Consider the following 72,089-nt stretch of genomic DNA (forward strand, 5'->3'; position numbering starts at 1 on the left):
GGGCTTGAGAAACCCATTGTCAAGATCGATCTTCAGAACAAGAAGGGGACCCTGCCATTGGCCACTTTCCTTCCGTCTTTTCAAGGATTCATCATTGAATCTTGAACACGTGATGAACAACCATCCACTCTCGTTGGTTTTAATGATACTACTTCCCTTACTTGCTTCCCTGCCCCCCCCTCCCAAACATTCCTACCTCTGATGAGAACTCCTCACTCTCATCCAAGGAAAGTTGCTCCCTACTACAAGATGAAACGAGCTCTGCTTCCCCTGATGCTAGCTCTATTCAAGTGGCTCCTCCATACCCTGAGAATGCCACGACTCCCTGCAAAGCCAATTGTCTGCTCTCCTCATGTCATGAATGCCTGATGTATCCTCTCGAGGATGACGATGGAGGGTTGCCGTCCTATGAGAAGTTCAGGTTCTCTCTTAATTGTAAGGAGCCCTCAAGTACGGCTAGTATCGAAACCGTTGTGATCGGTGAAGTATCAAAAGCTTATGAAGACGAGATTACATAGCTTAAGGTCACATTAAAGCAGTTACAGGCCGAGATGAGGTCGAAAGATGAAATGATAGAAACCTTGCATCAACTGGTACTAGAATCTCATAAGCTTGAGCATACCCACCAAGCCCTATTTACTGTCTCTCAAGCACCGCTCTTGGTCATCGAAACAAGGCCATCAAATGATGAACTACTCCCACCCTCACCTCCCTCACTGCCAGTCCCATCTCCATCTTTTCTTCAGATTGAGAACGAAGGACTAGTAAAATGCATGGTAGCCAAAGCATCAAAAAGATGTGATAACTTAGTGACAAAGAAGCCGAATCGCTATCAGAAACCCCGCCCAGCTTATGTTGATCAAACTTTACTGCCACAAGGAAGCCGAAGACTCGACTTCACCATGCCAAATACCATGCATTTCTTAAGCAGAAGCCGACACGAGAGTTATTCCTTTGACAAGTGCATGATTCCCCAAGTTGCTTGAAACTCTCTTATCTAAAGGAATGATCAAGCTACTTAAAGTAAAACGACCGGATGAAGTCAGGAGAGATGACGAGCTCAATTATTGCCAATATCATAGGATGCTTGGTCACAAGATTGAGGAATGTCATACCATCGGAGACATCATCTAGAACCGCATAGACAGTGGGAAAATTGAACTAGCGGTATAATTTCATGCGCGATTCAGTGCCACATTATGGTCCGAGCTACAAGACCCTAAACTACATAGCCATGGTCCAAGCTATATGACCTTAAAACTATAGCACAAGTCCTAGTGGCACGACATTAAATTGCACAACATACAGTCTCGAAGGCAAGACCTTAAACATGCCCTCAAATCTCGGCAGATGACCTTAAAATACACCAAATTGATGGTCATGGTGGCATGACCTTAAACATGCTTCCGCAAAAAAAAAAAAAAGAATAAGGAGACGGACATGATGAAAACCCGCAAGGGCATCATGGGTAAAAATGTCAAAAAATAAAACAAAAAATGAAATGATGGATACGGTGTGCATCCCAAAGGCCACAATGGGTAAAATAAGTCAAGAAAAAGAAAAGAAAGAAAAAGACGGGCATAGTGAAAACCCACAAGGGCACTATGGGCAAGAGTGTCAAAATAAAAGGGATGTAGTGAAAACCCTTTGGGGCACTCCCTCTCAAATGACGGGCGTGCTAACTTTGCCTTATGGGACAACACGAGAAAAAATGTCCCACGTCCCTATAGCAAGAGGTTAAACTGCGCAACATATAGTCCATTCACACGACTATAAATTGCTTCCCATTCCTACATGTCTCCATGGTCCCCTACTACATCCTCTTTCACAAGCCCCCGGTGAAAGAACACCACCCCTTCGAGGTGTCCTCCCTAATCAAGGTGTATCTCAGTTTCAACTGTGAGGCTTCAAAGCAAACCATGCAAGTCATGCGCCTACCTCCACAAAGCCAACATCCTAAAGAGGGGTACCGCAGTCTGCACCGTGTACCCCCACACCTGATAGGGCACTTTCACCACCCATTACCTCAAGACTCTCCGGGCCACTATTTTCCCAATTGAGTCACATCACTCATAGCCCCCTTAAGCCCCCGTCATACACCTCAATCACCCATGATCTCACTTCTTGTCATGCGTGACCCTACCTCTACAACGGTCTAAAGTGGGTGAAGACCTTAAACTTTCCCTCAACACGCCTAGCAAGGGTGAGGACTTTTGAAAGCATCCCTTGGGGGCACAAGACCTTAAAAGACCTTTCCCCATGAGGCCGGGTTGATCGGGGCAGTACCTCCTAAGCTCAAGCCCGAGGTCCTTCACAAGCCGTTGCTCGTACGCATCTCTCGCGCACACGTCCCCTCAACCACCGCGCGTGTTCCTTCTTCACCGCCGCACGTGTTCCTTCTTCACCGTCGGGTGTGTTCCTTATCGCTGCGCGTGCTTCTTCTTCATCACCGTGCATGAAGTTGTTGCCCATGCTAGAGTCGCCCATGCTAGCATCGAGCACGTCACTGATAAGCATGTCATCGTCGCACATGCTACCGTCGTCCATGCTCCAGTGTCGAACATGCCACTAAAGACAAACGCCAATGGGCTGGATCGGGTCGGGCACAGGCTCGAGGCCCGAACTCAGACCAATGCCGCGCGCGACCAATGATCTGCGTAACCAATGTTGATTGTGACTAACATTGCGCACAACCAACGCTAAGGACTGCTCAACACCTTTCGTGCAACTGTCGCCCGTGCTAGCGCCGTGTGTGTCAATGCTACTGCCGCCCATGACCACAATCACGTGTGTTACTCCCGCACATGCTTGTGTCGTGCATGTTTGAACCTGGTCAATGCTACTGCCGCCCATGGCTAGCGTCACGCATGTTTGAGCCTGGTCACCGCCGTGAGTGTTTTATCATCATCCCCAATAGGAGTCACACATGTGCCGCAGCCCATCATCCCTAATAGGAGTCACACCTGTGCCGCAGCCCATCATCCCCAATGGAGTTAGGTGTATGCTAAAAAAAAGAGGCATGCTTACCTCTTCAATCCTCAGTGGGTCTGTTTCGCACCAAGTTATCTTATCCCTAGGGAGTCGGATCACCTTTCATAAACCTATTCTCCATGGAGTCTCATCTTTCACCCCCAAAGATTGAGTCTCATCTTTCACCCCTGGAGATTCACACTTGCCCCCTTAATCCCCAATGAAGTCCGCTTCCATTTGCCACTCCTCATAGGGCAACCATCTCCATCTAGGCCCTCTGCTTGTATATAGCCTTAACCATTTTATCCTCAGGGAGTCGGATTGTTATCCATGCTTCTATTCCCCATGGAGTTTCAACTACATAGCAACCCACACAACGGTCTAGATGCACAACCCTAAACTGCATGGTCCAAACTATACAACCTTAAACTATAGCGGAGGTCTAGTTGCACGACCTTAAACTGCATGGTCCTAGCTGCAGGACTTTAAACTGCATAGCCATGGTCCAGCTGTATGACCTTAAACTATAGTGCACGCCCTGGCCGCATGACGTTAAAAGGCTTACCAGTATGGTCCAAACTATATGCCCTTAAATTGTGGTGACGGTCCAAACTATATGACCTTAAACTGTAGCGGAGGTCTAGTTGTACAACCTTAAACTGCATGGTCCTAGCTGCATGACTCTAAGCTGCACAGCCACCGTCCAAACTATATGACCTTAAACTGTAGCAAAGGTCTAATTACACGACCTTAAATTACATGGTCCTAGCTGCATGACTCTAAACTGCACAGCCATGGTCCGAGTTATATGACCTTAAACTATAGTGCACGTCCTGACCGCATGACGTTAAACTCTTTTGCATAGGTCCCGGAGGCAAGACCTTAAAACACGCCCCCACATATGCGCATATGCCCTCTACATGCGTCTTCATGCATGTCTTCCCTAACCTACATGTCCGTGTGCGCACATCACCTTCATTAACTCCCCAGAAAATCCATCTTCGTTCATTTCCATTTATCATTCCCCAGTGAGTCTCACTCGCACTCACCAACGGCGAGCCATTCCATCACCCATACTCGCTGTCAACTAGTGGGTCACCACTTTCCATCTTCCACCCATATGTCATTCGTCCCTTATAGGCAGCCTCGTGCCATCATCCCAAAGTCAGTCAAACCACCACCATACTCACTATGTGGCCTCCAAAGACTGTCATTCATCACCACCATGGTCCAGCTGTACTACCTTAAATTATAGTGCATGTTTTGGCCGCATGACATTAAAAGGCTTCGCATAGGTCCCAAAGGCATGACCCTAAACACGCCTTCCTTCAAAATAATAATAATAATAATAATAACGAGAATGGTGTTTACCTGGACAAGGGAACGCCAAGAGTAAAAATGACGGACGGGCGTGGTCACGAAACCATGAGTAAGAGAGTTCCGTTAAAAGAAAAACCCGGGCACGGTGAAAACCCCAAAGGGCATCGTGAGTAAAAATGAAAGAATAAGGGTGGACATGGTTGAAAGGTCATGGGTAAAAGAGCCCCAAATATAAGAAAGTTGGTGAAAACCGTTTCTACGACGTCATACAAGTGAAAATCCAAAAAGGACGCTTGGACCAATAAGTAGGTTGATGTGGACCAATAAGCAGGTTGATGCAGCACACGTCTCATAGGTGGCTTTAGCCACTATGCAAGAAGAAAAATCCTTGGTGTCAGAATACCCTAATACCAAGGCCCAAAAAGATGAGCATCAAGGAAATATTCCGACAGATTGAGTCCGTTCTCAAAAGAACTCGAAGAACAGAAGACTCGCCAAGAAGGCAAGACAAGTCTCATGAAGAAGAGCACCATTCTCAGGAGGTCACTAACGCACTCCAAGATGTTGAAGGTGCCCCAAGAAAGCTAAGTCAGTCAGACCTTGGACTTGTTATGCAGCAATCAGGATTGAGCCCCAAGGGTCGCCTCGGGCAAAGAAGAGAGGTATCATGATTGTCGAAATTGCTAGCAGTAAGCAAGGTTGTGCCCACAGCTGGTCACCTCAACAAAATGAGGTACCCTGCGTGCCAAGGAAAATCTAGTGCGAAAAGTAGATGGCTGCCAACAGAAGGCCCTTCAGCAGACCATCAAGAACAAACAACAAAACAAAGAAACCCATATTAAATGGGAAAATTTCCCTTAAGCATGACACTTTACCGCCAGACGGGCTTAATTCTGACCAACGAGGTCCGTACAAAATCCTCAATTGTCAGAATCACAAATAGTCCCTTGAGGGTGAGGACTTCGACAAGATCCCTCAAAAGTCTCTTCTCCCCCAAAGTCTCCACAGATGGACCATCACAAAGCATCCAAAAATCTGAGCATCCTAGTTACAACATTGTGTGGATATCTCTTCAGCGTTCACGTGGTCCTGTGGCTAAGAATAAAAAAGTAATAAAGCCGAAGGAAATTTTCCAAATGTTGTGTTTCAAGCGCGCTTCTTTCCAAGCACAACATTCGGTGGGACAAGCTATTTGAAGGAATTTTTAAGCACATTGGATCCCTGATGCGGAATAAAGGAGAAGCTGGTCAATAAAGCACAGTGGAATTCTTGACAGTCTCATAATTGCCCTAGAATAGGTGAAAATTCTTCTAAAGACTTCAAAAGGCCACCACCATTAGATCCGGCAAGGTCGAAAACCCCTTGGGCTTAAGTTTTGACTTAAAAAAACATTCCAAGACAAAGTTCAAGGGGAAAGACTGAAAAAGGGTAGGCCGCATGCTATTCCTGTGCGTCCTCCCTGCACCAAGTCACCATTAGTGGTGACTGTGTTCACAGTTTCGGGCAGCGATTTTTCGGAGCCATATCTCCTTCGTTACGAGTTGGAATGTGCTCAAATTTTGCCAACGTGTTCATCCCATTAAGACGAGCTTTTTGATATGTGGCACGCCCCGTGACGATGCTCGACAAGGGAGAAAACCTAGAGAGAAGTTGGCGATTCGTGAAGACAGTTGCAGGAAATTCAACAGCGACATGTCTCGCTCGAGCAGCCATATCACGACGCTTGAGAATCGGATTGACACGAGACTAGCTCCATCGCATGCGTAACGTAGAAGGCTATATCTGGGCCGAACCTCACGTGGGATGAACGGTTGGATTTCACGCACGAAGCTAATAAAATTGCTATAAATTTTGGCCGCCGGATTCCAGATTCTGGCCAAAACCCAAAGACTGTAAAATCTTCGTCCAGACACGAAATCAAGCTGCGTTGTTGCAACGCAATTGTGGCAGCATGCTCAGTGAAATATAGTGAAGAATCACAGAAAAACATCAAGAAATGAGCGCACTATCAATCAGAAGTTTTTAAGATCCATACAAATTTCGCGTCGTATGATCATAGCCTAAAAACGTGATCCGCGACTCGAAATGGGTATAAAATTGATCGCCATTCTGAGCTCAACGAGAAAACAATAACCTTTGCGTCGGATAATCTCTGAAGCAACCCCGAATCCTCCTAAAAAATCGCACACGTTCCATGGGTGCAATAGGGACTGAAGTGGAATTTCATGAATTATCGGGTAGGAGCAAAATCATCATTTCAGTTAAATTGTATTTTTCAACAATTAGGGTAGATTTTGATTAATCCACCCACGTTTGGGCAAAAGTCTATATATATCACATGATATCATTGTACAAGGGACCCTACTTTGGCTTAATAAAATTGTTATTTTTCTTCATTATGGGTCACGTTCTTTGAGAGAAAGGAAGGAGAGAGAAATTTTTGGATCGATGCCCCTGGGCTTAAAGTAACTTTCCTCTTTCTCTCTTGTCTCTCCTTTTCTCTCTTTCTCTCTCTTCTCTCTTCTCTCTCTTCTCTTCTGTCTCTTTTTCTCTCCTCTCTCTTCTCTTTCTTTCTCTTCTTTTTCTCTCTCTTTTCTCTCTCCTCTCTCTTCTCTTTCTCTCACTATCTCTCATCTCTTCTCTCTCTCTTCTCTTTCTCTCTTCTCTCTTTCTCTCTTCTCTTCTCTCTCTTTCTCTCTCTTCTCTTTCTCTCTCTTCTCTTTCTCCCTCTTTCTCTCTCATCTTTCATGGATGGCGGAACCCATTGATGTCCATGTTTCACTCTTTCTCCTTCTCTTCTTCTCTCTTTCCTTCCCTTGTGGTCTCGCATGACAACAATGCTCCTCTTCTCTCTTCCCTGTGGTCCCTCACGACCACAACCTCTCTTTCTCTTTCCCTCCCTGTGGTCTCGCATGACCACAATTTTTCTCTCTCTTCCCTATGGTCCCTCACGACCACAACCTTTCTCTCTCCCTCCCTGTGGTCTGGCATGACCACAATTTTTCTCTTTTTTTTTTCTTTACCCCTGTACGTCCGCTTGCTCCCTGTACACCCTCGGGTCCACTTTCTTCTTTTTTTTTCTGGTAGTTCCTCGTGTCCACCGCCCTTTTTCTTCTTTTTCAGTGTTCCCTCACATCACCCCCGTTGTGCACCTTCATGTGTCCTTTCTCTCCCTCACAATCAGTGGTCCCGCACGACCACTGTTTCCCAAACTTTTCTTCCGTATCGCCCGTTTGCAAGCAATCTTTCCTATCGCCGTTTGCAACCTACCTTATCCGCGCGTGAACTCCACCCTAACGTCGCGCGTGAATCCAGCTCCTAATGCCGTGCGTGAGCCAACCCGTAACGTCGCGCGTGAACCAACCATCGCCGCGGGTGAACCACAACCATCGTTGTGCGCTTCTTTCAGCCACCCCACTGCTGCCTCCCCTTTTTTCTCACTGCTGCACCACTTTACACTCTCCACCTGCTACTGCCCCTTCTCTCTCCACCTGTTACCACTCCCTCTCTCTCCCATCCTCTCGTTGTTCTCTCTTTAAAAAAAACGCATCTCCACCTCTCGCTCACTCCTCTTTGCTTCCCAATCGTCCGCAACCACCATCAGTTGCCATCCACCAACAGCTACTTACCTGTCATCCCAATCTCCGCTACCATTCCCACTCTGCTTCAGCTGCCACTTGCAACTAAGCTCTTCCCATGTTCCGTCGCCTACAACCTTGTATCCCCTGTCCTTCTATTCACCTACCCAGGCGGCAGCACAACTGCCATCTCCGCCACCTTTCCCCAGCTGTCGCACCCCCTCGTCCACGCCCAAGCCATCTCAGCCATCTTGCCATCCGCTTCCACCCATATGTTTTCTGTCGTCCTCTCTCTCAGCCGTTCGTTATTCATGTCCTCTTTTGCTCTTCAGCGCCTCCCGTTCACCTTTCCATCTCGCTACCATTTCTCTTCCCTGCAACCTCATCGTTCTCTCTCTCTTAAAACCCAAAAGCGAAACCTATTTCCCTTTTTTGCAATTTTTTTTTTTTTTCGTTTCATTAACACCGAAACTTTCGTGCCTCTTTCCCTCTCCAAACCCAACGCCAAACCCCCACCTCCTTTTTCGTTTAATTTTATTTCGCTAAGTTTCATTCAACTCCTTCGTACCCTTCCCTTCATTTTCATCTAACCCTCTCATCAATAACACCCAATGATAAGTTCTCTCCCTCTCTTACCAACCTACCTTTTTTTTTTAATTTAATCTCACCCACTTCATGTTACCTTAGTTTGTTTTCTTTTATTCTATTTATTTTATTTTATTTTATGTTCCCTCACCTTATCTTATTTACTTCATTTTTTTAATTTGAATCTTTATTTCCTTTATTTTATTCATCCTATTTATTTTATTTTACTTTGCTTTATTTTATTTACCTCATTTATTTTATTTTATTCCACTTCATTTTATTTACCCCTTTTATATTATTCCCATTACCTCATCCTATTTTATTTTAATTATTTGTTTCACTTTATTTCATTTACCTCTTTTATTTTATTTACCCTATTTTATTTTATTTCTTTTTCTTTTATCCCTTTTATTTTATTTTCCTTTACTTCATTTTATTTTAATTTATTCATTTTTATGTCGTTCCATCTTCTAATCTTATTTTATTTTAATTCGTCTCTCTCATTTTTATTTCACCTCATTTTCCATCATCCTTATTTCATCATCAGTTTTATTTCACCTTCGTCTCTTTTGGAAGATCTAGCGAGAGTCAAGTTAGTCTTCACTTCCCCTCTTTCTCTTCTTTGCTTGTTTGACCAGAGGGCAGGCTAAACCTTGTGCTGCCATGTCAGTCTTGTCGTTGAGTAGTTTAGTCGCCGTGCCAGTCTGAGTTACCATGTCCATCTAACTGCCGCGTCTAACTAGCCGTTACGCCAGACTAGCTGTCGTGTCAGTCTTGTCGTCGAGCAGTATTGCCGCCATGCCGATCTGAGTTACCGTACCAGTCTTGCTGCCACATCAGACTAGCCATCGTGCTAGGCTGGTGTTGGTTATGTCATCAAGTAGTATTGCTGCCGTGCCGTTCTGAGTTACTGTGCCCGTCTTCCTACCACGTCAAATCAGTCACCATACTGGTCTAGCCACTGTGCCAGCCTAGCCGTCCGGTCGAACTTCTTCTCTCATTTTCACTTCTTTTATCTCTTTATAGCAAGGTGGGGTCCTATGACCCACATCTCTATATTTTTTATATGTGTGTGTTTGCAGGAAAGGAGAAACAGGTCAAGGGAGGCAATTCCAAACCGGCCACAAGCTAGGGGGCATTTTGATGTGATCTATGAGGGCGCCCACGTGAGCTAGCCCGAGCGTGTCACAGACCCACATGAGGTAAGTCCCGCCTCATGACCCTAATTCCTCTCTCACTGGTTGGTACTCCTGCCCACATCTCCTTTATGTAGTTCCTGAGGGAGCGATCTCAGGTCCTAGGTGCATCTTGAACTCGGAACCATGCCACCATGTCATCCTGACCTGGGGGCGAGATCGAGGCACCTAACCAGCTATATGTAACACCCCAAAAAAATTTTGGTATAAAACCGGTCAGAATATACACGAACCGGTTGTTTTTCAAGCTAACTAGGCCGCTTTTACCTAACTGGACCGGTTTCTTCAAAAATGCTCAAATAATGTTAAAACATTTAAAATAACACATGTTATTTAACGGTATGCAGTTATTTATATCAGTGACTTTTATAATACGTATAAACCTTGAGTTTTTATTGGATTCCTTTTTTATTAGACTTTTTTTTTATTTTTTTAGCCTTTTTCCTTATTTTTTAGTCAATTATAGATTGAAATTATTGATATAATACTATAAAATGAAGGAATTCAATCGGAAACACACCAAAATTTGATGTTTTTTTGCCGTTATTTTCGCGTTCTTCGTGTTTTCAAATAAATCCGCCATGGTGCATGTTGTGGCCTCGTTTTTGGATTTTTATCAACAAAAACATATAGCTTTTGTTGATAATAGAGTCCATAAGTATATTCTATTGCCAATTTCATTTAAAATCAGAGAATTGGACCTCGATTTGGCTATTAGGGCTTCTACTCAGTTTTTCAAAATTGATTTCAAAAAATCCGCCATACTGCAGATTTGGCTTTGTTTTTTTAATTTTATCAATCAAAATGCGTGGTTTTTGTAGATAATAGAGTTAGTAAGTAGATTTTACTCTTAATTTCATTGAAAATATGAGATATGGGGCTCGATTTGGAGTGATTAGGGTAGCGACTCAGTTTTTTTGAACAAAGTTGAAAAAATCCGCCATACTCCAGATTATTGATTTGTTTTTTGTTTTTTATGAATCAAAATCTATGGCTTTTGTAAATAATGGAGTTAATCAAAATATTCAAGTCCTAATTTCATTGAAAAACCGAGATATGGTGCTCAATTTTGAAAGATTAGGGCATTGACTCAGTTTTTTTGAATTGTGCTAAAAAACATCCAACAATCGCTCGATTTTGTACTTGATTTGGTGACTAATTTTTACAGTTGAGATCACATGTATGAATTTCATGCGACTTGTCAGTTAGTATTTTTTTTAATATGAACTTTGAGTTGCTCAAGTATTTATTTACCACTTTATTTTGCGAAAAAAAAAATTATGCAAAAAGGTATTTTTTAAATTTGAAATAACACACTCAAAATGCATTATTTGTATATGTGATATGTTAATTAATGTGGTTATTAAAATTATTATTTGGATAAAATTATTTTTTAATAAAATTATATTTTTAATAAATATGGAAGGGTTTTTCTATTTTGTTTAATAAAATTATTTTTTGATAAAATTATTTGTTCTATTGTTCTTATATGGAAATGTAGAACAATAGCATCATCCTATCTAGATTATGGCCTCAAAGGATGCTACTTTAGTTTGCATTGTTGTAGAATAAATATTCATTGTCCTATTGTTTCCTTAACTTATTGTTATATTTTCGATCAAAAAGATCTGAAACCCTCTAATTTTAAGTTTTGGATTTGATAGCGGGCTCGAGAAAAGTGGTTATTGATACACTTTGGTCATCTACAAGTTTTTTTTCTTAAGATAAATGTAATTAATAAAATAATATACACTAAATTTATATTTTTTATTTTCTTATTTTTTGGGAATTTTTGGTCTATATATATGTAAATTTTTTTTGTCAAAGCAGTTAGTTTGATTAATCACTCGGTTAGTCAGGTTCCGATTCTAACCGCTCCAGGCCCCTCATCCGATTGACCTTTCCGATTAGATTTTGCGAACACCCGTTCAACTTGATACGACAAATAACAACCGAGATGCAGCAGAAAATTAGATTTCAACGAAGATTGTAGCCGAGATACAGCAGAAAATTAGACTCTAACCGAGATGTCTACAAAATTTATTAGAAATCAACCGAAACGTCAAAACCGAAATTTCGTCCGAAATTCAAATCGGCATTCACGTGCAAGTTCCGGACGACGTCGTCGCTCCTCCCGAGCCGAGTGTCTAACTGGATCCAAACCGGAGAAAAACCACCCTTAATCATGTTCCCAGGTTCGGAGTGGGCTAGGAGCGAGATGAGACAGGAGAGAGAAAATAACCGAGTGAGTGGATAAAATGGAGGTCGAGAGAGAGCGATTAAAACGACGCTAATTGCCTCGCGCTTTCATCTCTGTGTTTCTCTCTCTTCACTCTCCGTCTTCCGGTGGCGCTGAACCAATTTCAATGGCGTCTGCATGTTCGCTGAAAGCTTCTCAATCAGGTTAGAGTCTAATTTACTCGAGCTTCTTGTGCAGTGTTTTCTTCTAGGGCTTGGCTTTTATGGCCAGTTTTTTCATAATATTTGGACTATAAAATGATCGCCTTTTTGTTCTCCTGTTGATACACTGTAAGTGTTTCTGCTTCCCTCTTAACTCGCTTCAGTAGCAGGGCACCTACTTTATTTCTAGGGTTTGATTTCCATGACTTTGTGCTTCTTTCTTAGCCAATTTCATTGCAGGTACCTGCTTTTTTCTAGGGTTTGGTTTTCATGAGCTTTAACTTCTGTATTAGTTCATTTCAATAGTAGGCTCCTGCTTTTTCCTAGGGTTTGGTTTCTATTATCTCTTGCTTTTTTTGTTTTTTATTGGACGCATTACTATAGCAGGCACCTGCTTTTTTCTGGGGTTCGGTGGGCATGTTCTTTTGCTCTATCGAGTCATTTCAATTCCAGGCACCTTCTATTTTTCGGGGTTTGATTGCCATCCCCTTTTGCTTCATTATCATGATATTTAGGTAGCGGGCTACTGCTCTTTTCCAGGTCTTAGTTTGCATGACCTGTTTGTTTCTTCCCCCTTATTAATAACAGGCACATGGTCTCCTCTGGGATTCGGGTTCCACAAGTTTTTACCTCTATCGTAACTCATTTCAATTTCTAGCACCTGATCTTTCAAAGGGTTCTATGACCTTTTGCTTTTTTCTCAATTCACTTCAATACTAGGAACACCTACATATCACCCTAAGATCCTGCTCAAAAGCCTCGTTTTCATGAGATATCCAGTCACTTTCTCTCTCATAATCCTTGACCGTACATTATGTTCAAGTGTTTTCTTTCATGATCTGGCACTAGAATTTTGAACTTTGAGGCAAAAGCCATGAAGAGTCGATCCCATAGGCTGGTTAGTGCAGAGCAGGAGGACTGGGGTGATGGGTCATGGACTGTTGATTGTGTATGTGGCGTAAACTTTGATGATGGAGATGAGATGGTGGACTGTGATGAGTGTGGTGTATGGGTCCACACTCGATGCTCCCGCTTTGTAAAGGGTGAGACTTCATTCACCTGTGACAAATGCAAGGGCCAGAAAAATCGGAAGGAAACAGAGGAGACTGAGGTTGCTCAGCTTCTCGTTGAGCTCCCAACAAAGACAATGGGGATCGAGCCAAATTATAATCGTTCCCCTCCCTCTCGCCTATGGGTTGAGACCCCACTTGAGCAAAAGGTCCATGTACAAGGGGTACCTGGAGGTGACCCTGAGCTATTACGAGGCCTCTCTTCGGTGTTTACTTCGGAGCTTTGGAAGTGTACCGGCTATGTACCCAAAAAGTTTAATTTTCAGTATAAGGAGTTTACTTGTTGGGAAGATGGGCGTGAGCCTGATACTTTACCAGCATTTGGGTCTCAGTTAGGGTTACAATTGGGGTCCCAATTGGTTGTGAAAAAAACTGAAACCCTAAACGTGGAGGAGGATAATGAGAATCCAGTCGATAGAGGGGCAGATGTGTTGTTTTCACTCTCAAAAGAGGGGTTGGCATCTGAGAATTCAGGTAGAGAGAAGGCTTCTTCTCCAAAGGAAGTGGAGGGGGTGGATGTAAGTAGAGATTTAAAAATTTTTGTGAAGGGTGATAGGAGCAAACGTGGGCATTCATTGGGAAAGCGGCGAAGGGATGAGTTTGGAGGCTTTAAGGATGGCGGAGGCAAGAAGAAGGGGAAAGGGTTGGATGGAGAACGGGAGAACAAGAGCGCTTGCTTGCTGGAAAGAGGCACTCCATTAAGAGGTATCTTTTTTTTCTTTTGAAATTACAGATTGGGTTATTTGTTTGAATTGTGTATAGTTTTTTTCACCGTAAACATCCCCATCCCAGGGTACTGAACTAGGTGGCACAAGCTTGTTGGCTGTTTGTCGATCTCTCCAAGCACATTTTGAGCTTATTTCATGTTTTTCCTTTAGTTGTCGCTTTTAATTTTTGTTATTTAATATTTGTCCCATATAATTCTTGTATAGTTTGAAGTTTAGTTATCTGATCTCAAGTAATGCGGTTGCATGCGCAAGTACAAATTTTTATTATCAGGGATGATTATCATTTCCTGTGGTGTTTGCTCTGTATATCTATACATTTTTTTGTCTCCATAGATCTTTATGGTGAATTTTGTTGATTGGCAATCTCACACAAGTTATAGTTCAAGAATGCAAAGTGATTTTTTGAATTTTTACGAAGAGAATAAATTCAGAACAATTTTATAACCCCACAAAACACTAGGTTCAGTGATTATTGATGAAAAATAAACCACTTGGTTCGATGATCATAACCCTTGTTTATCAAAAAAGTAATCATATATCTGTGTTTATAAAAAAAAATGTAATCCTCGGTTTTGCAAAGCGACTTTCTGCTATCATACTGGCACCAGCAATTACCTTTGACCTTGAATCACTTGACAATAAATTTTTGGATGTAGTGCGATCCAAATATCTGAATGTAAATGTGGACTATAAATGCAAATTAATTTAGAATAACTGAAGTAGCTTGATTAGAAAACGAGACTTCTGGTTTAATGCATAAGCCTGAATGTCACGCTTTATGAGTGTTAGAACACCGCTTTGAGATCGGGCATTGGTATGTATACATATGTGTGCATGCATGCATGCATGCCTGCGTATGTGTGGTGAGACTGGGTATAATTATATTTTTAAATGTGAAAGGTGAGAAGAAAAACAAGAACTTTGAGCTGGGGGGCTTAGAATGAAAAAATTGTGGGGTTTTTTGGATTGACGCAAGCCTTATGTTAGCCCTAAGTAGGAGAAGAGAAATACTCTATTTCCCATCCTATCCTTAATAATTGCACTTCAAACAGGATTCTTTCGTGAACTGAAGAAGGTTATTGGAGACTCTGCTTTGTTCATTTCTATTTACTTCCGGTAGAATAAGGCTCCTAGCAGCTTGGGCTTGTTTAGTTGCTTAATGATAGTCAGTGTCATGTTTGGTAACCTTCCTTCGGTTTTGGCTGACACCATTCTTTTCACTGATGCTGATTCTAACCAACTAGAAAACATGAAGCTCATCTTGTGGTGTTTTGAGCTGTTGTAGAGACAACATGTCAATGAGTGTCTTCAAACTTGTTGTGTTGACTTGGGAATCACTTCATTCTTCTCATCTCATGGCTTGTCACAAGACTCACTTGAGTCTCACTAATTTAAGTTGACAGAGTCGATTCAGTATGATTCAGCTCCAGACCTGGCCGAGTTTCAAGATGACATATAGTTTTAAATCATTAACATTGACTCTTTTCGCAGTTTCATTATTGGAATTGGGATTCTCATGTGATGGTTAGAATCTCTCGCTTCAGTGACAGGTTACATGGCAGATTATCTGCGATCTTATATATTGGCCTTTCCTATGCATGGGAGATTCTAATGAGAATATGCGAGATTTATTGATTGAAAGATTTGGCAGTAAGATGAGCCCATAGCATGGCTTCTCTAAAGTTTTGAGAGGGCGCTTTTTTTTTCCCACATGCAATGAACTCATTAAGCTGAATAATGGTCCATTATAAAGATAATATTTTGTAGTTCTGAGCAAATGATGAAAGATATTCTGGTGACATCTTAATCTGCAACATTACTTCCCTCCACCCAAAATTCACTTTCTCTGTTGCTCTATCAGTATAAAAATGGATGAAGTACCAGAATATTCTTATAAATGTCAATATCCACCTCTATGAAGTTTACTTGTCCCCATTGGGCATTCAGTAATGACATCCTGCCTTACCCAGTTGATGGCATTAAGCACCCAGAAAAATGGTCGAATGTGCAAATGGCCTTGACTCGAGGCCTAAAAGCAAAGCTCTAGCTATGGCATCCATTGTGTTGCAAGTCCTCAGAGGGTCTACTTGATGAAGGTGTGGGACTTGTAGGAAGGTCAGTTTAGTTGGGGCCCTTTCGTCTTTGTGGGTGGTACCGATGGAGAAGTTGTTGTTGGTGATGAGTTCTGTTAATAATCATTGTTTGGAAATGTAATTCGAGTTCTCTTAAGGGCAGTGGGTACTGAAAATGCATCTCTTGGAGAAGATTCGTTACCTGAGTGATGTATCTCTTAGATGATGCATTACCTGCTAGATGAGTGAATGTTGATTGGGTAGCATCTGGATGCAACCTGGAATATACATTTCCACTGTCTGGCATGTCTGGAAGATACATTTTTTAGAATTTCTTTCTATTCAGTTTTATATTTTTACTTACTGTTGTCCTCAATCTTGTTGAGGTAATTTTCTTATTTTTTAATCAAATTATTCTCATGTGATCTTATTGTCCCTTTTTTTTAAGATCTATTTTGATGTATTTAATATGAATTTCTTTGAATTTCTCATTTATTACATTCCAGAAAAAAATAAATAACAAGTAGAATGCAAATATAATAAGCACATACTATGATCATGTTGTAGATTTTTGATATGGTTTAATAGACAGTTTCAATCTATTATCATGTCGTAGATTTTTGATATGGTTTCTTAGACAGATGCAATCTCTATTCTATAAATCATATATATAGTCATAAGTTTCAAAGAATACAAAAGAGCACCAACAGATTATATTCTTCCTTTTCACGTTTTTCTCTTCTTTCTAGAGGAAATTTTAGGTTTCTTAGAACTGGATTGTTTTCTGAAACTAGATTATTGCAGCCTAGAACATGACCAATTATCAGGAAAATGCCATGGTAACAACTTAGATCAATGGAAAGCATTTCACTATGGTAATATCAAATGACTAGTTCCAAAGATTACATATACACATTATTTTTATTGTAAAAGCTTATCAAATCAAACATATCAGATGAAATCATTGCCCATGAATCCATGGATACAAAGAAATGAGGGAATATATTCAATTTTTTATATTAAAAACAAATCAAGCAAGTTTGAGGGAGGGAGGAATGGAGGAAGCGTGAGAGGGAGGGAGATTGATTGATTTATTTCTTCATGGGCAAACAAGTAAAGTAAATCTACCTCAAGCAATGACAGTCACTGCAAGACAAAAAGAATAAAAAAATCCAGCTGCCTAAATGCCTCAATTTTGCAGTTTATCTTCTTCCTCCTCATATATGGAAGTGTTCATTGCTGCAAGAACCCTAAACCAAACAACAACAGTCTCTGCAAAACAAATTTAATAAACCAATAGAATTAGAAAAAGAAAAATATAAATAAATGTGTAATACAGTGGACGCAATTAGGAATTAGAACCAGTACATGTATTAGTTAACCAGCAAGAAATAAAGGTAAGAAAAAAGAAGAGCAGAGTATATGTAGTCATGAACCATGGAAAAAAAACTATTGCAAGAAAATAACCTAAAATGGCCGGTAAGTCAGCACAAAAACTGTCTAACAGATAACCAGCAAAAGAAAATACTTATAGCTTGTTGGCTGTGTTCTTTGAGCTGATGTCTGAAAATAGCCTGTCAAAGCAATGTCTGAAAACCCTAACTGGGTAAGGTTTCGGGTGTGAGGGAGGGAGGGAGGGTTACGGGTGTGAGAGAGTTAGAGACAGAATGGTTGAGAGGGTTTTAGGTGTGTGAGAGAATGGTTGAGAAGGTTATTATTATTAGTTATTATTATTATATTGTTGTTGTTATTATTAGTTATTATATTGTTGTTGTTCTTATTATTATTATTGTTGTTGTTGTTATTATTAATCCTTTTTAAGTTTCACATGAACTTTATTTTTTCTGGTATTTGGGCTCCTTTTCGGAGCAACAGAATTTTCTCTGTAGATGCAGTCTTTTGGCAAACCTTGTGAACTGTGGATGGGTTGTAGCATTATATCAATCTTCTTGTTTGGTTGCATATTATGTACGAGGCTATAGGGGTGAGAGTGGAGGCCCAATGTGCGAATGGTTGGCCGGTCGGAGGCCTACTGATGGAATGAAAGTCCATAATAACATGTAGTGAAGCTTTTCAGTGTTAGGGAAGTTTGGAGGTTTCTTACAATGTGCATGTTTACGATTTAATTTGGGATGAACTCCATTTTGGAACCTGAGTGTGGCTCTTGTGATTGGTCATAACTAGTTTTGGGTTTAGTGCAACAGAATATGCATTGGTGCGATCAATATGAAGTGATGAAGCAGATGATAGGGGTCTTCTGTGTAGGATTAGGGCTACAGTAGATTTCTTATGTTAACCTAGTGGGATATCCGCTTTTCTGCAACAACGTTCAAACAAGCTAGTAGAGTCCTGAGATGTCTGCTCGCAATGTACATAGAGATAGACATAGAATTGCTTCCCGGTGTGGGTATTGATTGGGTTAATCTTCTGTTTATGTAAGTTGGTCCTTGTATTGTGTCCATTGTATTCCTTTGTAATTTGGCATTGGAAGCTCCTTATTGCAATAACAACCCAGTTTTATGACATCAAATTTCTGTAGTTATTTCTTCTCTGAAGATTACATAATACCTACATGTAACCTTTTTCTCATTAGCTAAAAAGGTTCTTGATGTGTGCTAATGATACATTAGGGACTTCAAACACTGGCAGAGATAGAATGTTCTTCTTTGTTTTCAAGTAATCATGGCTACAACTGAAGTTAATTATCCTCGTAAGTTTACTGGTGTTTCAACAAGGACTTACATTTACCCCACTCTCCAGTACCCCTCTCCTCTCTCTCCCTTCCTCTTCTCCTCTGTCTCCCTAACCCCCTTGGCTCTTCTCCTTCTTCTGCGCCCCACAAGCGTTTTCTTTCTCTTTTCTCCCCTTTCCCTCCCTTTACCCCTTCCTCCCCTTCATCCATTTCCCACCTCTTTTCTCCCCTTCACCCATTTTCCCACCTCTTTTCTCCCCTCCACACCTTCCCCACACCCTCACTTCCTCTTTTCTTCGCTCTCTGTCCCTCTCACTCTTTTGGAAAAGTATAAAGAAAAAAAGAAAAAGGAATATAGGAAAAAGGTGAGAACAAAAATTTTTTTTTTGAGAGAGGAAATGTTGGATGTGCTTGATAACTGTGCTTTCTCTCCATCCCTTTCTTTCCTTCTTTTTCTTATCGCTCCATCCCCTCTACCAAAACTCTCCCTCTTGTTTCTCTTTTTATTTCTCTCTTCCCTTCCCTCTTTCTGCTTTTCCTTCGTCTGCCCTTCACCCTAATTCTACCTCTTGTTTCCTGAAAGAGTGTACAGCCATTAGGTTTCCTTTGCTCTTGGCCTCTTTTCGAGTTAACTCACCATTTAATGGTGTGGTTGTTGGCTGGAAATTTGATGGCGTTATGGTGGAGCCACAATATATCAAAGTTCCGATATATAGGTCAAACATATCTTTTGAAGTTAATTGTACTTCTCAATAAGGCCTGTGCATAGTTATACTAAAAACATAAGGCCTGTGCATAGTTATGCTCTATTGGAGCAATACCGTGTTTTTCTTGAGTTTTCATGTTTGAATATGCTTTATTGGAGTGACAGAGCAGTTCCGTGGATATTTCATGCTATCTGGCTTCTTGATTATTTTTGTATGTCAATTGCTAAACTTCATGAAAACGTAGATATTTGATAATTTTTTCTTTACCTTTTTTTTTCTTCTTAAAATAATGTCAACGTAACGTCCTAGACTCCCTTCCCACTGTTAACACTTCCATTAAAAATAAATAAAATCTTTACCTTATGTTTTTCTTTCTTTAATTAAGTTTTTTCCAAATATTCTTAGCCTCAGGTTCTACCCCTATTCATAGCTCACAGAAACAGGAGTTATGTACTGGAGATTTCGAGGTTGCAAAATTGGAGCTCCAAGACTCAAGGAGTGAAATAAAGCAAGAAATGGATGTATTGGAGCCTGATAAAGATGGTGTTCACGGCAATCGTGTGCCGCAAGAGACAGTCAATAAGCCTAAACACATTTTAGTTATTAAGTCAGTTCCTGCAGGCTTCCCTAATGAAATGGATGACCAGAGCCATGCATCAGAACCGCCTTTAAATTTGGAGGCTGCCCCTACGAATAATGCTCCCATCGCAGTGCAATTATACAAACATGATTCTACAGTAGGTTCAATGAAAGAAGAGGTATGCTTTTGTGTAAATGCAGTTTTTTTTTTTCTTTTCTGAAATGTTTACTTCATTTTAGCTTTTGGAATTTGCTCTTTCTATTTTTTTTAAAATTGTTTTACTCTTTCTGTATTCTTTAAGTGGACAGATAGTGTTTTGTGCTTTGACAGCTCTTGTAAATTTTACGTTCTTGAATGCTTTGACAAAACTTGTCAGAGAAAATAAAGAGTAACAACTTTTGCAAGGAAATAGGATGGTTACATTGAAAGTGATCGTGAGTCTCTTTGTTTCTTTTTTTTTGGGGGAGAATTAAAGTAAGTTAAAGACAAGAAAAACAATCCGAGCAATTGCTATGTGATTGCCTACACGGTTTTGGTGACCACATTTAGATAAAAGGAGAAGCAGCAAACTTTGGCATGACAGTCGAATGTAGACCATTAATGTAACTGATTTGTGATTGGACAAAAGACCAGCACTTTTCTCTCTACACACATATAATGTAACAGTTGAGTTTCTTGGAATTGTACTCCTTATAGTAGACACATGCATTTCCTTGTGATATTTACTCAATAAGGTACTTAAAGAAGATTGAGTTATGCATTATAAAGGGCTAGTTTGAAATAAATAAATTCTAGAAAGTAGGTCGACAATATGATTTGTGATCTTATGAAATCTCTTTGGCAGATCAGGCCTTTGGCTTGAGTTGTGGTCCACCAATTCGAGTGACCAGTGAAAAAAATTTATGACAATGAACAAATTTTATAGAATTTATGACAAGTAAAAATATATGAAGAACTATTTTAAAAGATAAAATTTAAATGTACTGATACATTTTGTGAATGTGGATTTTTGTTCTTTTTGCTTCCAAGTTTTCCTCGTATCATTATTATTCAATTAATGTAATCATGAATATTAGTTGTATGTGTGCAACATGCTCAATTGTGAGTTCGGAAGATGTTGGTTGGGCTAAAAGGATGCTTTAAGAAGAATTATTTGTCCTGGTTGACCTGCAATCTGAGCCACTTCTGAAACCAGTTCCTCTAGTTGATTGATGCAAGTACATGAAACCAGTGAATCACCAAGAAAAATATAACACCTGTAGTTGATATGTGAGCTTTCAGACAACCGGCAGTCCGATTCAGCAAATGCAACTAGCTAAAGATAAAGAGGATGATTAGATTAAGTTGACATGACCAGGTGTGCATTAGATATATTGAATGATGTGATGAACAACAACCATAGAGCTAGGCGAGGAGATTTAACAAACTAGCTAAAAGATTGGACTGCATAACTGATATTTGGCCCGGTAATAGTGAGATAGCACTCCACGAACCAACTCCTGGTATGGAATTGGATCAGATAATGGGTTTCCATCTAGTGTAGATAGCTGAATGTTAATTTTTGTTGGGGCCTCTAACAACTTGGAGTCAGCAAGATGGGATCAAGGGAGAAGATAACCAGAATATTGCGTGATCCTTCGAGCATAGCGAGTAATCTCAAACCAAGAAAATACAGTGAATGTCCCATGTCTGTCAGCTGAAACTGCTGCTTTAAATGTCCAATATGAAAAATTGTGTGTCCTCACTTGTGAGAACACTGTCATTAGCATTGGGCATATTTGGGTGGCATTTAATTCACAGATGCATGATTTTATATGCTGGGCCCACTTAAAAGAGTGTTTGTTGTGGGGGCCGATATTGCATCTTATGAAACAACACGAGTTATAGTAAAGTTTGATAATGAGAGCAATTATTTTACTGTACCTTTGTGTGGCTTTTAGCTACAAGCCAAGCTTTATATCTCTGATGCTTTCATCTGGTAAAGTTACGATTGTAATTATACTTAGAGACAATGGCATTCTTCTCAGACATCCATAGCATGCTTCCGATAGTTGAGTTTCACGACTTCTTTATAATTACTATGTTAAAAATATAATATAAGTAGACATTTCAAAAAACATATAATATAAGTAGACATTTCAAAAAAAATATAATATAAGTAGCAGCACCAAAAAAGATAAAAATAATATAAGTAGTACCTGTTGCATGATAACAAAGAGTTGTGGACATAAAATCATAAAGCACGTATTCTACTAGACTTGAGAACGAGATAGTTAGAACTTAGAAGGAACAGAAACCTTTTGTCGATGTCGCCACTCACTAGTCCCAATCATAGAGTTTAATACAAGAACTAGAGACATGAGGGGTTGGAGGTTCAGGAAACTGAAATGAATGACTGAGTTGGAAACCTTTGAATACTTCAAGGAAAAGATTCCTTCAAAGAGAGAAACTGCCTTGGAATATACAATTTATCAGATTTTGGATCATAGTGACTCTTTGGGTAGTGCCATATCCTAGGAAAACCCATTGAAAGTGTTGATCTCTGAGTTTGTTTCTTGCTAAATAACTCAACTGATAACAATGCTAGGCTTGAAGCCAAAACCATATTTCATTATGTTTTATCAATGAATCTCTAGCAAATACAGTCAAATATGCATCTTTGGAATTGATACACTGCTGGCGATCCATCTTACTATAAAATAAAGATCGGTTTTTGTTCACCATTTAAATCTCTAGATCGAAGAAGCAAGAATATTGATTATGCATTACGAGCCAGAGTATCATTTACCGTAGCAGTCTGAACTGTTAATATAGAAGTCATTTTCGAAGTTTCTGTAGCAGTCTCTGTAGCTGTTAATGTAGGGATTACTGCTGCACACAGTACATGCGTTTGTACAGTCATACAGTCACCCAAAACCCTAAATTTCTTGAAGGTTTCTACTTCTTCTTGAATCTGACAACATTTTGTTTTGGGGCATTTAAAGGAGATTATAGTTCCAATATGAAACAACTTTATGAGTCTATCTCAACCACGATGACCTAGACACCTATCTCGGAGATGCCATGCATGGAGAGAGTGAGGTGTTACAGCTGCAAGTGATGAAGTACTAACGGGATCCAAAAGTAATTTAGGGAGAAGAATTCACCCACTCTATGGTAGAATATGATTCGTGTAACTGACTGCAAATAGTTGGGATAAGACTCGGATAATGATGATGATTAGCTGTGATTGACTGCAAATAGTTGGGACAAGTGCTTGGAGAACTTGCTGAAGTGCCTCAATTTATAGAGGCCAAGATGTGAGAAATAATGTGGATCCTTCACTGAATATGGTGCACCTTGGATAATCTAATGGTATAACTCCTCAGGGTTCTTACCATTTGGTTTAACTATAGGAATTTCAGATGATTCCATGTTTTTAATGCCAAAACAAACTTAGTTTATGCCTTGAACCATGGAAATAAATTGATTTATAATTTATGGATATTCGGGAGTCTGGATTTTGGTATGTAAAGCCCAGATTTTTGTGAAATTCCTTCAATTTTTCAATGGTAACTCTTTCATTGCTTTTGTCAAAATTGGTAAGTTCAATATTGTCATTGGCATAATTGATCCTATTTATGTTAAACTACAAATATGTCCTCATTACTAGAACCAACTAACTACTAATGATGGTTTTGAGCTTCCTTCCATTCTAGTATGTCTGCGTCATTGGAGGGACTTTCTCCATGAGTGCAATATTGTCGATTGGAGCTTACTCGACCTCTTCCAAATGTCATTGAAGATTAGGGGTGGTAGCAGGTTGGGCCCGCCTTGGCCCTAGTCCCAAGGCTAGCTCGGGCCAGAGATTAGGGTTGGCAATGGACTAGGCCACAGAGGTCTTGGCCCTGTCAAGGCTGGGTCAAGGCTCGGCAGGCAAAGCCAAATACAATCCAAGGAAAAAGTATAATGGAAGAAGAGGTAGGAATAAAGGGCCGGGGTGGCCCTGTCGTGGCCCTCGCATAGGCTTGACTTGGCTTGGCCCTTGAGCCGTGGTAGCCTGATCCTTGGGCCACGTCTTGTGGCCAAGTCCTAGTCTTTTAGGTTCGGGCTGCTTGGCCAACATGTCTATTGAAGATGTTGATTACATGCTAAGGGCAGGAGATGCCTTTTTACGCAAGGGCTCAAAATGCATTGTGTTAAGGGGGGAGGGAGGCTCGCATCCTAGTGATTCCAGTTTGGAATCACGATTCCATGTTTCTGTGATGAATTGCTACAAATATACCGGCAACATTGGAGGGAGTTGTCAAGGTTCCTTAATGAAAAAGTGGTAAAGGAAGACCGACCCAACAACTATAGATGCCCTACCTTCTACCTGAACCGGCTACCCGACCCTAAGACTAACACAACTTTTAGAGCTGCGATGGAGAGAGAAGGCATGCAACTGGAAGTTGCTGACGACACTACTTGTCTTTTTGAACATCCAGAAGAATGAAGAAGAGGGGCCTCCACCGAGTTGGATCAGGAGAAGAGGAATTCAAACCCTTAAATTGTGGTTTTGGAGATCATTGTTCTACCATTGGAATTGTGATTCGACATTGTTTGGATATTGTTCCAATGTCTTTGGACTCTAGGGTCCACCTTACCAAATTTTGCAATAGATAGGTATCCACAATTGTGTTCAACGAATATGAGAACTTGCATCCACTTTTAGGAATAGCTTGGAAATTTTGAAACTGGCATGAATCTCAATTCCACATACGTCAGAAACTGGATTCCAGATATGTTGGAATCTCGATTCCAAACTTGTGTGAATATCGGTTCCACATATGTTGGAAACTCGATTCCTAAGATTTCAAATCTCGATTCCTTGGGGGTGGATTCCAAGGAGGTCGGAATCTTAATTCTAAAGACGTTAGAATCTTGATTCCATATGTGGCGGAATCTCAATTCCATTTTGGTCACTTCTTGATTCCCAAAAAATAGGAATCTTACTCCCTGCGTTTCCTATTGTATGGATGTTGATTACGAAAACAAGAATCTTCTAGCCAGTTGCGATTCCGCGATTTCGATTCCTAAAGCGATTCGGGTTCCTATAGCCTTTTCCAATAACTATGGGATAGATGCTTACTTGAGTCCCCTGCTTGGAGGCCAAATTCATGGGTACACACTCTTGCACCCTCCCAAAACCCACCTCGGACCCTAAACCTATTATGTTAGACACCAATTGCTTACTCATACCCAATAAACCTTTTAGATTTGAGTTATATTGGTTGGAGGAAGCCAAATTCTCACAGAAATTTCAATAATGGTGGTCTTTCTATATTCTCCGTGGGTAGGTGGGTTCCGGTTGACCAAAAAACTTCAACTCCTGAAAGCCTCCTCAAACAACGGGAAAAAAAAAAACCTTGCCAGGCAACTATAGAGGTCTCATCCTATCCCATAAATACAATTTCAAACTCTGGAGTATGCTAAGAAAGAGAATCTGCGAGAGCAAACTTTCTAACTGTCTATAATCAAGAAGAAATTTACTGGTTCAGAGCTCTAGGGTCAAATGGATCAAGGTAGGAGACAGGAACATGGCTTTCTTATAGAAGATCACTAGCTCTTGAAGGAGTGGAGACTCTAACACAACAGTGGGGATCATACCTTTACACCCAATAGTCATACTTAAAGAGGAAAGAGAAGAGTTATGAGGTTGGAGAGAGAGAGAGAGAGAGAGAGAGAGATTTGCAGAGGAGAGAAGAGACATCAATGTTGAGAGGGGGAGAGAGGAGGAGAGAGGAACAATATCGAGAGAGGAGAGAGGGAGGGAAGATATTGAGAGGCAGTCCTGGTGTTTCAGCTTTGGGTGGTTGAGATGGGCAACTACCTGATTTGATCATCTTAGGGTGAAGCCATCACTTTGATGACAAGGATGAGTAGATATGGAGTGTAGTTTGCTGAGATCTTGTGGGATGACCATTGATGGGGTAAATTTGTGGAGACCATCCAAAACAGTGTGTGATGGATCTCTGCATATCATGGTAACCCTGGATCATCAGGTAGATCCACTTTTGATTGTCCACTTACAAGGTTCTTTAGAGCATCTCGGCCGTTGACTATGTTGGGGATGGAGGTTGAAAATTGGGGCTTCAGCAACAGTTAAGGGCAGCTTCTGGAATAGTGCAACTCCTTGGGGTTAAATGAGGTTATTGATTCAGACAGTGGGACTTATGCGGCATGTGCATGGCGGAGGATGAGTTCATGGTGGGAGTTGGACAAATATTAGAGGCCCTTGTAGACTTGGACATATCCCCACCTTGAAAAGACATGGTCTGGAATGGGCTACACTAGGGGCTGACATCTAAGCCGTTCATCGAGTTGTGCGGTGTGGGGAACTTCTACACTGATTTGAAATATGAATTATGTGACCTGGCTCCACCTGGAAAATGGATGGAGGAGACTTATTAACAGCTGATTGTGTGGCATCGAATATGGCATGATGGACCGTTGGATTAGGATTGTCTTGGATTAGTGTTCGGGATGAGTTCACTGCCAAACCTGGGTCTGTTGAGGTTTAGAGGTAGGATCCCTAGTTTTCGAAACAAGATTGCCAGATGTTTTATGGTGGGAACCATCGATCTCTTTACTTGACAGTTGATGGGATCTTTGTCCCTGTGTGCATTACTTGATTGTGGGGGATAGAGATGGGTAGTTTTGATATTAGGGCGAGATATTTGGTTCCAAACATCATACTCAATATGAGTGTGGCTTATGGTGAGAGGTTTGTCATGCTTGACTAGGGTCTATCACTTAGTAGCATCAACAAATTGATTGTGGGGATGATTCCTTTTTGGCTTTCCCGGCCGACTGTGTGCTCCCTCGATTATGTTTCCTGCTGACTAAGCCTTTCACCCCTCCAGACTAACTTTGCCTTTGTTAGTGTAATCCTGACCTTTATCCACATCTGTATGCTCCATATCAAGCTCCCTAACATGGCAATACTTCTAGCTCCTGTGGCCTCCATATCCAGGGAGCCCTTTTCTTCAATAATGATCCTTGCCAGGAAATAGGCTCTCCACACCATGATGTATATCAGCAGCAAGTTTGGAGACAATTTCCAACAAGGATATGGATAGTTCCCAAGGGGAAAGTTCCAAGAGCATTCCAGTTACTTCTGATGAAACTGTTACCCATGTCTTCGATCTCCTCCAACAATTTTGTGTGTCAGGCTGCTGGGGAAAACCTTTAACCTGAATCCAGAGGCGATATTTTTTGACAGCTCCTGAGCTTGGATTCCATTGAGAAATTTTTTTAGCTGCACCTCTGAATCTTTCTCGTGTCTGTTGTAAGGCATTTCTGGCTCTGTCTTGTGATGGAAATGAGAATAAGAACTTGTCATGTCAACAGCATTGCATTTGGGATATTTCCAAATAGCTTTACCCCATTCCGTGATTCCGCACACAGGTGTCTTGGGGGAAAGAACTTGCCCACTAGGCAGTCTTGGAATTGTGCTCTCATTTCAGCTGTTACAGCCATATCAACACTAATGTACCAGGTTCTTCTCTCTCTCTCTCGCTCTCTCTCTTCTCTCTTTGTTTTTTGGGGTGGTGGGGTGGGGCGTGTGGTTGGGTTGGGGGGTGAATATGAGGGCATGTGGCTAGGCTAGACTGGAAGTAAGCTCCAGTTGATTTGGACCAGGCATCCTTCTGGATTTTTGTGGGGCTTTTCTGAGCCAATATGTGACCTGGGGTGGTGGAGCTATTGGATGGAGTTTGTTTGTTATATCTTTAGAATTAAAACCAATCCTAGAGTAAGATGGGCTCATGCAAGGATTTCTGGTTAGAGATGGACTCAGCTTTTGGAATCATAAAAATGGAAAAAATTTGGGGTGCTCAGGTGTGCCCATACGCATGAATAAAGTTCTCATGTTTGCATTTCAGTCTCTGTATTCATCCACTCTCTGATGATCAAATTGCCTACGGTTATTTTATTGTTGCAAATCTTAGATCACATGTAGATCTATTTAGGCAAAGTTTTTGATAAACAAAGTTATATTTAGGAGTGTACCTGCAGATTTAGGCTCTTACAAACGTGTTTTTAAAAACTTAATGTGCGTGTGATTCTTTCACTTGTGTGGGTCAATCTAATGATACTTACCATCCATGTAGCATGAGTGCACATTTTTTTGGAGAGAAAAATATCTTGTTCCATATTTCTTAAATGCATTTAATTATGAAAGCCATTTATCTTGAGGCACTAGATGTTGCTGCATTTCTCTGAGTATGTGAAATTATCGTGGCCTATAATCGTGATGTAGTTAGCAGATGAGCCCTTCAGTTATCACATCCTTATTTGTAAGGTAATTCTTTTGCATGTTTGCCAGGATATGAAGCCAGCTGTTGATAGTTTAGACCCACTTGTATACAAAATTCATCATAACAGGTGCTCAAATAAAGATTTTTCTAATAGTGATTCTTCCAATGTTCAAATCGATTCTCAGACATCGACACCTTCTTTTGAAGGTCAAGTAATGACTGTCCCTCATGGGCCAATGATACTTGTGCCTCAAGACTCTAATGGAGTTGTTGCTGTTGGTTCTCTTAGTAAAGCTGAGAATGACCAATCTACAAAGATGCCACCATCACCTTCTTCCAATTGTGAGATAAAGCTGGAAGAACACTCCAAAACAATGTTTCAGAAGCCTAGCGAGACTGCAGGGTCTGTGATTCAGAACCTACCCACCATCGTTTATGGTGCTGAAAACTTGACTGCTAAGTTCTCGCCTGACCATTTAAACCCTCCTAAGGGACCTCTTGGGTTGGCAATGGAAAACCTTAGCATGACCTCTGCAAGCAGGTTACCTGAAGATAGGAAGCTTGAAGATGTTTCAATAGAGGTTCAAGCAGTGGGTCAAGGCCAAAAATCTCCAGATAGGGCACTGTCTACACCTATTGAAGCCCACCCACCCCGACAAGAATCTGAAGAACCATTGGGGTTGATACGCTCACAGTCGCCAACACTGCAAGAGAACTCTTCACAACATAGAGACAGTGCAAAATCAGTATTGGGGTTGATTCACTCGCAATCCTCTACACCGCATGATAGCTTAATACAACATAGATATCGTGCACAACATGATGCAGGTTCATCCAAGTTGGTGCGGTTGAAGTCAAGTCCTCCTGCCCCTAGTTCTCACAATAAGCCAGTTGGGGGTGTCGCAAAGAACTTAGTTTCTGGTCCCACTTCCAAATCTTCTTTGGGTGCATCCAAAGTAAGGGTTTCCAATAAATCTTCTCCATCAGGTACTTTTAGATCATCAGACGGGCCTGCACCGTTATCAAAACCACCTCATTTGTCCAAGCTACGAGCGAGATTGATCTCGTCAGATGTGCCCAAGGATGATGACAACAGGCAATCTCCAATAGCAGCTACAAAACAGGTAGCCAAAAATGCTGAGTATATGACATCACATACAAAACCTGGGGCTTATGCCTCAGCTTCTGGGTGCAATCTGGATGGAAAGGAGCAGGTCAGCTCTTCATCTTATAAAGCATCTACACAGAATGCTTCTACATCTTCAGGCTCTGGGGAGCTTGCTGTTGCATCCCCATCTCAGAATTCTACATCACAATGTGACAAGCAGGTGAGTTCGGCTTCATATCAGAAAGGCGAAAAGCCAAATCAACCGGGTTCTCAGACAATAACGAAGGCATCAAACCCCTTGCCACCGATGCATCCTCCCCCTCCTGCCGGTGTCATTGCAGCATTAAGTGATGAAGAGGTAATTTACTCAGGAAAAACACAAAACAATTCTTGTGTGTGTGTGCGTGTTTAGAGGAGTGGGGAGATGGGATTAGGTATGGTAATACATTTCAATAAATTAATAGGAAAATCATAGTCCATTGGTTCATCACCATCGCTAACTATTGAAAATTTTAAATGATAAATGATAACGAAAAGGGACTGAGCCACCATGGGATCATGTCCTGTTCAGTGTGTCACACTCTTTCTGCATCCCATGTCCATTTCAATTGACAGTGATGGCCCAATGGATTATGATTCTTCTCATATCGAAAAAGGTAGGTGAATTGTAGCAACATGATTCATTGGATTATTTTTTCTTTCTGAATAGGATGCATTTGATTTTATTGTTTGTAAATGAACTTTTGGCAGCTTGCTTTACTGTTGCATCAAGAACTGAATAGCTCGCCTAGAGTTCCTCGGGTGCCACGTATGCGCCATGGAGGTGGTATTCCACAGTTGGCTTCTCAAACTACTACTTCAGGCATGTCTGTTAAAAGACATTCTACGTCTGCACCTTCCACTTCTAATGCAATGAAGGACCAAACTTCGGTAATTAGTCTCATTGTTTTATTGGGAAATACCAAGATGTACCTGGAACACCTGCATAGATCATGTAGATGTCTCAGAAACTTGCATCATCATCGGCACAGTACCTAGACATATGAATGTTTAAGGACTATCTTACCCCTGCTACCTTTTTTTCTCTCGCTTTTCTGATCTTTGAAACACTGAGTTGGCATAAAATAGTAGCTTGTCTTGCTGTTTCAAGTGCTTGTATGTACTCATCAAATACATCAAGTTTCTAGACCCTATGCATTATGTTCTATGCCGGTGTTGGAATTACGTTCATATTCTATATTGCTTTGTCCATAAACAGACTTTAAATGAGCTTTGCCTTCGTATTCAAGTTTACCATAGGCTTCAGGTGACGCTTCTGTTTCAGGCATTTAGGAGAAGAGGCAAAGAAGACACAAGCAAAGATAGCTCTCGCAACATTCGTGAGCCATTAGAGGAAATAAAAAGGACAGATAAGTTACCACCTGATGAAAGAAGACATGACCCAGGCATTAAAACAGAGGATACAAAGAGGAGGGAATCACCCACTGCTTCATCCACTTGCCACTCATCCTCTATCGATGCAAATGACCAAAGTCATCCTTCTATTTGTAGCGTGCCTGGGGACTTCTCTGATGATAATGTCAGTGCACTTGTGGGGAACAAAGCTCACGCCCTACCAGGTAAACCCAGATGAGATATTTCTACAGCAGGTCCCTGTATATTTGATTAAGCGGTCCGTCCTTTTCAGGCATAAGCGATGGAATCCTGAATAAGACTACACGCATTTCATATGAAGACATCTGCAATGCGGCCCTCACGGTATGCTCAAACCCATTTAAAGGGAGAAGTTGGCATTGTTCTGATTATTAGGTTGGTTAGGATCGTGTTTTAATTCGTTGATAGGGGCAGTTTTGTCATTTTTGAGGGGCTACGGTGTAACTGATAAGAGCTGACATACTGTTGGCATATGACCCAAATTTCTTTGATGCTTTGATGCCAGTTGGGCCGATGTCTAGTATAACAGCCTTTTTCTGTCCCTGACTCTAGAAAATGTTGAATGACTCGAAACAATAATTTGATTTGAAATGAAAAGACAGGGCCCCTCCTATTCCTAAAATGGTATTCACAATAATAGGGTTATCATGTAGTGAACATCCTAACAAGCTAATTATCCCTTAAAACACACACACACACACATTTATAGAGGGAATGATTAGGTAGAACTGATTATAGACCCCAGATCAGCACCTTTCAATCCATGGATTAATAGTTTGGAAGAAGATAGGGATGTCAGACATGTGTCAAATCATGTTCTGGTGGGTCCCACCCTCCAACATTATACATCCATAGGTCGTGAGGGATTTACTGTAACCTAATAGGATCCTGTTTACCTAACATTTCTACACAAAAGAGTGAGAGAGAGAGAGAGAGAGAGAGAGAGAGAGCTGGGGGTGCCCTAAACTGATGAACTCCCCCAAACTGATGAACTCTTTTCAGACAAATTTGACCAGGAAGAAGCGTAAAGTTTACTCCTCTACAATTGGATCTGATAATGAAGAATGCGAGGGGCACAGGGTTTTAAATCTTCGTGATGACAAGCATGAACACAAGCTACCTGGGACTCACACACGAAATGTCCCCAGAGGTAAGCGCCGGCAGAGTGGGCGACTGATTCGCCGAGGCAAAGGCCTTTTGAAGACTGGACACTCAAACAAGACAAGCACAACAGATGAGGAATATGAACCATTTTGTCCTTCAAGCGAGGCAACTGAAAGCATGTCCAATGAGGAGAATGTTGGGGGTATTGCAAGCAGTGCTATGTCTTGTTCAGATGAGATTGAGTCTTGATATGGTTCTCATGGTGATATCCGAATGTCTCCTTTTAGTGTGATTTGCTTAGTGCAATGGAGTTTCAAAGACCCATCTAACTATGGATCCTGGACATGAATTGAGATATCAGTGCATGAAGCTTTGAGCATATAAACCGTTGCAAGGTCCTTCGAAGGTTATGATCACAAGGTTCAACTTGTGGTGCTCTTAGGAACTCTCTAAGGCAACATGATGACATGAGTGTATTTGTTGGAGCGTATCTGTAACCTCCTACCACTTCATTGGTTGTGTTTGTTGCTCAAAAGCAAGAGTTATGGCTTGGATGGGCAACGTGAGTTGAATGGGAGTTGTCGGAGTTGATTTGAGGGATCATGCTGTAAAATAGTTGTATAGTAGTTCAAAATAAAAAAGTAAAGTTGCTTTAGTGTGATTACAATGAAAAAATATAGAGCACGTTTCGTCATTCAATGGCAAATTTGAGCTCATTCATAAATGCTTGTAACTGGTGTTTATGTTGCCTTAGTTTTTTTTGTGTTAGCGGGCCATTCGGTCATTAACCTAGTTAAACCCATCATAAAACAGAAATAAAAACTGATGAATTTCTTTGGAACTTGGGGGTTGATCAAAGAAGCTGTAAGGACTGTCATATGATGGTACAAGAGAACCTGGGATGTCCTTGTTTATTTCTTGAAAAATACATGAAGTCAAGCGTGTCTGCCAACACATGAGACCTCTCTCTCTCTCTCACACATACACAAAAGTACACAAAAGTGTGTGCACGTGCCGTGCATGTGTATGCATGTGTGCGTGTTTTGCCTTCTTCATCTACCCAGCTTCAGTTAGTGACAGGCTCAATCGATATAGTGCCTGCAACATCTCAGCTGCTTGTGGATGTGATCTGTCTGAGGAAAGGAAGACATCAACTCTGTGCCTGATCTCAATCCAACTACATCCAGGCTCCTTCTTCATCTGCTTTCTCTTAGTTCTCTCTCTAGTTTGGAAGATCTCATTCCATTTTCCCGCCTTGGCTTTGATGTATGATACAAGAACTGTGTAGTCGCTGTAATTCCTGAGGTCCAGTTCAAGAAGTCTTTTGGCTGCAATTTCACCAAGTTGAGCTTCACCATACCAATTACAAGCACTAAGAAAAGAAGCCCACATAGAAGCACACGGTTTTATGGGCATCTCTTCCATGAATTCATAAGCTTCAGAAAGGAAGCCATTTCTACCGAGGAGATCAACCATACAAGCATAGTGCTCTGGTTCTACTCTCACAGAATGCTCTAGAAACATAGACTTGAAATAGTGCCGACCTTGATTAACCAGTCCACCATGACTACATGCTGATAATAGAGCCATGTATGTGATCCCATCAGGTTTCATTCCCACGCCAATCATCTCTTTGAACATGTGAAGAACTTCTCTAACATGCCCATGTCTTCCATATGCGTTGATCATGGTGGTCCATAGAATCTCATCTTTATCAGGTATCTCTTCGAAGATAAGCTTTGCCAGTTCAATACAACCACACTTGGCATACATATCAACCAGAGAGTTTCCAATAACCAGATCAGACTGAAATCCTAATTTAAGCACCAATGCGTGAATCTGATACCCATGTGTCATTGAAGCCATACTTGCACAAACACGAGCACATATAGCACAAGAGAAATTATCAGGCTTAATGCCTTGAGAACCCATCAGGCAGAGAAGCTTCAACGCCTCTTCTCCGCACTCACACTGAACACAAGCTGAAATCATCGCATTCCAAGAGATTAGGCCTCTAAATGGCATGCCATTGAAAACTCGACATGCATCATACATGCTCCGACATGTCCCATACATGCCGAGGATGCCATTACTTAATGTCAGATTATCAGACAGACCCAATACTATAATTTGGGCATGAACTTGTTTGCCTGGTTTGAGAGCCATCAAACCAGAGCAAGCCGATAAAAGACCAGAATAAGTATAACTATTGCCGCGGGCATTGCCTTTGTTCATTTTTTGAAACAATTTGAGAGCCATGTTGTGCTTGCTTTGATGGACATGACCCACTATAAGTGATGTCCATGAAACCACATCTCTCTCGGGCATCTCTTCAAAAATTTGGCAAGCAGCAGCTAAATCACTGCATTTGACATGTAGATCTAAAAGAGTTGTGACCAAAAGCATGAACTGAGAAAACCCACTTTTTGTTACGAGTGTTTGTATTTGTTTTCCATAGCTGAGTAGCTTTAAGCTCGCAGCTGCCTTAAGAACAATGGAAAGTGTGTATTCGTCTATATTTTTGCCTTCTTGTACCATGGTCTTGAAGCGTGTTAGGGTTAAACGGGGGTTAGTTTTGGAAAGTGACGAGAGAATGGTGTTTTGGGAGCGAAGGTCTCTTTGAGTGGTTGGGTCGAACAGTTTGTGGTGGTTCGGTGGTGGGACAGAGAGGTTAAGGAATTGGGGATCAGTAGCCATGGGAGAACGGGTGGTGGTGGGATAAGTGCTTTCGATTTCTACTCAAAAAAAAAAAAAAAAGCGGCCAAGCGTGGGTGGCATCAACTTCTTCTTGAGAGGAGACCAAGCGTGGGTGGCATCAACTTCTTCTTGAGAGGAGAGAGAGAGAGGGCTAAATGAAACAACTATTTCAAAGGCGCTCCAACTCCAAAAGGCCAGACATGCAAGTAATAAAACGATTAGAGAGAAGTAGAATGCTTGAGTTTAACTATGTTATTAGGGTTTCTCTTTGACTCTGTAATTAAGTGCGATCAGAGAAAAGTAGAATGCTTAGGAAGAGCAAATTAAAAAGTGGGGATTTTGAGAGGATGTGCGGTTGAAGGGAGATTCGTCAAGGAATGATGAGAGTTTTTTGAGGAAAGTTTTGCCCTATAAGTTACATTCCAACTTTTCGGAAAGAGCATCTCTCTCTCTCTTTCATACTTGGATCTAAACAAGTACTACCAGGGAATGTTGGGCAAATCAAATGTCCTCAAAACAAATATTATTCAATTTAGTGGCTTTGGATTCCTTTACTCGTCCTTTTGGTGCCAAAACATCTCTCATCTTACAACTCCACCACCAGTACAGCAGTATCCAAGCGTTAGATGGCCCAAGTTCCTCACCCCCTCAATCCTCTCCACACTCATCACTCACCAAAGAAACCCTCTTCTCTCTCTACAAATCTTCAACCAAGCCAAAACCAGGTACCCTAATTACAACCACAACTTCCCTGTCTATGCAACCATGGCCACCCTCTTAGCCAACTCGGGCCATTTCTCTCGCGTCAAAGCTCTTTTACATCAGCTTCAAAACGATCGATGCCAATGCCGAGACTCTTTTTTCTCCTTCATCATAGCCACCTATGCAAAATCCGGATTGCTTCAAGATGCAGTTGATCTCTTCCACTCCATACCCCAATTCAACTGTATCAGCTGGGCCAAGTCTTTTAACACCCTCTTGGAGATTTTGCTATCAGAAGGTCATCTAGACAGAGCCCACGATCTCTACCTCAATTTTCCACAACTGGGTGTAAACCCAACAACTGAAACCTTCAATTCCCTTATTGATTCTCTCTGTAAAAATACCCGATCTGATCTCGCACTGAATCTCTTGCAAGAGATGCCTGAACAATGTTGTAGACCTGATGGTAACACTTGCCGAATTCTGATGAATGGGTTGTGTATGGATGGGAGAATACATGAGGCCACCCACTTGTTGTATTCCATGTTCAAGAACATCTCTCAAAAGGGGTGTGGAACTGATGTAGTTGTTTATAGAAGATTTTTAGAAGCTCTCTGTGATGAGGGTAAATTTTCGGAAGCTGTTCAGATTTTTGGGAAGGTTTTGAAGAAGGGGTTGCGAGCTCCAAAGAAACGACGAGCTCATAGTATCAGTAAGATCGAAGCCAAAGCTCACGAACTATCAGCTGATGAAGTTAAGGTTCTTTTGAACCAGCTGCTTGTGAAGAATGGGGTTCCAAGCAATTCCTGTTACAGTTCAATTTTGAAGGATTTCTTCAAAGACGGTAAGTTTAGAGAGGCGCAGAAAGTATTTGATGAAATGTGCCATAGAGGGTTTAGGCCCACATTGAAAGATTTCAATGCCAAGATAAATGCCTTATGCAAAAGAGGGAGAACTAAAGAAGGGGAGACTGTTTTGGAGGAGATGAGAGACAAAGGAATTGTTCCAAATGTTGAGACATATAATGCTTTGATTTCTGGTTTATGTGAGGGAGGAGAGGCAAAACAAGCAGTTGTGTATTTGCAAAAAATGTTTGGGCAATTGGGTTGTGAGCCAAATAGAGAGAGTTATGAGATGATGGTTGATGGGTTATGCAATGAGGGGCTTTTGACTGAGACAACATGGGTTGTTGAGAAGATGTTAGATAGAGGGCATGGGTTATCAGCTGATGGTTATAACAAGTTGGTTTTGGGCCTTTGCTTGAGCGAGAGTACTTTTGAGGCAGTTTTGTTCCTTGAGGAAATGGTTAGTGAGGGAAAAGCACCTAAAGTTGAGGTTTGGAATGCTTTGGTTACTGCATTTTGTAGCAGGGATGAAGGTGAGGGTAGAAGTCATCTATTTCTTGATGGTTTGTTGCGGATTTTAGTTATTTGTTAAAGGATGGAGTCACTCTGTTTATATTGCAAGTTTTACTCGAGGAAAATTGTTTCATGCAGCATTTCTACATCTGCGGTCCTCGAGGTATAAGTATCCATCTTAAAGATGAATGCAAATAGGTTGTCCATCTAAAAACAATTGAAACTAATGGTTCAAATGTTTTCTTAATAGAATTATTATTTTTAATTTTTAAAATTTATTTATTTTTTCATATTCATGATCTCTGCATTAGAGATTACATGTCCTTTAAAATTAAGTCCAAAAATCCATCTCAAAAATAGATTTTTAAGAGGTGACTCATTTCTATATGGATTCAAAGAAACAGTGTCCTTTACTCAATGTCCATGTTTTCTCAATACGTACACTTCTGCTCTTAAGCACAATGAAAGAAAAGCAATGCACATGATACAACCTAATATCATCCCAATTTTTTTTCTCCTTTTTTTTTAATATTGAATACATTCTCAGGGATGAGACTCGGATGATGACGATATGGATAGTCTCAGGGACCTTTAGACACCTTGTTAATTTAAATATGAAAATAGATTGTTCAATTAATTACAAGGCATAATTCACGAGGGACATGAGCCCACAAGTCACTTATAAGCCATACCAGCCATTAGCCATCAAAGGCATGAATCATACCAAGCATAAGCGATGCTTATTATCATGTGATGCAAAAACCACCCAAACAAGTGCTCCTCCAAATGTCACACATTAGGATGAATTCACAAACATGTGACATTTGGTAATATTTTGGGGCAATTTTAAGACTTAAGCTTTGAAAATAAGGAAGGTATCCTTCTTTATCAGCCAAGAAACAACTACTTGAAGATGGTTGTATTCTTGCTGACATGTTCACCTTGGGCTACGACTCACACGGGAGCACAAATCCTTGTGAATTCCTCAACTGGAGAGGTTGTCCCACATGGTTCAAGGCGTGTTGGAACATAACCCTTTTCTTTAAAAGGGAAGGGTGTTATCATATGAGAAAGTGTATATCTTGTGATCTCTTGATTAGGTGTGGGTATATCTTGTGATCTCTTGATTAGCTGTGTGTATATCTTGTGATCTCTTGATTAGGTGTCCTATATTTATAATGGTGTTATATTCTATGATACGTCAATATATTCACAGTTCTCTGCCGATATTCTAAGATTCTATCAGAGGGTTCATTTGGAAGTATTTTATTTTGGGTATTTGTGGATGACATGGTGATATCCCTTAAAGCAGGATATATTGGGGTACCAAGGAGTCTTGAAGCCACATACAATGGCAAACTTGGTTACTCTGATACATGTTTGCCCTTGGTTCAAGAGCTACGAAAGGCTCTTGAGATTATGGACAATATGATTGACGGTTAACTTGCTTAAAGATGGTGGAAGAAATTAGACATTGCAGCACAGGATTTTTAAGCGTATGCAGGCCTGCATAATTGAAGGAGGGAGCCACTAACTTCCTCAAACTGCAATCTCCTTATGATCATAGCTGTAGAGCCCTTCTTATGAGCATAAACTTATGCTTTGATTTAATTTCCTATATGCATAGATTGATGTTTTTCATAACAAAGATTTTGATCGTGTTAACTTTGTAAACACACTCTTCATTAAATAGTAGAGAAGCTATTGCTTTGTTTTAATTTTATATTTTAGATTATGACCTTCTTCATAATAAAGATTTCAGTTGTATTGATTTCATAAACACTCTTTCATTAAATGGTAGAGAATACACATATGGCTTTCGGAGTCATGATAGTCGGATATGCCATTAAAAATAGATGCACATATGCTTCATCACACATTATCTCTTTCCTGGAAGAAAGGGTTTGAACTTAACCTCTCATGCAATTATTAACATTCCTTCATTACTCTTGATCGCCCCAATATGTATCATTTCCAGAATATCAAAGAGAAGAGGTGAACTCCAATAAACAACCAGAGGAGACATAAAATGGGGAAACATATTCGTTTTCCTTTATTGAATGTGTATGTGTTCGTGAGGAGTTTTATTTATTTTTTGAATGCTTATCGTCTCTTTGCATACTTATTGATAAAATTCAGTACATTTTTTTTTTTTTTGGTAATTCAATGGGGAAGATAGGCCCTACCCATTGTTTTTCATATAGATTAGGGAGTTAGCTTTTTTGAAGGTGTCAATGGGTGGTGTCAGCAGGATTCGAAACCACAATGTGGTAACTAGGTATAGGAGTGCTACCACCACGAGCAGCCCCTTTCTTGGGTTTGTGAGGAGTTCTTAGTGAAAAAAAGACCTATTTGATCTTTTATCTGGGAATCATATAAATTTTTTTTTTTACCCTTTTTGTTTTAGCGAAAGATCATTTACAAGTGGTCTTATTACAATAAGACAAGTTTTAAAATAAAATCAACATAACAATAAAACCAAGATCTTAAAACTTGATGCCATTGAAATAACTATGCACTATGCTTGAGAATATAAAGATAAGATTGTAAATTATAAAAGTGAAGAATGCCGAAAATTACCTCAATGATGAACCTTCCATCTCAACTGGGAAAACAAGTTTAGGTCAAGCCACACCAATAGAGCATGAACCCTTTTGATCACAAACTTAAACCCTAGGTGAATTCTCTTAGCAACTTAGTTTGAAAGAGATGAATTCTCTTTGTGCTACACCTTAAAACCCTTAGCCACAAATCTATAGTTGAGAGATGGGAGAGCGAAGACCCCATGGCCTAAACCCTTAGCTCTTTTTTACAATGTAGGAGAGAGAAATATATAAAAAATGGGAGAGTGGGACGTGCCCCTTTTTGGGCTTTCATGAGGGAGAGAAACTTTTATTAAGAGAAAGACAAAAATTCTAAGTGGGGCTTGCCCCTTTGTGGGATATGAGAGAGAAAGATGTGAATAAGGTACAAGAGATAAAGTGTTGAGGTTTTTGGGTAGAGACAATCCCTTTTTATAGGCTTTGAATAAGATTATGGTTTTTTAGGGTTTTCTTTGACTCGCTTCTTCTTGTGAGATTGAATATGAACCATTGAAATTGGGTAACTTGTGGGGTGAGAGATTTGAGTCATCCATTCCATAGATGGGCCATCAACATTATGGAAGATACATGAACCATTATCTCACTTTCCTAAATCATTTTCCCATCAATAGATATTAAATAAATTAAATCTAATCAAAATATTGTGCATACCATAAAATAACATAAGTCTATTCAATCTTTCCACAAAATCTTTCAAAGATATATCAAGTCAATATCTTCCAACCATATGGCTACATGTCATATCACTAAAAAATAGGAAAGAGAATAAAGGGTGGGGCGTGCCACCCACTCATGGGCCCCACCTTCAAGAAATATGGTGGGTCCATGTGCACAATGGGCCCCCATGATATTTTTATATATTTAAAATTAATAAAAAAAATTTAGAATATTATTTGAATATTTAAATTATTATAAAATCAATATCTTTAATTTTATAAATCCAAAAATTATAAATAAAATATCCAGTGTTTCATAAAAATTCAAATAATAATTCAAAAATAATTTTTATCATAAAACAAACATAATTAAATTAATTTAATGAGAAAATGATCCATATGGTTTAGGAATTGAATTAACAATCATGGGGTACTCCAATTTCAACTATGGACTACAGACTATACTTGCTTTATCAGACCGACCCAATGTTTTTTATGACCCACAGTCCAAGCATGAGCTCATTAATGGGTTCCCAAAGTTTGGTCCATGAGCTAAAGAGTCGCAATCCCACTCTGTGGATTATAAGCTCTCCCCTATAGACGAGTCCATGTTACCTAGATCTGATGCAACCACATCTCTATGGTGCATAGAAGTATCTCTTGCACATGTATACGCTTCACCCTGAAAGGTGACTTACTTGTTTTTCCAAACGATCTATCAATATGCATGTCGTGTGATGGTACATAGATGAGGCTTTGGTCCCCGCCTCTGTAGGCCCACATCACACACAAGGGTCACACAGTCCCTCGGCTCACTCATCCTCGCATATGCTCCGACCTCATCAAGGGATGACCCCATTAGAACCCTTCTCAGGTTGTTTTCTATGCTCAGATAACATGAGCTTTTTCCAATCGACTGGCTTAAATCGTCAAGCACAGTCCGGTATCTGCAAACATCATTTGCATAGTATGGTCCACGAGGGACCACACTCTCATTGAGTTCATGTTCCACTATATTCTTTTATTTTACAAGCACTCATAAGGCCTTTAAAGGCCATATAAAACCAACATCTCCCACTTGGCCTTTGAAGGCCTTACAGTCTCTCTTTCTCACTTTCTATCATCCCCATCTCTCTCTCTCCTAATTATAATATCTCTCAAGCATTTTTTCTTATTCTCTCTCAATACATTAATCATGACTTTCATCATCAATCATTTTACAAAAAGACTTTTAGAGGCAACACCTTTTTTTTTTTCTATTTGCTGCTCGGATCTTGTCTCAAAAGTGGTCATAGCCCATCTTTCATATTGCATCACGAATCACAGAGTTGTTGTCGCATAAGACCATCATGTACCCTCATTGTATGGAGTCGTCTGTTCATGGGCTTGAAGGAGTTCTTCAAATAAGTTGCTCCCTTCTGTAGCCAAACAACTCGCGTCACACATTTGAGTTCCATTGGTGAACAACATTATAGTCTGTTGTTTCATCTGGCATGTTAAATACTAGCAGGTGCTCCCACTAGAATATTTAGTTTATTTAGATCTCTATCTTTCTCAATCTCACCTCATTCTTCACGTGATAGAAACATGGTTTTATATGCTTGGAGTTCTTATGGAATCGTACTCTTTTGACACGCATATCCAAGAAACTGCACCTCCTCCAAGCATGAACATATATCTAGATGTAGACTTCGCATTATCTAGATCCGTAAGATAGCTTGCTGTCACACCCCAAGAATTTACAGTACTGTTATTCCTGGGATGTGATAGACAAAACATATATACATCTATTGATAGGACAAATTTACAGTGGCGAGGTCTTACATAGTAAATAAAGAAAGCTAGCACAACAACAGTATCTTCCGAGGTTGATCTTGACTAGCACTCAAAATGAATCCGTAGTTATCCTGAAAAATGTTTACCATAGTTTGATGAGTTTGGCTACTCAGTAAGTGATCATCATAATCTTAAAAATAATCATGATTGAAAGATATCAATATTTTCCAAAATGAGATCTATTAACAGAAATGCATCAACAATTTCACTTTCAATAAATGCATAATTAAGTATAATCCGAGTAATTGAAATGCTTATAACACTTTTAACGGCAGTACATAATTCAAAGGATTTCACAAAATACCCTACTGGTGTCCCAAGTAGGTCACTTATATACCCCATCAGCGTCCTGATGGGTCCACTTAATCCCTATCGGCGTCCCAGATAGGTCCACTTAATCCCTGCAGGTCCACTTATACCTCACCGACGTACCGGATGAGTCCACTTAATCCCTACCGGCGTCCCAGACAGGTCCACTTATACCTCACCGGCGAACTGGATGAGTCCACTTGCATACTTAAATTATTTCTAAATCTCTTTAAACATTCGAAAGCAGCAATATCATGTACTCAACATATCACTGAAATCATTAATATGAATTTCACTTAAACCATTAATAACAGTCACTCTATATAACATTTCAAAAATAACCAATCAAATATTTTGGGCTTTGTAAATGCATTCTAGCATAATTGCCAATTTAATATGTATAGAAAAACTCTTATAAAAATTCAAGAATACGGAATTATCACAATTTATGGGATATCAATCCACAAATAAACATTTCACAACAATACTATAATCAATTGCAAAAATGTCAATTTTTTTAAATAATAAGGCAGTCATTTGCACATGAATTTTACAATCTCTAAATATTCAAAACAGTAGAAAGAAATATCACAATTTTACTAAAAGCAAAAATATCACATTTATTTCTAACAATAAACAAGAAAAATAAATAAATTTATTTTTCTAATTTACAGCATTCAAAATTTCTAACATAGATAAAATATCACAATTTTTATCAAAAAGATTATTTTTCAAGATAATGAGGTCACGTGCGCATAAAATTTATCACGCCTAAAATTCATGATAATAAGCAGAAATAATTATTTCATTTTATTTTTAAAAAGAATGGATTATTTTTCGAGACCATGAGGTCACTTACACATAAAACTGATAAAATAAAGATCCTAGACGAAAATATCACTATTTATTACAAATAAACTATTTTTCGGGAAGACGATGTCACTTACCCACAAATGTTTGAGAGGGAGCTTCCGATAAAAATTCGGTTCGAGTGAGGAGTTCACTGTGTTTCGACCAGAGAGAGAGATCTCAAAATTTTTTAGGGTGGGAGTGCTCACCTCCCTTATTTAAATTCTTATAACGTATTATTAGAATATTTTATTACACTCTACCTCATACCTGAGGTGTCGCGTTAAGCGTCTACTTTTAACATACGAAAACCACGTCCGCTAAAGGACGTTGCCAGTTGCAAGCAGCAACTGCAAAGGCTGCAAACAAAAGCAGCAGCAAAAGTTTAAACAAAGTAAAAATTTTTGAAAATAGTGATGGTCCCCAAGGACCATCATACTCAATCAGACCATCACCTATTTAAAAGCATATTTTCTCCTTTTTCTTTGTTTTTTTTTTTTTTTTTTTGAAATTTTTAGAATTGTTACACTTGCACTTGTATATTTGAATATCCAAGTAGCTAAAAAAACATGGGACTGTAGCAGCTCCCATTCAATTATTGCATACAAAACATATACATTCTTAGCATTCTTATGTAATAAGTAATTCAATACCCATTAGTTTCACAATATGTAAAACTTTCATAAACCATAAAGATTCAACAACACTAGTCATCTTGGTAGTAAATCCATAAAAACTACTAATCAACACAACATGTGTCAAGGAAGCCTAGCAAGATGGCCTTCCTTCAACATAGTGTTTTCTTCTGTAATAAAAAAAATATTGACTTGGTATATATATATATATATATATATATATATATATATATATATGCATTCACTAGCAATAGTTATATAATAGTATGACAGTTTAAAATAATTTTCATAAAGACTTAGTGGACATTGCAAGACAATGTAGTTTTCTCAAAACCATATTCATAGACTTAGGTTTTTATCAAATCATTCAATTTTAATTTTAAAATACATGCTTAGCCTTCATAAATCATTTTGCCGCATTCACTTTTAATTTCCTACCAAGTCAAGTTCATGGCCACAAAAACAAATCATAAATACCATAGTATAATTTTATCCAAAATAAAACATGACTAAAGAGTGTCTATTAAAGCCTTGACAAAATACTTCTTTTTTGGCAAATATAGAGAATTTATCAAGAGATCATCATCACATGCAACACATCATATTATAGATATTATTGAGAGGATGTTCACTACGACCGAGTTTAATCAGAACACTCGTTTCGTACTAGCATATTTGAATGAACTGCACCCATCTCTCGTGTTTCATCATTAAGGCTCAAGGCCCTTGATCAAATCATATATCCAAGTGTATTACTACCTTAAGTAGTTCATACTCTTGCACAATGAGGCATTAAAATACATGATATTAAAAATTCGGCTCTTTCAAATTTGTTAGCACCTATCATTTAATGTCCATACACTCTATACATATTCATAAATAAAAAAATAGCCAAAATATAACCAAAGCATATAAAAAAAAGTTACTGAATCATCTTTCCGTATATAATCTTACTATGTAATGTGAGATAGATTTCATACCTCAAAACCATGTAGTGTGGTACCTGGGTTTTTTTTATTCATTGTTTTTATTTGTTTGACAAGTTTTTGTGATATTGAAAGAGCACGCAACTTATGAAGAATATATTGGTCATCGGTTTCACATATCACGAAGTGTCCATCTCTTCGGCACTTGGATTCTCTCTATCTCACATCGTGAAGAAACAATCTTCTTCATTCCATCATTTCAAATGTCATAATTTCGATTCTCCTACTGATATTTAACGTTTTTATGCTACCACAAAGTCTCTCTATATATCCTTTCACTTCGAAGAAACCAAGATGCTTTTATAGGTATTGTGTTTCTTCTTCTTTCTGCTATTCCCAAATCAAACATTCTTCATATTGAGTATCTTCTCTCGCCAACTCTGTATTATCTCTCTCTGAAGTTTTACTATAATAAACCATATTCATGGCACATTATAAAACCTTTTCAAATGAGCACTAAAAAGGTCTTAATAGTTAGTAATCTTTTAATTTATTGCAGAATAGAACATAAGGATCCCATAAAAATATGATATCTCTCAACTTATAAAGAGTTTATCTTCGAATCTTTTTTTTTTTTTAAAATACACTAAAAAATATAACATAATGCTCAGTTCCATTCCTAAATCATACCAATTATTGAGTTTTCATTTTAGTGATATTTACGTCAAAATGCAATTTTCTCAACAGAAAATCAGATTGAGCACCTCTCAATAAAAAAAATTTGTTTCTCTCAATCCTCAAAGAATTTCTTCCTGAAATCTTTTGTGTTGAAAACTAGACTCAAACCCAAATCATACTATCATAGTGTGAATCCTAAATAATGCTTTTCTTTAGATAAATAAATAAGTGACATTCACATTACAAAACATATCATACTGCAGAATTTCAAGATGAACACTATCTAGTAAAATTGTCTTTTTATCTCTACCCTCATGGAGTTTTCCTTTCAAACTAATTTTGTTTGAAAGTAGACACATAATAGTAACACATATATTTCCACCAGCCTTATATCACCTGATTAAGTAGGTTTGATAAATATAGATATTTATGTCCCAATAAAGCACACACCAAATTGTAGAAAATTCTAGATGACCTCTCTTCAAAAATTTTATTCATCTCTTCCCATAGATATTTTTCTCTCAAATAAATTTGATTAGAAACTTGACTTAGAATGGAAGTTTAAAAACTTAGTGTGGGTCATAAAACATTCCCTTAAGAATAAAAATAAAATCATGACTTCCAAGTCATGGATATAATTTTCATTGCAAAAAACAACACTTGCGTACCCTTCAATAATTTGATCATATCTTTCAAACCACAAGGACTTTCTTGATGAAACCTTTTTTGCTTGAAAGTAGACTCAATTGTATGAGTCATAATAATATTTCAACAAGAAATAAAATCATATGGCTGGTGGGAAAAATCACAAAACTTAATGGGCAGTTCCTGGATTTTGCAAGGTCAGGACTGACACCCTTTATTGATAATTCCATAACTCTCAATTCCCTTAGGATCTCCCACTAAAATTTAACAGGTAGATCTTAATCTCAAATACACACAATATAACTGAAGTATACAATATAAAAATACATCATTATCTTATTCATATATCTTATCCAAAATAGTTCATAATATCCATTATGCAGAGTGCCTTTTTGATGTTTGAATATTCCAATAATTATTTAACCGGGGTATATTACTTGAGCACAATGTCATTAGCTTTCTTTTATCTCATTCCAATGCTTGATCTAGACTCAATAAAAAAAAAGGACAACTAATAGCATCAAGTATCAATAACTCTGATAACAATGACAGAAAGACACATGTGATCTTTTACCGGGGAATCATATAAATTTTTTTTTTTTACCCCTTTTGTTTTAGCAAAAGATCACCTACAAGTGGTCTTATTACAATAACATATGCTTTAAAATAAAAGCAATATAACAATTAAACCAAGATATTAAAACTTGATGTCATTAAAATAACTATGCACTATGCTTGAGAATATAAAGATGAGATGACAAGAAATAAAAGTGAATAGTACCAGAAATTACCTCAACCGGGCTTATTTACACCTCACACTGAGTCACCACCATTCGATGGCACAGGATCAATGATCTACCTTCAATCTCAACCAGGAAAGCAAGTTTAAGTAAAGCCACACCAATAGAACATGAACATCTTTGATCACAAACTCAAACCCTAGATGAATTCCCTTAACAACCTAGTTTGAGAGAGATGGATTCTCTTTTTGCTATACCTTAAAAACCTTACCCACAAATCTATAGTTGAGAGATGGGAGAGAGAAGAACCCCATAACATAAACCCTTAGCCCCTTTTTACAATGTGGGAGAGAAAAAGATCTCAAAGATGGGAGAGTGGGACGTGCCCCTTTTTGGGCTTTCTTGAGAGAGATAAACTTTTCTTGAGAGAGAGAGAGAGAGAGAGAGAGAGAGAGAGATTCTAAGTGGAGCGTGCCCCTTGGTGAGATATGAGAGAAAATATAAGAATTAGGTACAAGAGATAAGGTGTTGAGATTTTTTTAGTAGACACAATCATTTTTTATAGACTTTGAATAATATTAGGGTTTCCTTAGCTTGCCTCTTCTTGTGAGATTGAATATGAACCAATGATATTGGATGCTTGTAGGGTAAGAGATTTGAGCTATCCATTTGATAGATGGGCCATTAATATTATGGAAGGTGCATGAACCATTATCCCCCTTTCCTAAACTATTTTCCCATCAATAACAATTAAATAAATTAAATCTAATCAAAATATTGTGTATACCATAAAATAGCACATGTCTACTCAATCTTTCAACAAAAACTTTCAAAGATATATCAAGTCAATATCTTCCAACCATATGGCCACATGCCATATCACTAAAAAATAGGAAAAAGAATAAAGGGTGGGGCGTACCACCTACTCATGGGCCCCACCTTTTAAAAATATGGTGGGTCCATGTACACAATGGGCTCCCATGATATTTTTATATATTTAAAATTAATAAAAAGATTTTAGAATATTATTTGAATATATTTAAACTATTATAAAATCAATATCTTTAATTTTATGAATCAAAAAATTATAAATAAAATATCAAGTGGTTCATAAAAATTCAAATAATAATTCTAAAATAATTTATGTCATAAAACTTACTCAATTAAATTAATTTGATGAGAAATGATCCATATGGTATATGGATCAAGAATTGAATCAACAATCATGGGGCACTCCACCTTCAACTGTAGACTACAGACCACACTTGCTTTATAAGACCAATCCAGTATTTCCCATGACCCACAGTCTAAGCAGGGGCTCATTAGTGGTTCACCAAAGTCTGGCCGATGAGCCAAGGGGACACTATCCCAGTCTATGGATTACAAGTCCTCCCCTAGAGACGAGTCAAGGTCACCTAGACTTGATGCGACCGCAGCTCTATAGCGCATAGGGGTATCTCTCACACATACATACGCTTCACCCTGAAATGTGGCTTACTTGCTTTCCCGAATAATTTATCAATATGCATGCCGTGTGATGACACATGGATCTTCTGCTCACTCATCTGGGCATATGCTCCGAGCTCATCAAGGGATGACCCATTAGAACCCTTCTCGGTTTGATCTCTATGCTCAAGTAACATAGGTTTTTTCCATCCAACTGGCCTAGATCTTCAAGCACAGTTTGGTATCTGCAAACATCGTTGGCATATTATGGTCCACGAGAAACCACACTCCCAATGAGTTCATGTTCCACTATATTATTTCATTTTACAAGCATTCATAAGGCCTTTAAAAGCCACATAAACCAACACTTAGCGCTTGCAAATACACTTGTTTCATTTACATCCAAACTCATTTAGGTCGGTGTTTATGCTTGAACTTTAAGTGAGATCAACTCAAATATCTTGTGGAATGAGTTAGTTTTTTTAGAGATCAGTAGAGAGAGTGGGGTCACTCAAATTGATGGTTTAAGGACTCAAATTGATGGTTTAACTCAAATAAATTGACGGTTCTCATCTAAACTTATTGGCAGCTCCCAGCTCCATAATCTATTTATAAAACTTTAAAAAACTTATTGTTTTCACTAAATCTAAGAAATGAATAAGTAGCCAGAAAAAATAAAGAATAGAACAAAAAAATAAATAAGTTAAGAGACATAAAGATTGCATACGTAGAAACCCTGGAGTTGGGGCCTATATCAGGATTGTGAGTTGATTTACACCTTTGGATCCCTTCTCATGCTTTTATGAAGCATGACTCTAAGTATTTAGATCTAGGAGAACTTGAAACACATTTTTTAACATTTTTGGGCCTTGGATGTTTAAGGTGATCACATAGACTCCCTCCATTTGAGCTTTCTGGAATTGAGATGCTTGTATTGACTATCAATTACTGAGAAATTCAACGCCCCCATATTGTTGTGTGGCCATTAAAGGCCTTATGAGTGATTGTAGTGAAACATTTGATATAACGGATCACAAACTCAGTAGAAGTATGGTCCCTCATGGACCATACTATGCAAACAGTTTTTACAGATACCAGACTGTGCTTGACGGTCTAGGCCAGTCGGTTGGAAAAAACCCATGTTACCTAGGCATAAAATATCAATCGATAACGGTTCTAATGGGTCACCCCTTGATGTGGTCAGAGTATGCCCGGATGAGTGAGCCGAGGGACTGTGTGACCCTTGTATGTGATGATGGCTTTTAGAGACATGAGCCAAAGCCTCATCCATGTACCATCACACGACATGCATATTGATAGACCATTTCAGGAAAGCAAGCCACCTTTCAAGATGAATCGTATGCATGTGCGCGAGATACCCCTATGCACCATAGGAGCTGTGGTCGCATCAGGTCTAGGTGACCATGACTCGTCATTATGGGAGTATCTGAAATCCACAGATTGGGATTCCGACCTCTTGGCTCATCGGTTAGACTTTGGTAATTTGGTAATGAGCCACTGCTTGGACTGTGGGGCATGAAAAATACTAGGTCGGTTTGATAAAACAAGTGTGGTCTGTAGTCCACAATTGAAGGTGGAGTGCCTCATGATTGTTGATTTAATTCCTAAGCCATATGGATTTATTTCCCATCAAATTAATTTAATTATGTTTGTTTTAATATTGAAAGTATTTTAGAATTATTATTTGAATTTTTATGAACGTTTGAATATTTTATTTATGAAAATTGGATTCGAAAGTAAGGATATTGAATTTACAATGGTTTAAATATTCAAATAAATATTCTAAAATTATTTTTATTATTTTTAAATATAAAATAAAATTTCATGGGGGTCAATTGTGCACATCGACCCGCCATGTTTTAGAAGGTGGGGCCCATGCATGCCTTCCTTAGGTGGCACGCCCCACCCCTTATTCTCTCTTATCTTGTTTCTATTTTGATAAGATATGATATGAGGTCAATGGAATCTTGAGGTTGGAAAATATTTAACTAAATATTGACTTGATATGTTTTAAAAGATTTTGTGGAAAGATTGAGTAGACTTGATGGTATGCATAATATTTGATTAGATTTTATTTATTTAATTTCTATTGATGGGAAAATGGTTTAGGAAAATGGGATACTGGTTCATATACCTTCCATAATGTTGATGACTCATCTATGAAATGGATGACTCAGATATCTCATCCTACAAGTCACCCTTAATCGACAGTCAATATTCAATCTCACTTAAGAGGCAAACTATGGAAATCTTAAATCTAATTTTACACTATAAATAGGGGTGTACCCCCTATTTTCTATACATAATCTCTCTTCTCTCTCCTCTCTCTCTCTAAGGGGCACATCCCACTCTCTCTCCTCCCCTAAAGCCTCTCTCTCTCTCTAGACCTCTCTCTCCTAGCCTATCTCTAGAGGGGCACACCCCAACCCTAGGCCACCTCCTAAGTCTCTCTTTCATCTTAGATAGCCTAAGGGTTGGGTGGTATGGGATATGCCAAAATAAGTCTTGGGGTTAGGATCTGGGTTTGAAAAATTCTAAAAGGGTTCCATAGAATTAGTTTGGCCTAAACTTGCTTTCCTGGATTGAGATTGAAGCTAGATCGTTCATCCCCCCCCATCGAATGATGGTGACTCAGTGTGGGGTGTAATAAGTCCGATTGAAGTAATCTCTGACACTCTTCTCATTTACTTCTTGCAATCTTATCTTTATATTATCAAGCATAAGGAATAGTTATTTCAATGGCATTAAGTTTTAAGATCTTGGTTTTATTGTTTTGTTGATTTTATTTTGAAGTATATGTTATTGTTATAAGACCACTTGTAAGTGATCTTTTACCAAAGCAAAAGGGGTGAAAAAAAAAAAATTCTTCCCCGATAAAAGATCACATAGATCTTTCTTTTATTGGTATCAGAGCACAATTACTTGATTGCCATTAGGAGTTTTTTTCTAATATTTGCTTGAGAATAAAACATATGGTTGCTCGTACCTTCATATCAGATATCCTAAAAACCAAAAGGTTTGATGAGACCAATTATACCTCTTGGAAAAGAATGATTCGATATGTTCTTTATGAGGAAAACTTGCATGAGATGCTCTATGAGGATCATCCTCGTCGTCCAAGTGACAACTCATCACAAAATATTAAAAATGAGTATACCACTTGAAAGAGGAGGAACTTGAGATGTAAGCACATTCTTTTGTGTGTCATGACTAACTCATATGCTTCTGAGTCTGAGTCATTATCTAATGCAAGTGGAATCTTTGATAAACTTCAGAGAGAGTATGTTGAACCTTCTCTCATGAAACAAACCATGCCCATGAAGAGGTATAATGAGCTAAGGATGGCAGAGGGTACTGAGTTCGCAAATCATGTGCACACCTTTCGTGCACTAGTCAGAGAGATGGAAGACACCGGCATGAAACCTTCTGAACCCATTCAAATGATTTATCTCATGAATTCACTTCCAAACTCATGGGAAACTTTTGTGTCCTCACTCTCGGCTAGAAGAAATGCACCAAAACTAGAGGAGCTCATCACGACGATTAAAGCAGAAGAAGAAAGATGAACTCGAGGTATTCATTGACTACAACTCCGAGGAAAGCCTTACACATAGTAAAATCTTCACCCTCTTTTAAAAATCTAAGAAAGGGAAGGGTAGAATTAATTTTGGAAAGAGAGGAAACTTGCAAAAAGAGAGATTTTGGTAACAAAGGAGAAAAGAGAGAAACTAGGACTTGTTTTATCTACAAGAAGGTAAGCCACACAGCCAAGAAATGTCGGTTCAACAAAATTGGAGGGACCAACAAGGAACTGGTTTGTGTGGTCTTTGAGACGTTGCTGGCTGACCCAAAGGAAACTTCTTGGTGTTTTGACTCAGAAGCTACGGCTCATGTCACAACTAGCAAGGAAGGCTTTCGTTCTTTTACTCTCATGGGTCAAGACAACAACATATCTATATGGGAGGAAATCATAAAACTGATGTTCTTGGAGTTGGAGATTTCGAGCTGAAGTTGAAGAGTGTGAGTGTCTTGATCCTACAACAAGCACTTTATGCTTATGATATGAAGAAATGCTTGGTTTCGATTTTCAAGATGTCTATGGATGGATTCACGACCACTTTTATTAGAGAGAAGTTAGTGGTAAAGAAGGGGAATAATGTTGTCATGACCAGACGTCTTCTAGATGGCTTATTTACTATTGAAATAAAAGAGAAAGTTCCTTATGTCTCGTCCCCTAATGAATTAGATGCCACCCTGTGGCATATCAGGTTAGGACACATTAATTTCAAAAGAATGGAAAAATTGAATAATGACGATATTCTTCAAAATTATAAAGGAGATTTATCGAAAGTGTGTGCGTCTTGTGTGCTAGGAAAAATACTAAGGAAAAATACCACCAGGGCAAAAAGAGCTATTAACGTTTTAGAAATCATTCATAGTGACATATGTGGACCTATGAATGTAGCTACCAAAAGCGATATGAGATATTTCATCACTTTTATAGATGACCACTCGTGATATGGATATTCATATCTTGTTCACACAAAATCTGAAGCCCTAGAAAAATTTAAAGTATATAAAGCCGACGTAGATAATCAAACCAACTTGAGAATCGATGTCCTTAAAACTGATAAAGGGGGGGAATATTCAGCTGAACTTTTCAAAGAACTATGTATTGAGAATGGGATCAACCATCAGTACTCCATGCCATATACTCCTAAACAAAATGGTGTTGCGGCGAGATGAAATAAGACATGGTTGAAATTGTAAGGAGTATGATGGGGTATGCTAGTCTTTCCCTAGAATTTTGGGGAGAAGCCGTGTTGACGGCATGTTATATCCTTAATCGGATTCCCACAAAAGCTGCCCCACTTACTCCTCATGAAATATTCACAGGTCGTGCTCCCTCCCTTAATCCCTTGAAAGTTTAGGGTTGCTCAGCCCATGTTCTTATCCCACACCAAAATAAGACCAAACTTCAACCCAAAACTGTTAAGACCATTTTCATTGGCTAGCCAAACCATGGTAAGGGGTATCGATTATGCAGCCTTGAAACGGGGGCTGCCATTGAGAGCCTCGACGCTCACTTCTTGAAAGAAGAATTTCTTGAAGCAAGAATAAGACAATAACAAGCCGACTTCTTTGAGGAGGCAAGAAACAAGATTATGCTTCGAGAACCCGAACATGAAATTTCCAATAGACATGAGCTTGAAATTGAACTCTCAAATCACAATATTGTTGAACTCGATCCCACAAAAGAACCTGAACCCGAACCAAGACGAAGTAACAGAATAAGTAGACCTCCTTTTTACTTAGAACACTTTGTCTACCTAGGGGGACACTATGATAGGGTTGGGGAAGGTTCAGATTCTGAACCTAAAACTTACCATGAAGCTTTGTCTTGTCCTGAAAAGGAATACTGGGTAGAAGCTATGAAAGATGAGTTCACTTCCATTAACCAAAATCATGTATGGGAATTAGTACCTCTGCCTCGGAAACACAAGGCCATTGGTTGTAACTGGATTTTTAAGAAAAAAGATGAATTCAGAAGAGAAAATAAAAAAAATACAAAGTTAGGCTAGATGCAAAGGGTTTTACTAAAAAAGAACGGATAAATTATAAAGAGAAATTTTCTCCTGTTACCAAATTCTCATCTATCTGAATTCTTATATAGCTATAGCAACCCATTTTGATTTTGAGGTTCATCAGATGGATGTCAAAACAACCTTTCTAAATAGAGATTTAGAAGAAGAAATTTACATGATCTAACCCGAGGGATTTGAGGAAAAAAGGAAGGAGAACCTAATGTGTAAACTAAATAAATCCCTCTATGGCCTAAAACAAGCATCGCGTCAGTGGTACATAAAATTTCAAGAGACCCTGACTCTTACAATGTTCTCTACAAATAATGAGGACTACTATATCTATCAAAAGGTTAGTAAGAATGATGTGGTTTTTATTTCCTTATATGTTAATTGTTAGCAGCTCGAATGCCCTAGTAATAGAGAGAAAAACTTTCCTTGTACAACACTTCGATATGAAGGATCTTGGAGAAGCTTCATATGTGTTACCATCAAGATAATAAGAAACATAATAGAGAAAACTATCCAACTTTCCCAGGCAACCTACTGCAAGAAGATACTGGAAAAGTTTGATATGAGTACGTATAAGCCCATGACTACCCCAATAGACAAAAAGACGAAGCTAGGTAATAAAATGTGTCATATTGAAAACATGGATATAAGAGCCATGGAGAAAGTGCCTTATAGGAGAGTAGTTGGGTCCCTTATGTATGTTATGACGGGAACAAGGTCAGGCTTGTCCTCGTCATGAGCTTGGTCAGCTGATTCCAAAGCAATCCTGGATAGGAGCATTGGAAAGCGGGCAAGAGAATCCTCAGATATTTAAAAGGGACCATGAACTATGCGTTAACATATAAATGGGGAACTAAAATAGCAATAGAAGGGTACTCAGATGCAAGTTATCTCACGGATCTAGATGATGCGAAGTCTACATCTAGATATGTCTTTATGCTTGGAGGGGGTACAATTTCTTGGAAGTCAAAGAAACAAGATATAATGCATTATCCACCATGGAAGCTAAATATGTGGCATGTTCTCTAGTGGTTAAGGAGGCCGTATGGATTAAGAAGTTTCTTAATCTTCTCAGCTTTCATCCCGTACATTATGAGGTACTGTGGATTTTTTGTGACAACACGACAGCAATTTGCATTTTAAGGAGCCTCATTTTAACAAAAACTCCAAGCATATTAACCATATTTCTATCACCTGAGGAATGAGGTGAGATTGAGAGACTTCGAGATTAGCTACATATCCACAGATCTGATGATTGCAGATCCTCTGACTAAATGGTTGTCTGTAATGTTTTTGTAAGATATGTGAGAGAGATGGGGATGAGAGAAAGTGAGAAAGAGAGATTGTAAGGCCTTCAAAGGCTAAGTAGGAGATGTTAGGTTTGTGTGGCCATTAAAGGCCTTATGAGTGATTGTAATGAAACATTTGATATAGTTGATCACAAACTTAGTGGGAGTGTGGTTCCTCGTGGACCATGCTATGTAAATAGTGTTTGCAAATAACAAACTGTATTTGACGGTCTAGGCCAGCCGGTTGGGAAAAACCCATGTTACTTAGACATAGAATATCAACCGATAAGGGTTATAATGAGTTACCTCTTGATGAGGTTGGAGTATGACAGGATGGGTGAGCCGATGGATTGTGTGGCCCTTGTGGGTGATGGTGGTTTTCAAAGATGGGAGCCAAAGCCTCAACCATGTACCATCACACGATATGCATATCGATAGATTGTTTCGGGAAAGCAAGCCACCTTTCAGGGTGAAACGTATGCATGTTCGAGTTATACCCCTATGCACCCTAGGAGTTGCGGTCACATCTGGTTTACGTGATCTTGACTCGTATCTGGGGGAGGACTTGAAATCCATAGACTGCGATTGCGACCCCTTGGCTCATCGGCCAGAATTTGGTAACACGCTAATGAGCCCTTGCTTGGACTGTGGGTCATGGAAAACATTGGGTCAGTTTGACAGAGCAAGTGTGGTCTATAGTCCAAAGTTGAAAGTAGAGTGCCCCATGATTGTTGATATAATTCCTAAGCCATATGGATCCATTTTCCATCAAATTAATTTAATTATTTTTTTAAGATAGAAATTATTTTAGAATTATTATTTGAATTTTTATGAATGTCTGAATATTTTATTATAAAATTTAGATTTGTAAAATTAAAGAGATTGAATTTACAATGGTTTAAATATTCAAATAATTATTCTAAAATTATTTTTATTATTTTTAAATATAAAATAAAATTTCATGGGGGCCCATTGTGCATATGGGCCGGCCATGTTCTAGAAGGTGGGGCCCATGCATGCCTTCCTTGGGTGGCACGGCTCATCCCTTATTCTCTCTTAGCTTGTTTCTATTTTGATAAGATATGATATGAGGTCAAATGGAATCTTGAGGATGAAAAATATTTGACTAAATACTGACTTGATATGTTTTGAAAGATTTTGTGGAAAGACTGAGTACATTTATGCTAAATTTATGGTATGTACAATATTTGATTAGATTTAATTTATTGAATTTCTATTGATGGGAAAATGGTTTAGAAAATGGGGATAATGATTTATGTACTTTCCATAATGTTGATGGCCCAAATGGATGGCTCAGATCTCTTACCCCACAAGTCACCCTTGATCGACGGTCCATATTCAATCTCACTTAAGAGGTAAACTATGAGAAACCCTAAACCTAAGTTTGCACTATAAATAGGGGTGTACCCCTATTCTCTACGCACAATCTCTCTTCTCTCTCTAAGGGGCACGCCCCACTGTCTCTCCTCCCCCTCTAAGCTTTCTCTCTCCTCCCCTAAAGGCTCTCTCTCTATCTCTATAGACCTCTCTCTCCTAGCCTATCTCTAGAGGGGCACGCCCCAACCCTAGGCCACCTCCTAAGTCTCTCTCTCATCTTGAATAGCCTAAGGGTTGGGTGGTATGGGATATGCCAAAATAAGTCTTAGGGTTAGGATCTGGGTCTGAAAAACTCTAAAACGGTTCCATAGAATTAGTTTGGCCTAAACTTGCTTTCCCAAATTGAGATTGAAGCTAAGATCTTCAATCCCGTGTCATTGGATGGTGGTGACTCAGTGTGGGGTGTAATATGCCCGGTTGAGGTAATCTTCGGCACTCTTCTCTTTTATTTTATGCAATCTTATATTTATATTCTTAAGCATAGTGTATGGTTATTTCAATGACATCAAGTTTTAAGATCTTGGTTTTATTGTTGTGTTGATTTTATTGTGAAGTATATGTTATTGTAATAAGACTACTTGTAAGTGATCTTTTGCCAAAATAAAAAGGATAAATAAAAAAAAATATATATATATTATTCCCCAATAAAAGATCACATAGGTTTTCTTTTTCACATACCGCCGCTATCCATCAACATCAACTACAAAACTAAGGAGAATGTCCAATGGATGAAAATTTTTAGGAGATTGGAACATGGCCGAATATGTGCTGTGAGGTAAAAGAGTTGGTCAGGCATCTTGAATGAAGCTAGAGAGAGGAAACACTAATGGATATTTCATGCTAATCCATTTGGAAACCTTATGTCTGGGTTGTTTTCTTTTGCCATATGTTTTCATGCTTTGTTCTGCTTCACAAAATGTTAGATCACCTTTTGTAAGCTGAACATCCTTCGTTTCTTTTTTTTCTTAAATTTCATCGGACCCGATTTGCAGCTTGTGTGGTATTCATTGAGCCCAAATATAGTTGATGCAGGTGGATATCTCAGGCTAATCCTGGGAGGCTAAACCTTTTCTAAATGGAGCTTGAAACTTATTAGAAAGTATTATGCTTGGCACGTTCGATAGAGACTTATCAGGTTAAGATCAAGTATCAGCAAAGCATAAGAAGATTAACGACCAACTGATTTCTTCAAGTTAGTTACATCAATCTTTGATTTTCTTCTCCTTTTGTATTGTATATAAACTTTATTTTATGAATGAAAGAAATTTCTTCTTGATGAATAAAGTTTATATTATTTCTTTTCCTTTCATTTTTGTTTTCTTTTTTATTTTATTTTTCTTTGTTCGAAACTTCCTATATAATGAAGTCCTCTTGGTTGAAATGAACATATCTTACTTTCTAATAAATTATGTATGTGCACATAGATGGTCAAAGTTTCACGGCAAAATTTTTCCTGTGTTTTACCCTAAGACCTAGAACACTTTTTTGTAAAATCCCAATGGTTAAAACCATTACATATTTACATCTTAAGAACTTCAATAATGAAACCAATGGAAACACATTCTAAGTCGTTCCAAGTCTCAAGTGATTTTAAAAAGGGTTTCATTCTTGAGAATTAGCACGAAAGTCAGTGTTCAGTGGGCCCTTAAGATGTAATGTGTCTTCATTGGGATTTATTAAAAAGGTTCTACCCCTCAAAAAAAAAAAAGAAAAAGAAAGAGAGGAGCAAAACCATTAAAGTGATTGTGTTTCTCTCTCTCTCTCTCCTTTAGTTCAAAGAGTGATTTACGGATCCTAAAATTTTAAGTCAAAAACAAAATGTTTTATTTCATAAACGTAAATTACAAAGAAGGTATGGCAACCCACATTTTTTTATTTTTAAAATTGCTCATTGGTCTACCTTTGAATTTTGAATTTTTTTTTAGTTTGTTTTGGATTTTTTTATTAGTAAGGCACTGCCTAAAAGCTTGGGGTATTGTCCTACTAACGTAAAAACCAAGATTAAAAAAAATGGATCGGCGACCCAGATCGTTCACCCTAAAAACTGTGTTGGATTGGTGGATCAGCATGTTAGATCGGAAAATCGGCCGAATCGACAAGTTTTGTCCCAAATTTTTTTTAAAAAATTACTGTAAAACTCTAAAAATAGTATTTTCTTAGCTTCTAAAAGAAATTAAGAGTAGTACATTATGTACTTCCATTACTTTGAAAAAATAGGTGAATATTGAGATATTAATTTCCGATTTAGATATCTGTATATTTAGTTATTTATTAGTTATAATATAGTATTATAATATTACATCAAAATAATTTAAAAATATTATAAAACACTTCCATATTAAAAGATTAAAAAATAAGTTTCTATATAAAGTGAAATTAGTATCACATCAAAGTATCAACTATTTATTAATTTGCTTTATTCATCTAAAATTAACACAATCTAATTAATTATAATATTATATACTGAAATTGGAATTGAAATTGTTGTTTTATATTTTATAATTATTTTATTATACAAATAAGAACAAATCTAAAATGCCTTATAATATCATCTGATTTAAAAAATCTTATTTACAACCATAAGAAAAATAATACATTACATAATGTATAGTATAAATAAATTAATAATAAAATACAAGATTTGATTATCAATGTATAATGGTTAATTATAATATTATAATAAACATGATTAAAAAAAGATTAAAAACCGCTTCCATATTATATGATTAAAAACAAAACTAAAATATCCTATAAATTTTAATATTATGTCATAAAATTTTTTTTAAAAAAAATTACCCTAAAAAATGGAAAAATAAAGATATCAAAATAAAAAAAATAAAAAAACGACCTCAAGGTAACACGCACGGCAGCTAAAAAAATTAATATGTAAAAACCTAAGGATGTCGAGGAGAGAGATGGATGCCAAGGGGAGAGAAACTCACAATAAAATGTGTGAATTCCATAATATTACAAAAAGATGCTGCCAGTGTGGTAAGCCGTGATGTGCAAGGATGAGGTAAGTGTGATGGCACACTGGTGTAAGTAAGGTTAGCTGCGCTCACCATGGTACCTTTTTTTGTTAGAAAATCAATGAAAAAACTGGTTCATTAGAACAGAATTGGGATGGCTGCACCGATTTGGATTGGGTGAATTCATCGGATCATGTTTTTTAATCAGCATGGGGATGGCTCCACCGATCTAGATTGAGTGAATCCAAATTGAATCGGAATTTTTTTTAAACTTCAAAAAACTTAGAAAAAAAAATCAAGATTTGAGTTGATCAAAGGGGCATTTTTTGAAAAAAGAAAAAAGAAAAAAGAAAGTGAATAGACCGACCTTTGTAATTTCCACCTATAAATTGTGCATTTTGTATTTTACTTAAAATTTTAAGATCCATATGCAAATTACTCTTGGTTCAAATTATGAGAACTCAGTGCCCTCGAGTTATGAAGAATCTCCTGAGAAGGAGGGACACGAAGATCTTGGTTTTCAGGAACACCATAGCAAAGTAGAACAAAAGCATCCGACACCTCAAGCAAAAATGTAAGATTGCTTTGAATGAGATAAAGTGCACGACAGAATTGGCTCAAACTGCCTACAATGGAATCAGTGGTTTTCTTAGACCTAGCGGTCTTCCTGGAGCTAATCACGAATACTTTTGAAGCAACTAGATTTTGATACGTATCTCATGATCCAATCCCACATCCTCCACTATGGCTATAGTAGATGAGGTGATCTCAACCTTCATAGATGGATCGAATTTCATATAATTTTGCATCCACTTAATGAAAAAGAAATTAAGCCATTTCCTAATCATTTTAAAAACTCATTTCACTGTAACCAAGGTTCATAAAATAGTTGTGCCTATCCGGATTCGCCCTATCCGGATCGTATATCATTGGAGCCATCTCGGATTTGCGAATGAAATGGGATCTGGCGGTGTCATTGTAGAGAATCGCGTGCCACGATGTCATGGATTGGATCTAACATCATTGAACCGGTTTCTGATGTCTTTGAATCTGTTTGAAATAGGTTTTTTTTTTCATTTTGAGATATCCAAATTTTTTTTTCTATAAATAGGCCCCACAAACAATAATTGGCCCCAACCGCTCCTACTCAAACATGAACAATAAAAGCCATGGCCTTAAGTCTTTTATAGAGCTTCACACTCAGTAAAATAGTCGAAGTGAGACAATTCTCCTACTTATTACTTAATGCGTGCAAAGAGAGAGCATTTACGCACAAGGTGTCCATTAAATGCACACATTCAAAATGCGCAAGACATTCAATATATTTGTGCTAAGAAACTTTGAGCCCTAAAAAATTGTGCACAAAGAGAGCGTTTGAGCCGTACAACAAATCATTGCTGATTAAAATAAAGTACAAGACATTAATTTTTCTTACAAACGAGTAAATAAAATGAAATAAACTACAAGCTATTAATTTTTCCTACAAATGAGCAAATAAAATGGCAAAGGAAAAAAAAAAGGAAAAAAAAATTAAATAGTGAATTTTATCCTTGAGAAAAAACATCATGAAAAATTGGTCTAAATTATATTTTTAAAAGAACTTTTGATTTTTACTTGAGATCAAAATCAACCTTCTTATAAAATTATTCAAAATCTATTTAAAATGAAACTTCTTACGAAATCAAATTATTGTATCGTTTTAATGATTTTGATCCAATTTATTTTTCAAAAATATGATGAAGCTTCTTTGTTCGTACAAAATAACTTTTATATTCAAGATGTCAAAAGAATGCATTCTTTATATATTTTTAAAAATTTGAATTGATTCAGATGATATGAGAAATAATTTCAGTATTGAATTGGGCTTTTATTGGCACATATTTCTTTATCCATTTAAATCAAGGTTTTAAAAAAAATAAATTGTGATAATTTTGGATAAGTATAATGAATTAATAAATGTTTGATACTTTGATGTGATATTAATTTCACTTTATATGAAAAATTATTATTTTTAATATTATAATGTGGAAGTGTTTTCTAATATTTTAAATTATTTTGATACAATATTATAATATTATATTATAATTAATAATTATACAGATGTCTAGACAGGAAAATAGCGTCTCGATATTCATTTATTTTTACAAAATAATGAAAATACAAAATGCATCACTCATAATTTATTTTAGAAACTAATAGAATATTATTTTTAGAGATTTATAGTGCTTTTTTAAAAATAATTTGAGATAAAACTTATCGATTCGGCCTATTAGACACACCAAAGCATTGATCCGACACAGTTTTGGTGTAGAGGATCCATGTTGCTGATCCGGATTTTTAAACCTTGACTGCAACCACTAATTGGTATCCTGTCAATTTCATCCAAAAGCCTGACCAGGCTTCGGCTTTGTAGTCTCCAATCCAGAAGACTATTAAGATAACGCAACTCCGAGATTTCTTTGAAGAGTGTGCCTAATTTTTTTCTTGCATCACAAGGTCTCTCTATGTTGAGGGCATGACAATGTGAGCATCCGTGACTCTTGGTAAGTCCAAATATGGTTGAAATTGTTTTTGAAAACTCAGTATTCTTCTAAACATAGTTTTTGTTATTTTGTTTGGCGAGAGACTCAGTGTTGCTCTTGATACCACTGTTTCAATGAAAGCTTTCTATACTTCATCTATTGTTCATCTATTGTATAGAAGGTATATACTTCCTCTGCCATCCACCCATCGAATTTAGATGAAGTGAGCCACTAACTGTTTGATCTAGATCTGATGCCTTATATAATTTTATTTCTGAAGTCTTTTACAAATCTTATAATATGAATTTGGTTTGTGCTATCATCTCTATGGGGCACACCTAAAAATAATAAAAAAATCTTCTAATAAAATAAAATGACAAAAAATACCCCTAAAAATTTTAGACGTATTTTTGTCATTTTATTTTATCAAAAATATTTTTTTATGTTTTTTGTAGGTGCGAGTTCAAGAAAGGAGTGGATGTCCAAAAATTGGTGCCAAAATATTCTGTAGAAAAAAATAAAAATAAAATATTATAAAGACATGACAATGTGATTGGGTCCATCTCAACCGTCCATTTATATCGGATGGTTGGATAGGCGAAACTACAAAACTTTTATATAGTAGGGGAGATATAGAAAGTTTTTCCGATATTAGATTGGCAAGCAAAGCTTGTTGAGGGTGATTTTTACTCAATAAAAACTCCCTCCACTTTTTTATTTTTGAGTGATTTTACGTACATATACTGTTTGGGGGGGGGGGGGGGGGGGGGGGGGGTGTGATGGTGTTTATTATTAATTGATATTTTTTACCGTTTGGGGTTATTACCAAGCAATGGTTTTTTTGCCTCAAATTAAGAAGAACCTTCCCTAGAGGCTTTGTTTCCTTTAAGTTGGCCTCCAGTTTGGCAATGACAATGTTGGATAGGGGGGCCTAGTATTTTTGCAAAGCATTGGTTCTATCCGGCATTCGTATTATCGAACAACTAGCATACGCTATCTGATGTTCGTATTATCGGACAACGCTCTGGAATGCCCCAAAACCCCTTCCGTCCTTTCTTCCTGTCATTTTGTCTTTTCTCTCTCGCGCACTCTCTTTCCACTCTCTTTCTCTGTCCAGAGCTCCCTCTCTCCGCGGAGTAGCGGTCTTAAGTTCCACAATTGCAAACATTTGGCCATCTATCAGGTGCTAATTAGGTAGGTTTAACATCCACATCATTTTTTATTCATTTTATTATTATTTTTAATGGGGTTTCCATCATTTTTTATCGTACTGAAGTAACTCTAGGGCTTTGATAGTTGGTCCAATCATCAAGAAAATCTCACAAGTGCGTAATGGTTATGTGTACTTCGGGGAAAAATACGAGTAATGGCAGATTGAGGTTTGGGGGCTAAAAAAACCTAATATTTGGATGATAAAACCACTTTAATGATAAAATATTTCTACATTTCAATAGGACTTTGCTAGTGGGATGAATTACGAGTATTTTGGAACAAATTTACAGTTTTTGTATTGAGATTTGAAGTAGAACAAGAAAGGATGGAGGATTGGGGCATGTGAAATTTCAATCCAATAGTTGGCTAATATTTTGTCATTGTTTTAGATGATAAAGTAAGTATTAATTTAAGAATGAGATCAACTCATGAAATTTGACCAATGTCCATAGCCTAGCTTCCTTATTTGCACTCTTACTATAATTAACGTGGATACCAGAATAATTGTATGAATTGATGTCTAATTGAAAATTTATATATTGCAGTAAATGATCTCTTGTACATGTATTGAACATGTTGATTATTTTTCTTAATATTATTTTTTTGAATGAACATTTGATATGAAGTAAGAAATCTCTACTAATTATATGGCCCTTGTTGATGTTTTACTCCTCACCAGATTGATTCATGGCTACTCGTGGAGTGAGATTGTTGGTTCGCCATGGTGGTTATTTTGAGCGTAACCAAAATGATAAATGAACCTATTACAAAGAAGGTTACTTAAAAGCCACACTATATAATGGGGACAACTCACTACAACAACTGAAGACTCATATGAGGTCCATATTTAAAGAAAATTTTGCATATAAGGTTGCAACCTTAAAATGTAGAACTACGGATGCACCTCAAAAATCCATCGGAAAATGTTATTTTAATATATAAAAACCCTTTAATTGAGCATCTCGTTATCAACTCAGAGTGGTAACAAGACGGGCATGGTCCTCAGGACCAGCACGACGGCAATATTACTCAAAATCGAGACCGAGATGGCGGTGCTAAGCTAAATCTACCCTCAGTCAAGTTAAAAGAGAAAAGGATGAAAAGAAGAGAAAGAGACGACAGAGGGAGGAAAAATCCAGATGGTAAGGAGCATCGTCGTTGGTAGCACGAGGAGGCGGCATGTCCCTAGTGAACAGTGATGGCTCCTAACGAGGCGCACGACGATAACTTCTCATAAGTCTCGAGGCGATTACTTCTCGTAGGGCGCAGGGAAGCACGGAAGAGGCCAGCGTGCGGCGATGAGTATTGCCTCGACCCTTAGCTTACGGCGATGGGTATTACCGTCTGCAACGGTCACGCGACATGGTGAAGCCCTTGCGGGCGGCGATAGGCTTCGTTACCCACGTCCTTCGCTGAGGCGCTTAGGATACGTCTGCAGACGGTGATGAGCATCGCCGTCTGTATGCCTCACAAAAGAGATAGAACAGAGGGAGACAGAGACATGTGCATGGAACTGCCATCACCATGCATGACCTGTGAGAGTACCAAAGAGGCATGCATGACACTGCCACTGCCGTGCATGGCCTCTGAGGAGAGCTTAGACAGGGAAGAAGAAGAAGAAAGAGAAGAAGAGAGAAAAGAGGAGAGAGAAAAGAAAAGAAAAAGAAGAGAGAGAAGGTTTACCTCGAACCTAGGGGTACCGGTCAAAAGTTTCTCTCACCTCCCTCTCTCTTGCAAGCGTGACACAACAGTGGAAAGAAAGAGAAACTATATTCAGTAAAAGCTCTCTCTTTTGCAAGGAGATGGATCCTATGTGTGTGTCCTTTTCTGCATATAATGCTGGTATGTATATATAGAATTTGCCCCAAACATGGGTGAATGATCAAAAGTAACCTTAATTCTTGGAAATTAAGATTAAATTGAATTAAAAGAAATTAGAAAATAGTGTGTAAAATGACAAATTTGCCCATGCCTAACAATTCATTGAATTCCATAACAATCCATGTGTTGCCCTAGAACTTGTGTGGTCTTGCATGGATGATTCGGGGTCGTTCTATTGCTCGGTTGATCATAAGATGATTGTTTTCATTATGCCGGTTCCAATGGTGATAGTCTCACAGAAAATTGAGACACCAAAAATGTAAAGTTATAGGGTCCGTTTCAGGGTGCTAGAGGACGATTTTGCTGGAACTGTTTCTCAGTCTCCACTTCCTTAGACATATCGAAATGTGAGAAAACTTGGCAAGAGACATTTGAGAGACCTCATGAAGATCTTGGCTAGTTCTGGGGCTATTATGAGACTGTCATAATTTCCACTGTTTGCTAGGCCTTTATTGAGCGGGGGCCCATGTTGATGAAAAATACCTTCCAACAACATACCCCACCGAAGGTTGTGCTTCGAGAGAGTTAAGAACTGCAATCATTCAGGAATTTTGAGGGATCTTGTCGAAGTCCTCAACCTCAAGGGACTATCAGGCCCTTTTTTTTACGGCCAAATGCTACGAACCTTTGGTCAGCATTGTTCGCTGATACACCAAAGTTAGTTTTTGATGCTCAGGGTATCTCCGTAGGTCCTGTCTAGCAGGGTCCAGCCTGGGGCTTCTGTCCCATCCTGAAATTCTGGTCCCATGTAGGCTAGGGTGTTTTAGCGAGTTGTACCCTGAAGCGTGTGGCAGGTTAGACCTTGGCTTTTTTAGTTTCTTACCTTCGTGATGGTCCTTAGCATTTTCGAAGTGATGTTTTAGTCATCGTCCTCACCCTCAAGGATTCTTGTTGTTGTTGAACTGGGGAGATCTTATGTGGCTCTCACTCCCTGATGAGCCATGTTAAAACGTAGGGGATCTTATACGGCTTTCACTCCCTGATGAGCCATGATGAAACTTGGGGATCTATTGCGGCTCTCACCCCCTGATGAGCCATGATTGATGGGAGATATTATGTGGCTCACACTTCCTGATGAGCCATGTTGAAACGTGGGGGATCTTATGGAGCTCTCACGCCTTGATGAGCCATATTATTGGGAGATCTTATGCGGCTCTCACTCCCTGACGAGCCATCTAGTGTTGCGATTATTTGCTGGCTTTTGAGGATTTTAGGCAGACCTCATTAGCCAGCATCTTGATTGTTTGGAAACTGAACGTTTGCTGAGGCGACAACCGTGTGTCATCCTGTCTTGTCGATCGAAGCGCCCGTTTATGGGTTTTCACTTGAATAGGGGAAGTGGCTCCGTGAAGACGATTTTCGTCAACTCCTGTTATTTTTTAGCTCTTTTACCCATGACCTACGGTCATGTCCACCCTTTTCATCCTTTTTTACTCACGATGCGCTTTCGGGGTTTTCACCATGCCTGGATTTTGTTTTCCACAGAACTCTCTTACTTATGGTTTCGTGACCATGCCCATCTGTCATTTTTACTCATGGCGTTCCCTTGTCTAGGTGTACACCATGCCCTTTTTATTTGAGAAGGCGTGTTTAGGGTCGTGCCTTCGAGGCCTGTGCGAAGCTTTTTAACGTCATGCGGCCAGGGCGTGCACTATAGTTTAGGGTCATACAGCTGGATCGTAGTGATGAATGGCAGTTTGTGGAGGCCATATAGTAAGCTTGGTGATGACTTTTGACTCACTCGGGAAGATGGCATGAAGCCTTGTGAAGAGTTGATGATGGCAGGATGGTGGGTGAGCAATGGTGACCCACTAGTTGATGGCAAGTATAGCTTGCAGAAGGGTTTACCGTTTGGTGAGCATGGGTAAGACTCACTGGGGGAAAGGACGGTAATGATGGTGAAGGTGGTGCGCGCACACAAATGGGATGGCGAGGAAAGACGTGCATGAAGATGCACATAGAAGGCATGTGTGTGTGTATGTAGACTCACCGGGAGGAAATGGAGGTGGAGTGCGCACACGAAAGGGTCGGTTAGGGAAGATGTGCACGAAGATGCACGTAAAAGGTGTGTGCACATATGTGGGGCCGTCTTTAAGGTCATGCCTCCTGGACCTTGGCAAATCAGTTTAATGTCATGCGGCCAGGACAAGCACGATGGTTTAAGGTCATGTAGCTTGGACCATGGTTATGCAGTTGAAAGTCATGCAACTAGGATCATGCAGTTTAAGGTCGTGCAGCGAGGCCTTCGCTATAGTTTAAGGTCATATAGTTCGGACTATGGCTGTGCAGTTTAAGGTCATGCAGCACGGACCATAGCTGTACAGTTTAAGGTCATGCAGCATGGACCAGTGTGTGGGTTGTCATGTAGGTAAAGCTACATGGGGGATGAGTTGTGGATAACCATCTGACTTCTAGGGATAAAGGTGGTTAAGGCTATACACAAGAAGAGAGGTTTTAGATGGAGATGGCAGCACTCGAGGAGTGGCAGACAGAAGAGATTTCACTGGGGGTTAGGAGAGCCAGTATGACTCCACAAGGATAATGAGCAATGGGGTGTAAGTAATTTCGCTGAGGATGACAAGCCAGAGCACAGATGAACCTCATTGAGGGTTGAAGGGATAAGGATGGCCCTAACTCCGTAGGGATAGCGGGTCGCAGTAGGATGTGACCCTTACTGGGATGTTGGTGCGGAACACACCCATTGGGAGTTAAGGGGGTAGGTACGACGCCTACGTGCATCTAAGTCCATTGGGGATGTCGCTGAGATACCCTTTTAGTGAAGGAGTGGTCTATCACTCGGCTGAAGTTGTGCGCATGGGCCATTTGTCGTGCCGTGCGATATAGTTTAAAATCATGCAGTTAGGACTATGTAATTTAAGGTCGTGCAACCAGACCTTCGCTATAGTTTAAGGTCATGTAGTTTGAACCGTCATGCTAAACCTTTTAACGTCATGCGGCCAGGACATGCACTATGGTTTAAGGTCACACAGCTGGACCATAGTCATACAGTTTTGAGTCATGAACCAAGGACTATAGAGTTTAAGGTCGTACAACTAGACCACCGCTACAGTTTAAGGTCATATAATTTGGACCATACAGTTTAAGGTCGTGCAACTAGACCTTCCCTACAGTTTAGAGTCATGAAACGAGGACTGTGCAGTTTAAGGTCGTGCAACTAGACCACTGCTACAGTTTAAGGTCATATAGTTTGGACCTTGCAGTTTAAGGTCGTGCAACTAGACCTCGGCTGTACAGTTTAAGGTCATGCAGCATGGACCATAACGTGGTGAGAGAATGTGACTCCATGGGGAGTAGAGCCATCACCGGAGGTTGGACTCCCTGAGGAGTGAGGCTATGGTGCAGGGGATGAACTTCTTGAGAGACCAGGATGATGGTCTGGTTGAGAGTGCCATGGCATGTGCGTGGCACTAAGTGTCGGATGGCGCACGGGCATTAGGCTCCTTAGTTAAGCACGCGACGGTAGCTTTCGACGAAACGCATGGTGAAGACTTCTTAAAGAGGCATGAGTGATGACCCCTTGACGAGGCGTGCAGCGATGACCCCTTGACGAGGTGTGCGACAATAGCCTCCAGACAAGGCGCGCGACGATAGTCGTCTGACGGAGCACATAGCGCGGACCTTTTAATGAAGCTTGCAGTGATGACCTTTTCGGGTCTTGGGCTTGTCCCGATCTGGCCTTGTCTTATTGCCCTCAGGAACTGGGGATGGGAATGTCATTTCATGTTTATCGAGGGCAGTTTGCGGCATCACTGGGTATAAAAGGGGGAAAACCCCATTCACTGTTTTATTGAAGGGTAAAACAGTTTTGAGAGCGAGAGAGCTAAAGCCTTTGGCAAGGGATTTTTGGGCATAAAATTTTAGGCCAAAACTTGCAGAGACAGACCCTTAGGAGTTTTCTGGCGAGCTTCAGGAAGTGCAAAGCTTAGCAGGGTGATTGTAAACACTTTTCAACAAGCATCGAAGCTTTCCGAGTAAGGAAGATGACTTCTCAGGGCCTTAGCAAGATTTATAGAGGTGCCCTGCTGGGGTTTGAATGCTCCTCTGGTCGTTCTACTGCTGAGGAGGTCACAGAGAGTTCAGAGGGCTATGTCTGTCCTCTAGTTGTTGGAGGAGAAAGAGAAGGGGCTGCATTGAGCTCACCGAAAACTCAGTGGAATTCCGGTGAGCTTTGGTGAACTATTGAAGTGGGAAACTAAGGAGAAGCGAAGACCCGTAGGGTTGCAGGGAAGTCTTCTGGGGACTTCTGGTGGTTTTCGCTAACTCCAGTAACCAATAGAAGGCCGGGAAGGGTTTTCCAATGGTTGGGAGTGGATTCTCAGTGGAGAGAAGAAACGCTGGTAGGGGAAAGAACAGGGTCAGACGGGATTTTTTGGCTGACGGAGGAGTGTTTTCAGCTAAATTCGAAGGGATGAATGGTTGCAAGAAGGTGGATGGTCCTTGCGGGAAGGTAGCTGAGGAAACCGAGGAAGCACAAGGGTTAATGCCTTCTGAGAATTGGGGATGGTCGGAACCAGTCGTGATAAGGACATTCGTGACATTAAATCGTATGTGGCACCGCCTTCGCGTGTCCCTAGATCACGTATGGCCATAGCCGTGTTCAGGAGTATGCTGGTCACGGTGATGGTTTTCTCGTGGTGATGGTAGAACGTGGAATTGTGTTGCGCACGATGATGACTGCGCTCCATGTTGAGTTGCGCGTCGCAATAACCATGGACGGTGATGTCTCACAGGGGTCAAGAGTGATGGAAACCGAGGAGACCCTTCCGTTGTGGTCTATTGGAGGCCAAGTCCTCCAACACAACCGTGAAGTCCATGTTGTTCTATGGAAGGGCGTCCACTGTGAACAAGGTTATGCTCTCCCTCATAGGCCAATTCCTTGCCAGAGAAGTCTGCCTTATATGTTTGACATACTCGTCAGATGAATTAAAGCTGACTTCTCTGGGAGGTCTTGCGTCTTCTTCTGACCTGTAACCATCCTCTTCGGTGGTGATGAAGCCAACTTCTCCAAGTGGTTTTGCTTCTTCTTCATGAGGAGAGCCTTTCTTTAGTGGGTTTGCTTCTTCTTCATGAGGAAGACATTTCTTTCGTGGGTTCGCTTCTTCTTCATAAGGAGAGTGTTTCTTTTTTGTCTGTAGCCGTTCTATTATCCTCAAACGCACTTTGTAACTTCCCTAGTAATGGGCCTTTGATTGTAACTTGTAACTCTTTTTTAATGCAATGAAAAAAACAAACTTCTTTGAAACGGCTTGGTGTTCTTTTTTTTTCATTTCCCTCTTTTTTTGCTGCACATACCGCCCTTTTAGGGATGCATTAAGGATAATACTTCTTTAGGTATTGTCCATTGATAGGGGGCATCGCCTCTCCTCCATCTGAGTTTGTCAGTACATTGGCCCAGTTTGGCGTAACCTTTTTTACTATGAACGGCGCTTCCCATTTGGGCTCGAGTTTTTCTTTGCAGCACCCGTGCATGACAATCGATCTCTTGACTGCTAGGACTAGATCCCCACGAGCGAATAAGGGAACCTTGATAGATTTCTAAAAGGCTCTCTTCATTCTTCCTTGATTGAGCTCGTGCTTCTGCTGGGCCTCTAGTCGCTTTTCATCAAGGGCATCCAACTCTTGGTAATGGAGTTTGACTCTCTCGTCTTCGGTTAGTCCTTGATGAGCGACACGAATGAGGGTATTTGAACCTCGACGGGTAAGATTACCTCACCTCCGTAGACCAGGGAATAAGGAGTGGAGTTTGTAGCATTCTTAGTAGTGGTGCGATAAGCCCACAGAGCTTCAGACAGTTTCTCGTACCAATTCTTCTTTGATTTCGAAACTGACTTTCGGAGTACCTCGCACAGAGTTTTGTTGAACTCCTCAGCCAATCCGTTGGCTCGAGGGTAGTACATAATCGAGTACTTCCACTTGAAGCCAAAGTGGTTGACCAGGCGATCAACATGATGGCTTCTGAACTGGGGGCCATTATCAGAGATTATTTAGTCCAAAATTCCAAGTCGGTATATGATGTGATGACGCACGAAGTTGGCTACCGCGGTCCTTGGAACTTGCTTGAGAGGGATCGCTTTAGCCCACTTGGAAAAGTAGTCTGTCGCTGCCAAAATGAAGGCTGACCCAAGGCAAAAGGGGATCGATGGGTCCTATAATGTCCATACCCCATTGGAAAAAGGGCCACGATGTCACTGTAGGGTGGAGAGGCTCTGGGGGCTGATGAATGAGGCTTGAGTGGATCTGGCACACCTGGCATCTTTTGGCATAGTTTTGGACGTCAGCCACCATGGAAGGCCAGTAATAGCCGAGTCTGCGTATGCGCTCGTAGAGCTTAGGGCTGGACTGATGTAGCCCATAGATACCCGAGTGCACTTCTTCGAGTACTTTGCTTGCCTCTTGTGTATCAACGCATCTGAGGAGAATTCCGTCAAATGACCGATGAAAGAGGACATCTTCTTCGAGAAGGGTGTACTTGGTGGACATTAGTCATATGTCGTTGTGTTCTGCTCGATCCTGAGGTAGCCTTCCATGCTTTATGAAGTCCATGATAAGCTCCCTCTAATCCTCTATTTGTTCAACCTCCGTACACATTGGGTCGAAGAATTCGGGCTCCCACTTTTTGTCCTTGGATCGTTTTCCTTGGGACATTTCTTGCTCTACCTCAACGACATCCTTAGCTGCGAGGAGTGCCCTAAATGGGTAAGGCGGGCATTCAATGAAGATATCCCTCTCGTCATATGCGTCAACTTCGACTCTTAAGTCAACTTGTCTCCATTACGTTACCCAGACTGGAGTGGGACCTAATGAAGACAATTGAAAGGTGGCAATAAGCTTTGAGAGTGCATCAGCCTGCGAGTTTAGCCTTCTAAGGATATGACTCAGGGAGTAATCATCAAACCGGGCTATGTAGGATTTGGTCGTGTCATGATAAGGCTTGAGGGTATCTTTCCTTACATCATAGATCCCCTTAAGCTGTCAGATGACCAGCTCAAAGTCGCTGAAGATGTTCAGGTGTTCCAGGTCTAGCTCTTGAGTGATTTCCAGTCCGATTATGAGGGCTTAATACTCGGCTTTGTTATGAGAAAACGCCTCTGCAAGTGAGAAGGATAGAGGGATCATTCTGCCATCGGGAGTTAAGAACACAACTTCAGCTCCCCCTCTATTAGACTAGAATGCTCCATCAAAGTACATTTCCCATGGTTGAGTTAGCACCGTATATAAACCTTCTTCATCTGGGAGGTCTCTTGACAGAGGAGATTCTGAGGGAACTGGGTGAGCCGCG

The 72,089-nt window shown here is 39.3% G+C and overlaps 2 protein-coding genes and 1 non-coding gene across 15 annotated transcripts; 2 read left to right on the forward strand and 1 right to left on the reverse strand.

Moving 5' to 3' along the window:
* Nucleotides 1–11,824: 11,824 nt before the first annotated feature.
* LOC18426554 (RING/FYVE/PHD zinc finger superfamily protein) lies at nt 11,825–32,547 on the forward strand. Of its 13 annotated transcripts, none has more exons than XR_016041519.1 (9): nt 11,825–12,052; nt 12,899–13,824; nt 19,724–20,076; nt 28,246–29,391; nt 29,506–29,643; nt 30,036–30,215; nt 30,610–30,904; nt 30,956–31,043; nt 31,722–32,547. XR_016041519.1 is itself a non-coding variant. In XM_020662543.2 (9 exons), the coding sequence occupies exons 1-9, from the start codon at nt 12,027–12,029 to the stop codon at nt 32,070–32,072; spliced, it is 3,504 nt and encodes a 1,167-aa protein (XP_020518202.1). In that variant the 5' UTR covers nt 11,825–12,026; the 3' UTR covers nt 32,073–32,547. The 13 variants fall into 13 exon arrangements, 8 of the variants coding, with proteins under 8 accessions (XP_020518202.1, XP_088704213.1, XP_088704211.1 ...); XM_020662543.2 differs by having other exon boundaries at nt 30,592–30,904; nt 30,973–31,043; XM_088848087.1 differs by having other exon boundaries at nt 30,973–31,043.
* A 155-nt stretch (nt 32,548–32,702) lies between these two features.
* LOC18426553 (pentatricopeptide repeat-containing protein DOT4, chloroplastic) lies at nt 32,703–34,520 on the reverse strand. The gene has a single exon (XR_016041520.1). It is a non-coding gene; the product is annotated as a pentatricopeptide repeat-containing protein DOT4, chloroplastic (transcript).
* Nucleotides 34,521–34,650: 130 nt separating this feature from the next.
* On the forward strand, nt 34,651–38,301 carry EMB3101 (Tetratricopeptide repeat (TPR)-like superfamily protein). The gene is made up of 2 exons (XM_020662544.2): nt 34,651–36,600; nt 37,893–38,301. Exons 1-2 carry the CDS (start codon nt 35,010–35,012, stop codon nt 38,021–38,023), a joined length of 1,722 nt encoding a protein of 573 aa, XP_020518203.1. The 5' UTR covers nt 34,651–35,009; the 3' UTR covers nt 38,024–38,301.
* The last annotated feature ends 33,788 nt before the right edge of the window (nt 38,302–72,089 follow it).

Source organism: Amborella trichopoda, chromosome 9 (assembly GCF_054954075.1).
Source record: "Amborella trichopoda isolate Santa Cruz 75 chromosome 9, AtrichopodaSantaCruz75HAP2 v2.0, whole genome shotgun sequence".
Taxonomy (NCBI): domain Eukaryota; kingdom Viridiplantae; phylum Streptophyta; class Magnoliopsida; order Amborellales; family Amborellaceae; genus Amborella; species Amborella trichopoda.

What these genes read in the sequence shown, in the direction of transcription:
- EMB3101 (XM_020662544.2), top strand. Translation starts at nt 35,010, where the DNA reads ATGTTGGGCAAATCAAATGTCCTCAAAACAAATATTATTCAATTTAGT. An exon ending in ATTTTGTAGCAGGGATGAAG is followed by an intron (nt 36,601 to 37,892) that starts GTGAGGGTAGAA and finishes CCCTTAAAGCAG; the next exon opens with GATATATTGGGGTACCAAGG.
- LOC18426554 (XM_020662540.2), top strand. Translation starts at nt 12,027, where the DNA reads ATGTTCGCTGAAAGCTTCTCAATCAG. An exon ending in GCTGAAAGCTTCTCAATCAG is followed by an intron (nt 12,053 to 12,898) that starts GTTAGAGTCTAA and finishes ATCTGGCACTAG; the next exon opens with AATTTTGAACTTTGAGGCAA. An exon ending in CAGCATTAAGTGATGAAGAG is followed by an intron (nt 29,644 to 30,035) that starts GTAATTTACTCA and finishes AACTTTTGGCAG; the next exon opens with CTTGCTTTACTGTTGCATCA.